General features: G+C 44.5%; 3 protein-coding genes, 1 long non-coding RNA gene and 1 pseudogene across 4 annotated transcripts; 3 read left to right on the top strand and 2 right to left on the bottom strand.

The window, feature by feature from the left end:
• Nucleotides 1-15,396: 15,396 nt before the first annotated feature.
• Nucleotides 15,397-16,581, bottom strand: LOC136196522 (uncharacterized). Its single transcript, XR_010672229.1, has 3 exons — nt 16,521-16,581; nt 16,391-16,473; nt 15,397-16,350 (listed from the first exon to the last, which is right to left on the bottom strand). It is a non-coding gene; the product is annotated as an uncharacterized lncRNA (long non-coding RNA).
• A 17,832-nt stretch (nt 16,582-34,413) lies between these two features.
• LOC136196901 (piggyBac transposable element-derived protein 4-like) lies at nt 34,414-35,369 on the top strand. Its single transcript, XM_065986561.1, has 3 exons — nt 34,414-34,626; nt 34,678-35,157; nt 35,235-35,369. Exons 1-3 carry the CDS (start codon nt 34,414-34,416, stop codon nt 35,367-35,369), a joined length of 828 nt encoding a protein of 275 aa, XP_065842633.1.
• A 3,798-nt stretch (nt 35,370-39,167) lies between these two features.
• On the bottom strand, nt 39,168-40,086 carry LOC136196900 (ATP-dependent DNA helicase RecQ-like). The gene is made up of 5 exons (XM_065986560.1): nt 39,850-40,086; nt 39,699-39,798; nt 39,520-39,637; nt 39,261-39,470; nt 39,168-39,216 (listed from the first exon to the last, which is right to left on the bottom strand). The coding sequence occupies exons 1-5, from the start codon at nt 40,084-40,086 to the stop codon at nt 39,168-39,170; spliced, it is 714 nt and encodes a 237-aa protein (XP_065842632.1).
• Nucleotides 40,087-65,879: 25,793 nt separating this feature from the next.
• LOC136196898 (uncharacterized) lies at nt 65,880-66,459 on the top strand (annotated as a pseudogene).
• Nucleotides 66,460-66,783: 324 nt separating this feature from the next.
• Nucleotides 66,784-67,827, top strand: LOC136196897 (uncharacterized). The gene is made up of 2 exons (XM_065986558.1): nt 66,784-67,724; nt 67,773-67,827. Exons 1-2 carry the CDS (start codon nt 66,784-66,786, stop codon nt 67,825-67,827), a joined length of 996 nt encoding a protein of 331 aa, XP_065842630.1.
• The last annotated feature ends 3,689 nt before the right edge of the window (nt 67,828-71,516 follow it).

The raw sequence follows: 71,516 nt of genomic DNA, 5'->3' as shown, positions 1-71,516 counted from the left end.
GTCAGAGTCAGACGACATCGACTGTTTTCGACTTTTCTTGACGTCTCGTCGAGACACACCCGGATACGACTCCGAAGATTCCGAGGTCGACGTCGTAGACGACGCCGGCGAAGGCAAGCACCTCTTAGCGCAGAACGTCTTTGCGCGACGCTCGCTGTCACCTTGCAGACTGAGCGGGAGACCGGCGAGAGGAAGAAAGACGAAGACGGCACAGCGCATCTTCTCTCTACGTTCGCAGTAAAAAGACGGGACTTAAGCGTGCAGACGCGTGGGAACAGGCGTGTCGTACGCGTGCGAGAAAATTTCTGCGCGTCTAGACACCATTGAAGTTTCTACCGCTAGTCGTTGGATCGCGAGATCGAGGCGTCGGCGTGCATCCCATATGACGATAGAGTTCACAACGATTGGCAATAGGAATGAATCGTAGTAACTAGGATAGCCGTCGGAAGGCTGTGGAAAGCGTAATACTGCATGAAGGGCCCTATATGATGGCCAACGTCACTGTGACGTTGGCCATCGTCACAGTGACGTACTGATCTAATTTGCTGCCAACACCAAGAAAATTTTCAACTAAAGTTTTTGCGCAAGTTAGATATGTGCTTTAGTTCCTCGATTAGCCAAATATCTTGGTATTTCCAGCTGAGATCAAACTGAAACTTTATGCAATCTTACTCTATTGGCTTGGCTTTTGAGTATCGTATTAATGATAAAACTGTCCAAAAAGTCCTCAAAATGCGAAAACTTGGGTTATATTGACGCTTCTAGCTCCTTTTCTCGGCATCTGCTTTCAGCTGTACACCTAGCCTCGTACCCAGACCCTTTCTCCGGTTGCGAGTTCCGGATGGACTCGCGGAGAAAGGGCCTGGTTCCAACTGTATGCGCATGCGTCAGAAATAACCGTTCTCAAGGTAATCTAAATCTAAAGCGCTTTTCAAATAACCAGCAAATACTTCAAATTTCCGACGTTTAGATGGGACCCCACTGCCAGTCAATGTTTTCGAATTAAAACCGTTTTCTTTAATGGCAGGTTAAAGCTTCGGTTTAACCGTCGTTAACAACAGATCAAAGGGGCACGCGCGTGACTGGGCTGGCCAAGCCTCATTGGCCTTTGGAGAGTGTTGCCAATTAGCTTTTGATTGGTTAGTTGTCTTCCCTCGTGTCTCTTCGGTTCTCTCGCTCAAAATGTTATCAAGCGAAAATCAAGACGGCGACTCTGTTCGCGCAGCTGTGACTGATCTGCGGCGAAGCGACGTCACCGTCTGTGATGAAGAAAAGTTCCAATCAATGGCTGACACTTTTCTCCAAGAACGATCATGGGAACGGAAAGAGCAACATCTACAAAAGCTATCTGTCGGATTCTGCGCATTTTTCTGCCGTTAGACTATGACTATAGTATCATCACCAATACCCATGTGAACGAGGAACCGAAGGGGAAAGCTGCTCCAGACGAGGTTGTCAAATTTCAAATTTTCGGGATCTCTGTCAGCGAGATAAAGTGTATGATCACTAAAGGTGACCCGAAAACCCAAGTTTTTTCTTCAGCAAAGCTTGCTACCGCTCCCAATTACGCCTCTCCTATTGCAATAGCAATTCATCACAGTTCGCAAGTAGAAGTATTTGTCACGTGCAAGGTCCATTTTGGTCAGGACGACGAGCAGTTGGCGACTGCGGAAATCTATCCATCATTTAAACTAAACGGCTCCGAAGAGATAAAGTTACGAAATTTCTTTGCCTGGCTGTCCGCCAGTCTTCCACGCGTGAGCAAACATATCAAAGGGGAACTCCAGCGTAAATGCAAGTCATCGTAGGACACAAGCTGGTTGGGGTATACTTCGCCCACCACCCCCCAGTGCGCTACCTGAATAAATAACTATCGCCTAATTTAAGACTGCCCCTTCTTCACGTGCAGGCGTAGCAGGCTGGGCCATGACTATGGTGCCTACTAAAAGAACCTCCATACAGCGCTACGCTACGCACACGTGTCTTGTTCCACATTAGGCTCGAGGATCCAGCCCGTTGCTTCGCGTAACGCGACTAGTTCGCCGGAAGTTGGTCGACCAATCAGAGACCAGTCAGCAGCATTCCAACAGCTCGTTTCTGATTCGCTGACGACCTTAATGTGATTTAGGCGTGACGTTCCTGACCCTAACGAAGTATAACGAAATTACGCTGACTACGCGATGCCCCAAGTCGCTCAGGCGTGCCGAAGGGGCTCTCTTCTTCAGCGAAACAACCAATCGGACGTCAGATAAGTGATATACACACTATTTGTAATGGACTCGATACTTTGCGAGGAATTTTCGGCCTTTCGTAGGAGCGAAGTTCGTCACTTTCCCATGGGTCGACGATCGCCGGAGGGTTTACGTCGCTTAGCACTTTCTTTCGGTCGTAAGTGTACGTCAGAAGCAGTCCTTTTTGGGCAGTTCTGTCAGTTACGGGACATTGCTTTTGACACCGCGGTGAAGGAGCAGACGGATCGACGCGTATCCATGAGCAGCACGATAACTTTCGATTCCGTTAGAGCTGCGTCTGCGTGCGTCCTCAAGAGAATTCCGCAGCTTCCGCAACTCCTTAAGCCTGAGCAGCTTGAAACAGTTACAAGTGGGTTTTGAACCGGCAAGATACGTTCGTCGTGCTACCCACGGGATATGGGAAGTCCCTCACATACTAAGTCCTTGCACAACTTGACGATGAGATTTGGCCAAAGCGTCTTCCGTCTTTAGCACTGGTTATCTCGCCTCTCACACAACTTATCAAGTCTCAAGTGGAGTGGCTAAATTCGGCTGGTATCTCGGCGCTGTTCATTTCAGAGTTGACTAAAGAAGAAAACCTAGACAAAATTAGTTTAGCTCTTGGCGGTCCCGAGACCGTTTTGAATAGTGTTTTTAGAGAAGTTTTACGATCTAAAGGTATTCAAGATAGGCTTCGAGGTCGTAATCGAATGGTACGAAAACGATTTGGTTGAACTTTTATTTTAAGTTATATTAGAGACTTTAATGAAAAAGAACGAAGCAAATTTGCCGTTACACATGGTACGGTCATTTGTCAGAAATTAGAGCCATTGCAGCGCCTTCTGTTCCTGTGCTCTGTCTCACAGCGACCGCGACTAAAGCAACGGTGACGAAAATTATCAACACAAGCAGGCTAAAAATTTGTACTTTGACCTACCGAAGGAAATTTCTTTAATGTAATCAACAGCAATGATCTCAAGCAGACGTTTTAGCTAGAATTGCGCAAGTGCTATGCCGGTGCCAAGAGAAACATGCTATCAACAAGACATGGTAGTCAGCGAATTTTTAAGCTGACTTTACCAGAACGAATAATTCTTGCTTTTTGTCCTCGTTTAGAATGCGAGTTCACTGCGCATGCCCACTACACGCTACCCTATTTGCCTAACGTATCCCAACAATAAAAATTACCCTGCTTTGAAACAGCAGTTTGCCATTCAGCAGAAAGAAGCCGAGAACAAAGATAAGTGCCAAGAAACGGAGTTTTTCTCTTTCTCCAATTGCCCACTTTTCAAAGCGCGATTGTCGCTTCTCCGAATGCCAAAGACCGCAACAACTTTGGGTTCATAGATGTTCTCTCTTCCTATTTTAGGAGAATGCGATTGCCAGGTACAACTGTAGTACGCTGCGCAAACCGTTATGAAATTTTCGGCCACCAACTTCGGCTTAAAACCTGTAGCTTTCCGTTATACTGACGCGCGCTAATAAAATGAAAACCTTGTACATAAAAAGCGTACCTACCACCTGTCTCTATCTTGAATCGGTGAGTAGTCGTTAAAGACAGGTTTTACAGTTTTTAAACATAAAAATCATTTTTTGAAATTATAAAATGAAACAATTGATAACATTATAAAATTGCACGATTAAAAATAAAAACTGTTAAAAGTTCAAAGGTTAATATTTCTTTATTTAAAAACGGACTGCGGGTGTTCCGAGGTTTCGTTGACGTAGAGAAACGAGTTGGTGGGTTTGAAATGGGTTTTCATGTCGAGGATTCCAGTCGATGCGAATCGCTCACTCTTCAAAACTCGTACGTGTAAATAGACGGCCTCGGTCCCGCTTAAGCACGTGTAACTGGTATATATGGTGTTTTGAAGAATGTTTTGAACTCTTGGTCGCATTACAAATGCTGCATGATGTTATTAGTATATTTTAAAATTGTCGTTTCTGTTGTTTTATTAAATAAATTAAGTTGCCATTCCATGTAATACATGCAATTCGTCACTATTCGTATATAGCGTCGAGACTCTCACGCAGAGACAATCTTTAGCTTTCATTTCTATAATTTAGCGGGATCATTAGACGTAACATTTCATTTAAAAGCTTGGACCAGTCCTGCCAAGTGTCACGCATTGTGCGTGACACTCACGCATTTTGACTTCATCTCACGCTCTCACGCTTAGCCTCAAATTTCTCACGCATTTTGAAAATATTTTACAATAGACATATTTGGTTTAGCGCGCTTGATTACGACTTCTTTCACGCGCGCTACTGCCAGACTCCTACTCTTCGCTAGCACACGGAAACTCGTCAGCATCGCCTCCACCTTTCATTTCTGGTTAGCGTCTGATCTGAGGTCAGACTTGTACTTTCATTCTTTGCTCAGACATATACGCCCTTGACTGTTATGGCTTCGAGTGACAGCGATTCGATGGCCGATCCTGACATCATTTCCGTTGGAACTCCATCAAAGAGAAAAAAGTGCGCAGTTGTGCGCGGCGCAGCGACCTATCACACGAAATTCAACAAGGACTGGACACGAAAGTATTCGTTTCTTCAACCTGTTAGGCAGGACAGCTATTCCTTTCATTGCACAATCTGCAATAAAACACTTTCATGCAAACATCAAGGAGAGGCTGACGTTTCAAGGCATGCACAAGGAACCAGGCACTTGGAGCTGTCTAAGAAGTTGGATAAGCAGAACCGAATCACTTTTTCTTCAAGTGATGGACCGTTGGCCCAAAAGGTATGTTCTTTCAGACTTTGTTGCGTAAATTAATAACAGTTTTGGTAGATTATTACAGCTGAAGTTAAAATCAGCACTCTCCTTGCCCAGCACAACGTTCCTATTGCGGTTGCTGATCATCTGAGCCCAATGATACGTTCTGTTTTCGACGGCGACGTTGCTAAAGGCTTTTCCTGTGCGCGGACAAAAACTACTGCTATTCTTAACGGAGCAGTAGCACCGGCTTTCAAAAGAGAACTTATTGAGGCAATGCAGCATCAGCCTTTCACTTTGGCAACTGACGGATCAAATGACACTTGCCTTCTTAAAATGAATCCGATCACCGTCAAAATATTTGATACAAATCGTCACCGAATCGAATCTAGGTTTCTTGATATGGGAACGACCGATGGCGTTAATGCTGCAACTTCTGCTGAAATTTTTTCAAAAATTTCAGATGTTTTGAGAACGTGTAATGTTTCGTGGAACAACTGCGTCGGATTTAGTGTGGACAATGCCAGCGTGAACTTGGGTAAACACAACTCGATAAAATCGAGGGTACTACAAGTCAATCCCAATGTCTATTTTCTGGGTTGCCCTTGCCACATTTCGCACAACATTGGAAATGCCGCTTCTTCTGCCTTTGCATTAGAAAGCGGATTTGATATTGAAGAAATGGCAATAGACCTCTATTACTGGTTTGACAAAAGCTCGAAAAGGAAAAATTCTCTTGCTGACTTCTGCTGTTTCTGCGACATAACCTATCAGCAAGTTGTTAAGCATGTGTCCACAAGATGGTTAAGTTTAATCAATGCCGTTGAGCGTATATTGAAACTTTACGATGGCCTTAAGTCTTACTTTCTTTCGGCCGAAGAACCACAGGCACGGTTTAGACGTTTAGCTGCTCTCTTTAGCAATCCCATGACGAAGCTGTATCTTTTATTTTATAAGACTGTACTTTCTGATCTTGTGAAGTTTAACGTTTTTCTGCAAAGGGAAGATCCAGCTATCTACTATTTGTATCCTCATTGCCTTAACTTTCTGCGGAAAACCTTTTCAAAATTTATTAAAATATCAGTTCTTAAAAACTATCCTAATTTGAATGGTGTTCCATACGCTGAGCCGGAAAATCAATGTGATGATGATTCACTGTTTATCGGAATCAATGCGAGGCAAGAACTGCAGAAGTTAGAAAGCGAAGTATCCGTTACCGAAAGAAAAGTGGAAAAATTCCTGTCGGCAGTAAAGAAATACTACATAGCAGCAGCACGGTATATGGTTGCAAAACTGCCGCTAACCGATGAAACGTTGAAACGTGCCAAATTGGTTAATTTTGAAAGAAGGGAAGATGCTGATTATGCTGACGTAGAGTATTTTGTGACCCGGTTCAACAACTTTCTAAAGTTTGAACCTGAAGAAATTGATGCAATTCACGACGAATTTATTGAATATCAACTGATGGAAAAAGATGATATTCCAAGTTCCGTTTGGAGGGATGCTAAGGAAGAAATTGTTGACGAAGAAACTCAGGCAATATCTGAATTTACGAGAATGGACATTGTTTGGGCGTATCTGTCACAGATAAAATCAGCAGATGGCTGCACCCTCAAATTTCGCTTTTTGGCTAAGGTAGCGGAAATAGTCCTCGTCCTACCACATTCGAATGCTGGAGAAGAACGCGTCTTCAGCATGATCAAGATGAACAAAACAAGTTATCGGTCTCGTCTTGACCTGAATGGAACTTTGTCGAGCATAATTGGAATCAAAATGCACGATGTTGAGCCCTGCTACAAATTCAATCCCAGCAAAAGAGTGCTTGAAGACGCCAAAAAAGCGACGAAGAGATATAATGACGAGCACTCCAAAAAGTAGCTTTAGTAGAATGTAGGCGTGGTTTAATAGATTTAGAGGGGCGTGGTCTAAAAAATTTTCGGCGCGCGACACATTTTTCAAACGTAAGTGCCGACTTTCCCAAGAGGCGCTTGCGAACAGCGTCGTTAGCGATGCCGTGCAGGAGGCGGTCCCGCAGCAGCTCATCTTCCATGCGACCGTATTCGCACCGCTGTACAATAGCCTTGAGGTCCGTTAGGTATTCTTCGAAGTCTTCCGACGCGCTCTGTCGGCTGTCCAGAAATAGATACCGCTCGTATCTAATATTAGTCTCGCCGACACACTTTGCGGCGAAGAGCGTGGGAACTCGATCGATCGAGTTCTTTTCTGCAGCGGAGGCGAACGGGAGACCGTTATACATGCGGACGCCGAAAGGTCCGATCACGCTGAGCAGCATCGCGACGCGGTATTCCGAGGTTTCCTCGGTGAGTAGCGTAACAACCGAATAGGCGTCCCATGTCTGACGCCAGGTTTTCCACGCTTCGGCGAGCGAATCCGATCCACGGATTTTAAAGGGCGCGGCGGAGCAACCTGCGATGGTTGGACGAACACGTGCGGTGCTGGCGACGAAAACGTCGCCGATGTTGACGACAGCGGCGAGACGTAGGGAGCTGACGTCGTCGTAGAGGGGCGAGCGAAATTCGCCGGCGTTCGCGGCGTAAAGGCGAGCGGTCGAGAGGAGCGAGGGTGATCCATCCTGTCACCATATAACGTGATAAGAGAGTGGTTTATTATCCAACTAATCATTATTAGGGTTAACGCACTACTCGTCACATTCGCCTTTTCCCAAAACACTCACCTCGGCAGACGGCGCAGAAAACCCGATAACGCTGGAAGATTTTGTTGCGTCGGAATCACGCGTTAGCCAAGCGCAAATTTGCGCCGCTCTTTCAAAATGTTTGCCTAAGAAGTTGGTATCAAACAAATTTGCTAAAAGAGCTGTAGATTCCGAACCGATCGAGCGTTTATCAGCTCCGCGGCCAGCGACGCCTCTGCCGCCAACAGCGCATTTTCTTGCTTTTCCGTCGCCATGTCCGCTTATGCCACCTATACCTCCGCCGGCAATGCCGCACTTGCCTCCGACGCCACATGTGCCTCTGCCTTTTTTTGCCTGCGCCGACAAGTACGCCTTTGCCTCCGCCGTGCACGCCATTGCCGCTTTTCCCTTTCCTCTCGACGACGTTGTCAATTCATACAAATTTCTCACTTAAGTTAAAATTATTGAAAATGGATTAGTATAACTTATGCACAAGCTATATGGTTGAGATAGTTCTTCTTTCGGACATCGCGATGTCCATAACGATGCTGGGAAAGGGAAGCTTCGAAACAGTTTTTAAGGGTTCGCTTCTTAATACCGATGCTGCGGTAAAGTGCGTCCCAAAATGCGGATTAGTCAATTTATGCGTCGAAAGTCGTATTCAAAGGTACTTCTGGATCATCACCATTAACACAACGAGATCACTAAGTTACATTTAGCCTACGCCGTATTTGAATTGATGAGGACAAATTTATTTGACGTCGTTATTAATCACGAGGTGGCTAAAAAGCAATTTTTGTCAAACTTTGTTTAGAATTTGCTCTGCCTTAGAATGAAGGCGTAGATGTGACGATAGCTCGAAAAAACCATCTTTGAAAGCGACGGCGTGTGGGCTATAGGGTACATTGCAAGAAAAGAGATAATTCACTTTGACTTGAAATTACCAAATCTTCTCGTAAGTATAAGAAACGTTGTATTTGACTAAAAATAAATTGAAATTTTTAGACGAATTGGCACAGAACGGATGTTAAAATCGCAGACTTTGGATCGGCGTGCCATCTGCGGCTAAATCTCAGCGCCCAAGAGCGAGCGATTTCAAAAGATCGACACCAAATTACCTAAGTCCGGAGCAGATAAGCGCCGAACGTATTACATCAGCCGTCGATGCGCTACTCTCTAATATTAGACACATACCAACAGCAAGGAAATCACAGGGTTTTCAGAATCGAACTTTGCGTAACCTCAACACTGACAACTTTATATGTTATTGAAAAAAGTTTTAAACTTAGCTACTCTCTGTTCACGTTGACTTCATACTCGGAAGTAGAGAAGGGCGTGGGTACGTCCCTTTGGAAATGTAATTAGAGCAGTACGCTTTAGACGTGTAGTCCCAGAAAAGAGAAAGCGGCCGATAGGAGCTCTCGAACGCTGCCAACTGCGCATACGTGCGACGGCCCAGTAAGGAGATATAGGCGTTTTTCAGAGTATGAAGTCAACGCGAACAGAGAGTAGTTTGTAAATGTTGTTCAGGAAAATATATAAAGTATTAGTTAAAGCATAAAGCTCACTATTTGCAGACACTTTTGTCGTGACTACACGTGTACTGCACTTGCATAAAGCAGCCACATGTGGCCGCCGGACGTATTTAAAGGGGCACTCCGGCGTTTTTTAAACCTATACTACTATTAAAGTACTTACGTTTGCTAATCGTTTCGCACCGGTTTCGCTGTGATCGTGTGATTCGGCTACGAGAACGAAGCGTTTTAATTAACTCTGTAATTACGGGCGTTCTGTGACGCAACTGGTGCCACACAGCTACCCGGATACAAAAAATGAACCGGCGTTTATGCCGAAGGCGTCACCTGCCAAGAAAGTTTGAAAGAAAAAAAGTGTAGATCGTAAGGACTGAAACCTTTCTGTACTGACTTAAATTCGCTAACTACAAGCGGAAACGAGATAAAGCCGGAAACGCGCTTTTGCGCGTCATGCATTCGATGCTGTCTTCCGTGCTTTTTCGATCATTGTCTCACTCAATTTATCATGTGCAAAGGTTCGCCCTTGTCGTGCAATTACAGGTTTACAGACATACGGACGGAAAGGCACGGAAGACAGCATCGAATGCATGACGCGCAAAAGCGCGTTTCCGGCTTTATCTCGTTTCCGCTTGTAGTTAGCGAATTCAAGTCAGTACAGAAAGGTTTCAGTCCTTACGATCTACACTTTTTTCTTTCAAACTTTCTTGGCAGGTGACGCCTTCGGCATAAACGCCGGTTCATTTTTTGTATCCGGGTAGCAGTGTGGCACCAGTTACGTCACAGAACGCCCGTAATTTCAGAGTTAAAACGCTTCTTTCTCGTAGCCGAATCACACGATCACAGCGAAACCGGCGCGAAACGATTAGCAAACGTAAGTACTTTAATAGTACAGTAGACCCTCGCTAATCCGAACAGTGATGTTCCCAAACCAAGCTCAGGTGTTCGGATTAGTGAAAACGTTCGGATTAGCGAAATCAAATCATTAGTCTGTATTATTAGTGAAATAATCAGTTACGCGAGTTTGCTCTAAAGAACAAAGAGAGAGCGGTGTAGGAAGTGGTACCTAATTGCTCCAGAATCGAGAGCTTTTCATCAAAAGTTAGAGTCTTGTGCGCTCTTTTGGAAGCAGAGACGGTTTTGAAGCGGAAATAACCCGTATGTAAGACTTTTTCTTCGTTCGGATTAGCGACGGTTCGGATTAACGGGGTTCGGATTAGCGAGGGTCTACTGTAGTATAGGTTTAAAAAACGCCGGAGTGCCCCTTTAAAGCACACATTTTTTGGCAGAATGATGCAATGCGCGGCGTTTGGTACCTTAAAACGGTGCTAAAATCATGTTCCTGTCATTTTTCAGACAATGCTACAACAGTAAGTCTCTCGCTCCGTTGTACCAAGACATTTAATTAAACATGACGTCTACTGGAGTCAGTCAACGACGACTCATCAGTAAAATTTTATCGGCAATCGAGCAGTACCGAAGAATGGGAACAGAGCCGTCATCGAATAATACTTCCAATGCCGCCTGATGGCAACATTCCTATTAATGTATGTGATATCAAAAAAGCTGTAATAGACGAAAAGAAAAATTTGTGACTGTTATCGGATTATTTCATTAGTGCAATTTACGTAGTGACTAGCAGATTTGATAATCAGGAACTCGTTCTTTACTCAGAAAAAGCGCTTTTGGAGCAAAACGCCTTATTTTCGTGCGCAAAAAAGATGAAGTAAGACCTAAACTATATATCAAGACGGCAAAACATCAAAAAGAAGAAAAAAACAACATAAAAAATAATAACGCTGAAAGAAAACCAATTATGAAATTTTAGCGCTTGCTTCGATTTAAAAATATGAAAAACGTGCCACCTCAAGGGCTTCAACAGCAACTACAACGTCGCCAAACACTTGAGTCTTGGCGTCTGGTCCATTGCCACGTGCCCTTCGCGCAGGGTCGAACAATGTGCCATAGTTTTCAAAGCCTTTAGAGTGTTGATCGTCATTTTGGCTACAGATGGCCGTCCGCAGCTGACAAAGTCTCTTGATAAAGCGTTCTGCTCAACTTATCTTTAAGCCAAAAAGCATGTTATATGTAGAAATTTGGGTCTTGACGACAAATATTTTAACGTTAACTTTTGGAACAAAATGTTCATCCAAACATTCGTTTCATACTTTCTATAAATTTCATATTTTTAATGCTGAAAACGAATTCCGCTTAACTGTCCATAGACTCGGGCAAAATGATCTACAGTAATGCCACTGTCCAAAGCAATATTTTTCACTCGAAACGTCTGCTCAAATACGGTCAAACAGACTGCTATTTTTAGCAGAGAATTTCACAGGTATTCGTTGCTTCACAAGCATTTGCGAGCGCAATTTACAATTTGTAGACTTTATGAGAGTGTCTCCAACTGCAAGATTGAAAGCGTCGTCAATGCAATTAATAAAAACAGCACAACGTTTTTCCTTAATCATTCGCGTCACCACACCTGTTTTAGAACCAATCATACTTGACGCACCGTCATAGCACTGACTTTGACAGAAAAAACATTTAAGCGAAGGAGATTGTCTTTAATAACTCTAAACAGAGTTTCAGCATCTACAGTGCTGGCACGAATAGTGCCCCGGTGATCTATTTTTTCAAACAATGTCACATTTTAATCCAAAAAATTAAAAATATAGTACCTTGTTTTAATTAGTATTTGTATTCTGCGATGACGTCATCGGGACGCCGCCCTCGCGACCGTTGACGGCCCCACCTCCGACGACGTCGCCACTGCCGCCGCCGTCGCAACCGTTGACGGCCCCACCACCGACGACATCGTCGCCTCCGCCGCCCTGGCCGCCGAGGACTACGTCCATGATTGGCAAAGTAAGAGTCACTTTGTAGCCAGCTCGTTAATAATATAATTTCAATCACTTTTCTTTTAGTTATTGAGTTCGGCAATTTTTCTAAAGGTAAGAAGGAGACAATTTGATTTCATTAGTTTTACATATTTTTTACAAGACAAACCTTTAAGTTTGCTTGAACAGCTACACATAGCAGCTGAAGGTACGCTGTTATTCTTGCCATCTTTGCTGTCAAGTTGATTGGCGTTTGTATTTGGCAGTCGTTAAGATAGAGGTGAGAAAAAAATTATAAAAAAGGACACGATGTTCAGGCAAAAAGAATTATAGCTATAATCGATAAAAAGTAATACATTTTAACGTTATTTTTAGCAAATTAAAAAAAATTAATTTTTAGAATTCAATTTCTGCACATGACATCGATTAAAAAGCTACAGCAAAAATGTGAGGGCGCCAACACTGCCCTCGCCTCCAGTAGGAGGCTTTTGAGGAACGAAAAATGTAATGTGCTACCGTGTATTGCAGATTTCGCAAAGAAGATAATAAAATTCGCATTCGAATAACCCAAAAAATTATTCTCTAGCAGTTCAACATTTAGTACTTAATTAGTATTTGTATTCTGCGATGACGTCATCGGGACGCCGCCCTCGCGACCGTTGACGGCCCCACCACCGACGAAGTCGCCACTGCCGCCGCCATCGCAACCGTTGACGGCCCCACCACCGACGACATCGTCGCCTCCGCCGCCCTGGCCGCCGTGGACTACGTCCATGATTGGCAAAGTAAGAGTCACTTTGTAGCCAGCTCGTTAATAATATAATTTCAATCACTTTTTCTTTTAGTCATTGAGTTGGGCAATTTTTCTAAAGGTAAGAAGGAGAAAATATGATTTCATTAGTTTTACCTATTTTTTGCAAAACAAACCTTTAAGTTTGCTTGAACAGCTACACAGCAGCTGAAGGTACGCTGTTATTCTTGCCATCTTTGCTGTCAAGTTGATTGGCGTTTGTATTTGGCAGTCGTTAAGATAGAGGTGAGAAAAAAATTATAAGAAAAGGGCACGATGTTCAGGCAAAAAGAATTATAGCTATAATCGATAAAAAGTAATACATTTTAATGTTATTTTGAGCAAATTAGGAAAAATTAATTTTTAGAATTCAATTTCGGGACATTACATCAATTAAAAAGCTACAGCAAAAATGTGAGGGCGCTGACACTGCCCTCGCCTCCAGTTGGAGGCTTTTGAGGAACGAAAAATGTAATGTGCTACCGTGTATTGCAGATTTCGCAAAGAAGATAATAAAATTCGCGTTCGAATAACCCAAAAAATTATTCTCTAGCAGTTCAACATTTAGTACTTAATTAGTATTTGTATTCTGCGATGACGTCATCGGGACGCCGCCCTCGCGACCGTTGACGGCCCCACCACCGACGACATCGTCGCCTCCGCCAACCCTGGCCGCCGAGGACTACGTCCATGATTGGCAAAGTAAGAGTCACTTTGTAGCCAGCTCGTTAATAATATAATTTCAATCACTTTTTCTTTTAGTTATTGAGTTAGGCAATTTTTTTAAATGTAAGAAGGAGACAATATGATTTCATTAGTTTTACCTATTTTTTACAAGACAAACCTTTAAGTTTGCTTGAACAGCTACACATATCAGCTGAAGGTACGCTGTTATTCTTGCCATCTTCGCTGTCAAGTTGATTGGCGTTTGTATTTGGCAGTCGTTAAGATAGAAGTAAGAAAAAAATTATAAGAAAGGGGCACGATGTTCAGGCAAAAAGAATTATAGCTATAATCAATAAAAAGTAATACATTTGAATGTTATTTTGAGCAAATTAATTTTTAGAATTCAATTTCGGGACATTACATTAATTAAAAAGCTACAGCAAAAATGTGACGGCGACGACACTGCCCTCGCCTCCAGTTGGAGGCTTTTGAGAAACGAAAAATGTAATGTGCTACCGTGTATTGCAGATCTCGCAAAGAAGATAATAAAATTCGCATTCGAATAACCCAAAAAATTATTCTATAGCAGGTCAACATTTAGTACCTAAGTTTGAGAACAGGTGAGCCGCGCTAATTGAACGCGACAAGACTGCTACTACAAAATGCCTACCGTTCATACTTCAATACGATCCCGTTTTGAAAGACATTAAGAAAGCGCTCGTTCAGCATTGGAACACGCTAGTCACACAACCTCGTATGAGAAGGATTTTCAACGTGCAGCCCACAATTTGTTATAAAAAACCGAAAATCTAAAAATATTCTCGTTAGGACTAGGCGCGTTCAATTAGACAAAATACCTACTCTAGATTTACATTATCCCCACGTTACAAAATGTAATCGCTCTGAATGTGGCTGCTGCCATATGATCTTTAGCCGGAATAGTATTAATAGTACCCATAAAAAACATACCCTTATCACGTTACAAACTGATATGACTTGTACCACTACACACGTCGTTTACGTTATACAATGCCAACTATGCAATCTAACCTACAATACATTGGACAGACAATTAGGAGTCTCGCCACTAGAATGAGAAAACACAGAAGAGATTCCCAAGCTTTAAATCGACAACTCTACAATCACTACTCGAACGATCAGGCTCACCTTGCCGCAGGAGGATTTCGGTCTCTAGCGAAGTCACCCCTATCGCCCACTACCCTGGAACATCTGAGGAGTTTCTAAAACACAAAGAGGAGTCTTTCATAAGGAAATTGTTCACGAGATTACCACACGGACTTAATTCTCAGTATTGATGACGTCTGACTCACATATTCGTCAAATAACTTTGGGAGGGTTGGGATGTGTAATTCCTCGTACTAATGCGCTTTTTAGAACCATTTATCTTCGTCGAAGGACTCTGAACGTTAATTTACATCGTTGAATGGAAGTCGACATTCAAGGGTCACGTGATGTGAATAAATCTTCGCTGAATACCATCAATATACGTCGCTTCACGTTGTGAATGGATCACGTAACCTTCGTCGTTGAAAATCAACACCATCACACTGTTTTAAAGGGGCACTTCGGCGTTTTTTAAACCTATACTACTTGTAAAGTATTTACGTTTGCTAATCGTTTCGCGCCAGTTTCGCTGTTATCGTGTGATTCGGCTACGAGAACGAAGCGTTTTAACTTTGTAATTACGGGCGTTCTGTGACGTAACTGGTGCCACGCAGCTACCCGGATACAAAAAATAACCTGCGCTTATGTCAAAGGCGTCACCTGCCAAAAAAGTTTGAAAGAAAAAAGTGTAGATCGTAAGGACTGAAACCTTTCTGTACTGACTTGAATTCGCTAACTACAAGCCTTCGACATAAACGCCGGTTCATTTTTTGTATCCGGGTAGCTGCGTGGCACCAGTTACGTCAGAGAATGCCCGTAATTACAGAGTTAAAACGCTCAATCGTCATCAGTCATGCTTCTGCCTAGATCATCTTCGACGACATAATTCAATCAATAATATGAAGATCGTCCTTTGGACGATATATTCCAACGACAATCACGAGGATCTCCAATCTCCCTTTGGCAGTTTGACTTGCATGCTTTTGGTTCAGCCGTCATCTGCAACGCTTTTGCTCATTCTATTTCAATTTGTCTTCAGCAAGTGATTGGCAAAGTAACTCTGTTCGCTCTTGGACAAAAGGACTGGCAAGCTTTTGGATCAACATCTTTCAAATTCGTCTCAACATTTCGTCGTGCATCTTCTCTACAATCCATCTATTCTTTTATCGTCTTATCCCGTGTTCCAGCAACGTCAGATCCATATCTCTTCAAACAACCATCATGAAATTCAACCATTTATTGACAAAATTTATCCGTCTTTGAGGATTAACTGTCCCTTTAAAAAATCTGTTCCTTTCTACATCTTTTCCTTCCATTCTTTCTTTATTCTCTTCTCATCTTTTCCTCTTTTTTATTCACTTCTATCGACGCTTTCACTCATCTCATTTGAAAACACAATGTGACTATTTATTATTTCAAGGGATACCTTTGTCTTCGTGGAAGCAACTCGTCTCAATTCGAGCTCATCAAATAACGTGGAACCTAAAAGGATAAATCACTATGTGTTTCACGCAATTATTTACAACTCCTCTCATTGGAAATTCGATATCTTCTTTTATCAACTGGCCGGATATGCCTTTTTTCACCGAAAATGGATCTTTTCCACCTTTTTCACGTTCGCCTGCCGTTTTCCAACGTCTATCCGATCCGAGAACCACTTCGACACACGCCCGTCTTCAATTTGTAAGCGGCTCTTCGCCGGAGATCGAAAAAATCGCCTCCGAATTCATCTTGAGCGATTTTTAATCGTTTTCTTCGAAATTCGTCGTTCGGAACGTCAACGCGAATGGATCTCTCCTAATTGGAACCGTTTACACCACTTTGGACTGGTTCTTACCATTCTATGGTCCCGAATTCGTCTTCGATCGTCGAGTCGAATCGTTTTCGCCACTTCCGCTCAAATTCGGCTCATCGGAGATCCTTATTTGTGAAAATCGAATCGTTATCAACGTTATCTTACTTCTTACGTCTACGTTTTCGTCTCGGCTCGCCTGGAAGTCGCCGTTTCACGTCGAATTTGCGAATCGCGTAACGCGCGCAAGCACGTCATCGGAAAACGTCATACCTTGCGCAAACACATGCGCAGTCTATTCAACGTCACGGATACACGCTTTATCCTATTTTCTCACGCTCTACGTCATCAAAGCCGGCTATTTTTGGCTTTTTCACGTCGTTTGACTTCAACTCCGCCTAGTTCACCATAGATGGTCGTTTCGAGAAGCTTCTAGACGCTACGTCATACCGCGTGCCTATAAATGGCCGCCATGTTGCCAAAACTATCTCTTTTTTTCTTTTCCTAACTGCTACGCTTCCCTAACCCTTGCTTTTAGTCTTTCCCTTTCTTTGTTTACAGTGCGCCCACGCAAAAACTTCCCAACTTTAAAGCGCGCTAGCGTCTGCGTCGTTCGTCGTGCGTCATCGGGAATGACATCATTGGAATCCTCTGTCCCGTAAGATTCCAATGATGTAAGGCACGTAGGCGTTCGACAAAGTACGCATATAAAGGTCACGTGCTGCTATGTGATTGGCTGGTAACGTACGCAACCGTTAGGTTCCCCTGGTGACGCCCTAGCGCGCTACCACTACTGCGATACCGTTCCTTCGTTTTTCGCCTATGTGCCCATTGTGTACGCCCACATTGTGTACGTGGCACAGTTTGCTAGCAATAGATTAGAAAAGATTCGTAAAGTACCACAGTAATTAGTTCAGTGCGTTTTACTGCATTTTTTGTGTGGAAGGCAGTGCGCGCGTTAGCCACGCCCATGACGACAAAGTCGCAAACTGTAAATTCGAAACTAGGCAAAAGATCTAAAATCGCCTCGACCAAAGTTTAGAGTATTCCATTTAATGTTGTTTCGCGTGGGCACCAGATCGCGAATCGCAGCCTAGACTCTAGAAAACTGTCCTATATGGCCATAGCAACGATACTTTAACGCGTAATTGTAGGCAAACGAAAGAGCCGAATGGAAATCGCCTCGACCGATCTTTAGAAAAGAGTATTTCAGTGCGTTTTGCAAAAAGAACTAAACTAGTTGCTAAGGAATCTACGCCAAAAAACGTGTAAAAGTACTTTTGCAGTATCATGAAGGATTACTCGATCAGCATGCATGCTATCGACTAATCCTTCGACCAAATTTTAGAGAAATCATGCTACTATCGCTGCGCGTTTGCGAAACGATGGTACGTCTTTCTCATTTTGAATTTCGCGGCCCAGTCCGGGGAAGGGTCACGTGGGAAGCTTATGCGTGGGCGCACTGTACGGCCTGACGAAGGGCTTTGCCCAAAACCGGTCGCCAGTGTGAATAAAGCTCCTTTGGCATCGATTTACGCGTTTTCGCGCCTACAACCATCTTTTTATTCACCGAATTCGGACTCGTCGCCAATACGCGTCGCGCGTCGTCGTCTCGCACTCGAAATCCGACCGAATCGTTCGAAAGTCTCTCGATCCGTCGAAGAAATCGCAATTTTCTTCGCGTCACGCCTTCGATCGTCGACGCTCGTCTTCTCATTCGCCGAATCCGAATTTTCGATCGAATTCGCCTCGTACGCTATCGAATCTATTCTTCTTCCTTGTCGCAATCGATTGGAATCGTTTCGCTTCGTCGCAAGAATCACTCTTTGCCTCGAGATCGTCGAAACCTTCGCTACGAATCGCTCAAACGCCCCTCTAGCCTATCAATGGAATGGAACAGCTACAAATACCGAAGAAGAGACGCCATGAATCGTCGAATCACGCTAGTCCACCAGGCGCTGAGCAAGGGCCTCAACTGGGGGAGCGTGTACGGTTAAATCCGAGCGCTCTTCTAGCTAATTTACAATCAGATAACCCTAACCCGATGACGTAATCGCAGAATACAAATACTAACTAAGTACTAAATGTTGAACTGCTACAGAATAATTTTTTGGGTTATTTGAATGCGAATTTTATTATCTTCTTTGCGAGATCTGCAATACACGGTAGCACATTACATTTTTCGTTCCTCAAAAGCCTCCAACTGGAGGCGAGGGCAGTGTCGGCGCCCTCACATTTTTGCTGTAGCTTTTTAATTGATGTAATGTTTCGAAATTGAATTCTAAAAATTAATTTTTCCTAATTTGCTCAAAATAACATTCAAATGTAATACTTTTTATCGATTATAGCTATAATTCTTTTTGCCTGAACATCGTGCCCCTTTCTTATAATTTTTTCGCACTTTTAACTTAACGACTGCCAAATACAAACGCCAATCAACTTGACAGCGAAGATGGCAAGAATAACAACTTCCTTCAGCTGCTGTGTAGCTGTTCAAGCAAACTTAAAGGTTTGTCTTGTAAAAAATAAATAAAACTAATAAAATAATATTGTCTCCTTCTTGCCTTTAGAAAAGTTGCCCAACTCAATGACTAAAAGAAAAAGTGATTGAAATTACATTATTAATAGATTTTCCTTGTCGTCCCGATGACGTCATCGCAGAATACAAAATACTAATTAAGTACTAAATGTTGAACTGCTACAGAATAATTTTTTGGGTTATTTGCGAATTTTATTATCTTCTTTGCGAGATCTGCAATACACGGCACAGTAAAACCTGTCTATATTGGCCACCTACGGTTCCCAAAAAAGTCGTCGTTATAGACAGGTGGTCGCGGGTGTCACTTCTTAGAGAGCATAAATATTTTAGTACATAGAATCAATGACGAAGGTTTCCCGCGGCTGCGAACCACTTTACTCTTCTCGCACGTGCTCGCGCTTGCTAAAATACTTATTCTTAAGTCTGAAACTTTAAAATAACGTCACGACTTCTGTAATCTCAAATTTTCGCGGTGTTGTAGGCAAACGTAGCTCAATCTTACGACTGAATAGCGTAGTCTTTCAACTGCAAGATGAGTTTAACTGTTGCTCGTGTACCTAGCTTAATTATGCGGTCGCTGTACGCAGGTTAAAATACAAGACAAACATGCTCTTCGTTCCAAAAGAAAGTGGTCGCTGGTCGCGTTAGAGAGGTGGTCGCTCTATAGAGGCTATTTTACACTAGAAACAGTCCGTGCCAAGAAAAGTGGTCGTAGTGGGCAGGTGGTCGCTATACAAGGATGGTCGCTAACACAGGTTTCACTGTAGCACATTACATTTTTCGTTCCCCAAAAGGCTCCAACTGGAGGCGAGGGCAGTGTCGGCGCCCTCACATTTTTGCTGTCGCTTTTTAATTGATGTAATGTCCCAAAATTGAATTCTAAAAATTAATTTTTCCTAATTTGCTCAAAATAACATTAAAATGTATTACTTTTTATCGAATATAGCTATAATTCTTTTTTCCTGAACATCGTGCCCCTTTCTTATAGTTTTTTTCTCACTTCTATCTTAACGACTGCCAAATACAAACGCCAATCAACAGCGAAGATGGCAAGAATAACAGCGTACCTTCGGCTGCTATGTGTAGCTGTTCAAGCAAACTTAAAAGTTTGTCTTGTAAAAAATAGGTAAAACTAATGAAATCATATTGTCTCCTTACCTTTAGAAAAATTGCCCAACTCAATGACTAAAAAAAGTAATTGAAGTTATATTATTAATAGATTTTCCTTGTTGTTCCGATGACGTCATTGCAGAAAACAAATACTAATTACGTACTAAATGTTGAACTGCTTCAGAATAATTTTTTGGGTTATTTGAATGCGAATTTTATTATCTTCTTTGCGAGATCTGCAATACACGGTAGCACATTACATTTTTTGTTCCTCAAAAGCCTCCAACTGGAGGCGAGGGCAGTTTCGGCGCCCTCACATTTTTGCTGTAGCTTTTTAATTAATGTAATGTCCCAAAATTGAATTCTAAAAATTATTTTTTCCTAATTTGCTCAAAATAACATTAAAGCGCGAATTCATTTTTTGAACAACACTGTTTTTAAGTACTGCCGCAAGCGAGCTATAGCTATTTTTAGCCTCTGCGGTAGTAATTAGGCAAGAGATCTCTCTCTTATTAGCGGGGTTCTATCTATCTGAGATTCGCGCAAGTACCGTATGTGGTCAAAAAATAAAGCCCGATGAAATCTTCATGTGCCTCTAAAGCATCAGTCACCCATCAAATACAGAGAGTGAACTGCTCTCTATTAGCAATGTCTGCATTTGTCTGCCATCACGTAAAACACAAAAACCATTGAATTCGTTTGCTAAAATCTCTCAAAATACGCAACGCCATATTATTCAGACAATGCAAATGAATCGTGCAATTTGTATTTGCAACTTTTATCCACATTATGCGATTACCCAAACGTGGCTCTGAGCAAAATTACCTCGGTAAAGTTGTTTTGCTAGTTTTCTCGACTTGCAAGAATTCAAAGATTCTCGAAAATTCTTCTGACAGTGAGGATTGATAATTCCAGAACGCCCTAGTTGCTTCTTTCCTGTATGCGTTGTCATTTTTTACAAAGGCTGAATCTCTTTCCGCACCCGCCATAAGTGTCATACCGTGAGAAGCAATCATGCAAAAGCAACAAAATGCCGCGTCAAGGCGGATATTATATTGCCCAGAACTTCTTTTCACCAGTTAGAGCAGAATTTCTCTTCAGGATGTTTTCTTCTAATCCAAAAACACGCTTCGGAATGGCAAAAAAGTTTCAGAAGTAAAGATCGTCAGAATCTGCAAAAATCAGGGAGTTGTGCGCTGAAGAGCCCTAGAGCAACACCTTTTTAGACAACGTCTCTTTTCTCGCAAGAGGACTTCGGAAATGCTTGTTTTGCAGGGCTATCAACATATTTGCTTCATTTTCTGCTAAGAGAATTCGCTTGTGGCCAACTTTGGCACTTCTTCCAAAAATCCGTCGTTTGACGACTTCCATTTGACTAACGATAGGTGAAATCGCAGTTTTATGGACTCAGCTATGTAGAACCGGAGAGATTCCATAGTGCATCATAGAGAAATTTGAAACGATTTATTCTTATTAATGTAAAACTAATTTTCCTGCCAAAATTGTGAAGAAAACCCTTCTTTTTGTATTAACTTTCGTCAAATAGACAGCCGCGTAACGCCTGTAATTCTAAGTTTAGTATATTGTTTTGTTTTTGACAAGCTGCCATGCAAGCTGCCATGCATTCTGTAAAAATGACGTAACAATTTTTAGCGATTCCAACGATGAAGTCATAAGCATAATGAGTTACATTGCTCAAATGACTCCCTGCCTGAATTAATTTCTTGTTCCTCAATCATGATGCTAAATTGACGTTTGACGCCATGAAATCAAAAGTGGAGATTATCGTTTTTACGAAAGAGGTTGCACGATCGTTGACGAGAAGGCGGTTGACGGATGGAAGACCTCGCAAAACGTTTTTCGCAATAATAATGAACAGCTTTTTTCCAGAAACCTTTTCTTTGTTGATGAACTAATTCTACTACTTAGCCAAAATCAAAGGGGAAAGATGTTTACTTTCCGAACTTATCACGGTGACTCTTCAATATTGTCTTAGGAAATTATTGGTAACCATGGCAATGATTGTGTCACGGGGTTTTTCGGCGTTAGGTTACTGGAAATTGAAATTTAGAGCCGGATTCATGCCTCTAATGCCGAGTTATTTTCGAATAAAGGCTTGGTGATAGAGAAAATTCCTTTAAGATTTTTAGTTGCCAGGGAAACGCGGGGAATTATCGGGGAATTGGCGGAGCGCAATTTTACCATGGGTCCCTTCCTGAAAAAATCACGGGCGCTCTAAGCCAATTCCCACAAAAAATATGTAGGAATACAGATTTCAGTAAACCGCTCAAAATCTATAAGTTGCGGGATTAAAGCCCCATCTGGTTTGTTATAGCATACATCTATGGTTCCGCACGTCGTTTGAAAGAGCTCCAAATTTTTATCTTCTGAATGCTCGGGTGGCTTGATGGGATGTGATCTCGATTTATTATTTAGAAATTTGTATTTTCAGAAATCGTCAGTTTATAGCACTAATCCCGCCGTGTGAATTGACAATTATTTAATTGTAGTTTTGCAGAGAATTTGACGCAGTTCAATCCCAGTATAGGGTGCAGTCGGCAAATTGGAAATTTGACCCCTTGTTATTGCGTTTGGCATAACTGCGTTTTCTTTCTTAGGAGTTTCAAAACGGCATCTCTTCGTGTAAAGGCCCATTCACTCTGGCGACGTAACGTAACGTAACGTACCGTAGTGTGACGTCACAAATAGTTAACATAACGTAACGTAACGTAACGTAAGACCATTCACACTTGTGCTACGTGAAAATCAACAATGGGAAGAAATCTGCGCCTACTTTTTCTGCTCTTTCTGCATCGCAGACGCCAGCGCCAGCAGAAGAAAAGAATGTGGGTTAGACGTATTAATCATCATAGGGAAAAGAAAGGAGTGTAATCAACGAAATGAGGCTCTTTGATCACGAAAGCTTTTATAAATATTTTCGTATGACGCCCTCCCACTTTGCTCATTTGCTAAGTTTGATTGGACCCTGTATTGCTAAAGAATCAATCTCTTTTCGCAATTCTATATCTCCTAGGGAGCGGCTGGCCATCACCCTCAGATATCTACTTACCGGAGACTCTATGCAAACTATCGCCTTTAGCTATCGAGTTGGACATTCTAAAGTTTGCAACATCATCAAACATACCTGTACAGCGATATGAAATACTCTAAGGCCATTGTACATAAGAACCCCACTTCATCTTCTGACTGGAAGGAAATTAGCAGAGAATTCAATCGATCTTGGAATTTTCCTCATTGTATCGGCAGTATAGACGGAAAGCACATAGTTATTCAGGCACCAAACGGAGCTGGCTCTCTATATTATAACTATAAGCATACTCATAGTATTGTTTTATTGGCCGTCTGCGACGTCATATATTGTTTTACACTACTCAATATTGGCGACTACGGAAGCCATTCGGACGACGGCGTCGTCAGAAATTCCTCTTTCGGAAGAGCCCTCGAATCAAATCATCTATCTATACCTCAGCCGGAACATATTCAAGATTGCCCTCAACCATTACCTTATGTATTTCTTGGAGACGCTGCATTCCTTTTACGTGAAAATATTCTACGCCTATATCCAGGAAAATATTTACCAGAGCCTAAGAAGATATTTAACTACAGATTATCAAGAACTCGACGAGTAGCAGAAAATGCATGTGGAATTATGGCTTCTCGATTTCGTATCTTTTTGCCGTACAGTGTATCGTCAGAGCAAAAACAATGATCTAATTTGCTGGTGATCTACCATGGTGCAAACAAAATAGATCAGCAGAAGATTGGATGAGACGTCACTCCTACACATGCAATGCTGCTGCAGCAGTCCTGCAGGACATCTTGAACGTTGTAAAATGACGTCTTCTGCAAATGAATGCGTAGAAGCGAGTGAAGCGTTTGTCCACCAATATGACAAGCTGCAATCCAGTAAGGAGGTGTTTTTAATGCCGAACACCCTTGATGTTTTGTAGCGCAAGAGTGTTTCGCACCCAAACTACGTGGCGGATGAAACTGGTCATCCGATCAAATTGGATGGAAGGGAAGGTCTTTCAGGTGGTACACGTTTTCCGTTTTGTGACAAGCGGTCTTCTTCCTTCCTCCAAGAATAGCATCGCTTCCGGCAAAGTGACGGAATCGCTAATGCCGGATATGCCCGTGCTTAGTCATACATGGACGCATGCGCAACATAATACGTCAAACAAATCTTCGACATTCTACTTTAAGCCCAGCTAATCAAGGGATTGTTTTATAACTTTAAAGCGTATAAGTACAGTATTATGTGATCTTGTCTCCCAGCACAATTTATGAGCAAATGCATCTCTTTCTTGAACGGAACTACTAACTACTGATAGATCTTCTTTAGCACAAATTTAGGATCTGCACTGTAACGGTATAGGGTACTAAGTAGTTGATATTGGGCGCCAATAAACATTCTTCTTGCCTACCTTACATGGTGACGCGCGCCTCCCGTCCACTCGCTTTCACTCGACGGACTCTTGCATCGTCCCTTTCTCGCTCTTCTATGCTCTCTCCGCCGTCGCGCTTGAGCGGCGACCCAAGCTTCTTCGACGTCGTCTGCATCGCCGTCTTTCCGTCTCCCCGCTTCGCATTCGCCGCGCGTCTTCTTGCAGCCGACCAGCGTCCCTCCGCCGGCGCCGTTCAAAGTGTGCGGCGCTGATACTCTCGCCGACGCCTGGTAAACGTGGCGTCGAACGTGGGCCGCGTACTCGATCGTTACGCGCCTGTCCGAGGAATCGTCCGAGTATCGAGTTGCCGTGCTCCTCTTGTCGGTCCATTCGGCGTCCGCATGTTCAACGGTCTACCCTTCAAGTCGGACGCCGCTAAGAAATTGATTTCTCGTGTTCTGGCCCTCTTCGCGGCAAAATTCGTGGGCGAAACCAACGTAATATACGAACGCTCTCTATTGATCGTCGCCAGGGAGCCGCCGAAGACTTTGAGGAATATCTCACAGATCTGAAGGCCATCGTGCGTCGCTGCTATTACGCCGCTAAGGAGGATTCACTACTTCGCGATCGCATAGTTCATGGCATTGTGAGCGAATCAGTGCGAAAGCGGCCACTCGGCAAGCAAGATTTGACGCTCGAGAAATGTAGCTCTATCTGCCGTGCCGACGCGAAAACCGCAAGCCAAGCGCAGACGATGCGCCGCGTTTTGACTTCGACGCCGACAGTGAATGAACTTCATGCTGTGCGCGAGACACCTAGTGGGAATGCTACACAGACCGCCCCCGCGGTGGGAAAGAATGAGAGCGACAACGCCTCTCGCGACTCTACGTCTCGACCGGGCCTTATCGACTGCCACTACTGCCGACTGCGGTCTAAACCTTCTCTATGGTCGGAAGCACTGCTCGGCGGTCTGGCACCAATGCTCTTACTGCGGCGGCGTCGATCATTTTTCTCAATTGTGTCGGATACACCTATCACGTCCAGCAGCTCGAAGAGGCCGAGGATGACGACGTCTAAGAGCAACTACTGGTCATCACGGATTCTCAACAGGATTCTCTTCACACGCTCGGGGACGTTGCGGCTGCGTTTCCTAAGAAGTTGATGGCAACGGTCGACGACAATGGCCATAACGTGTGTTTCCAACTCGATTCCGGCGCCACCTGCGATATCATCCGCGAATGCGATCTATCACTGGATACGTCTGTCACGGCGAGAAACCGCACTCATCTCCTGTACGATCGCTCTAAATTGGCACCTGTGGGCGTCCGGACACTCACACATGGCTTCGTAGCAATTTTCTCGTTGTCTGCGATGCTCCCCTGTCTGAGCTCGGCTTCATCACAGCGATTAGGATATATCAAAGTACACCGCTAATTTCTGGATACCGTAAAGTCGGGATATTAAGTACCGGTACTTATATTTGAGAAATGTGTTGATTTCGAACACCAGGGGATGTGGATACCTCTATTTGTGCGGTACCTCTGGACGAATCACTGAAACGCAGTGAAACGTCTCATTCTTTTTTTACATTATCGGATTTCTTTGTTACCAAACTTAGTCTCGAACGTACAAATAGAAGCAAATGAATAGGTACTAATAAAAGTAGGGTACTTCTATTCGAATGGGTACTTTTATTCGGAAGAGTGGTAGTAGACGTAAAAATGGGTACCTAATTTAAAAGGGTACCTGTAATTGATGGGTACTTAATATCCCGACTATACGGTAATGCCGATGCTGCCGCGCAGGGCGATTCCGCGGACTTTCAGTCTTAAGACATTCTTCTCTCTCGTTGTACACGTGCTAAGCTGACAAAAAACCGGCTGCCAGAAAACCGTTGCCATCTGAGCCGCAGCCGTTAGCTACAGTGTGCTTAAAAGTGAATTTGAGATTTCTAAGTCTCTAAAGCACGTTTGACGTTTTTCGTCGAAATGGCCCTTATTATTAGAAGACCACGCCTGAAATTCACAGTAGCGTTTGGAGCGTGGCTCCGCAATCCCAACATTAGGGTCCAAAGCTTTTCGCCTTTCCTCTAAGATCACAGCGGGATACTACGATCCCAGCTACAGAACACTGACGAAAACGATTTGCTATGCAAGAATTTGCGCTGAAAGTCACTCGTTTAATAAACATCATGTGATTTGAAGAAATGTACTGTCAGGGGATGAAGGCTCCTAAAAGAAAGCAACAGGTGTGGCGCAATGAGAAACGGCGCCAGTACTGTAAGCAAACGTGAAAGAAGGAAGAGGAAGGACTCGTGCACTTAGCGGGATAGTTGGACAAAGGTTCTGAAAAAGTAAATACAACAGCTAGGACGCAAAACGAAGCAAGACCAGATTTAAGATCAGGCAAAGATACTACATGCCATCTTTCACGCTGTCGATGACATCATTGATTCTCTTTCCAACCGAGAGCTGCTTTTATTCGTCGTCACGACGCGTGGCAGCATTGTTGGCTACAAATGCGTCGTTCGGTCAATTACCGTGTCAAAATGGAGAAAGAAAACGAACTCGAAGACAAGAAAAGGCCGGATATTGGAGTGTACGACTTCCAAGAGGGGAAAAAGCTGCCTTTAGTTATTACCGTCATTCTCTCTCTAAGCTTGATTGTCGTCACCCAAAGCGCCAATGTCAATAGGAACGCCGCGATTGCCCGAGACAAAGTCAAAAATAATAAATACCTAAATATTGCAACATCTCTTGGTTATTTGTTTAATGTGACAGAAATCTGGCTTCCTTTGCGTGTCCATTGCTTTTCAGAAGAAACATCACCACAACTAGGAAATCGACGCATCAGCTGATGTAGAGATGTCTCGAAGACAATATATTTCCTCTGCTTCTGGATGTCAACAGCAATGCTACTATTCAAATCAGTGAGAGTAGACTCTCCAGTGACGTCTCCAGTAACATTTTCAGTAACATCCGCATCCGGTGTGAATTTCGAATCTAGAGCGTCGATTCCAGTGACTAATACACTTGTGTCTGAGTCTTGAACACCAGAACCGCCCTTTTTAAGAGTAGAAAAATGAACAGGCGCAAAGAAGTCTTTTGGGTCCCACTGAGTGCCAGTGGGCACAAACTTCTTATAATTTCCATTGCTATTCTGAACACTTTCAATAAATCTTCGCCTCTCCTAACAGTGAAACTATCAAACTCTGCATTACTCCATTAAAATTTAGCTTACGAATTCAGCATCTCGCTGCTGCCTCCATTTTCCTGTTGATCGAGGGATTGTCGACACTTCAAGAAAATTCGGCAGAGCTCCAGGTAGCAAATTTCGCCGGCCTGAACTTCTATCGAAGCTTTCTAACGAAAAGTGTTCAGAACACACTCTTGAAGAGTCACGGATTCTCTCTTCGCGCAGACGCAAGCGTATAGTCCACTGCGATCGCTGAGACGTATTTTTCGGAAATCGATAGAACTAACTCTTTTCGCACGGTTTTTCGGCTTGAGCAAACAATGCAGGATATCCTGTAAACAAATTAAAAGAGTTTGAGGCAGGGTTGAAAAGGGCGCTCCCCGGAAAGCATGCTAAACGCAGGCAGTGGAAGTAGGCGTGGTCTCCTTTACATGTATTGCCGTGTAGGCTAGGAGTTTCAGCTGTGCTCAGTCATCGTTCAACTCTACCTGTTCTTAGCTCCAACTCGAAGGAGACACTCGATCGGAAAACGTTGCTACGGGGGAGAAACATAGGCGTCTGGTTTAATCCGGGATATCACGTGCAACCAGTGACGTAGGCTGTAGCGCGACTGACGAAGGAATTTGGCCTCTTTCTCGCGATAGGAAAGACGCACGCCAACGAGATCAGCACGAAAAGCTTTCGAAAGGTCTACAGTAGACCCTCGCTAATCCGAACAGTGATGTTCCCAACCCAAGCTCAGGTGTTCGGATTAGTGAAAACGTTCGGATTAGCGAAATCAACTCATTAGACTGTATTATTAGTGAAATAATCAGTTACGCGCGTTTGCACTAAGGAACTAAATCTCTTTGCTCCAGAATCGAGAGCTTTTAAATCAATAGTTAGAGTCTTGTGAGCTCTTTTGGAGGAAGAGACACGCTGCAACCCCATTTTTGACCCGGAAATAACCCGTGTATTACCCGTATGTACAACTTTTTTTTCGTTTGGATTAGCGAGGATTCGGATTAACGGGGTTCGGATTAGCGAGGGTCTACTGTATTATCATACCAACCCCACCTGCAAAAACGTTGGAGTACCCCTTTAATTAAATTCCTAGTGTTACGGGGGGTTCGTTATTCGCAGAGAAGAGCCACTAACGCGCGCTAGAAGATAGCTTGTCTATGGCATGACGGGGAAAAACCCACGCATGTCCTACATGTTTGACCACGTAAACCATGTTCACCACGTTCACGACGTTGCCACGTTGACCACGTTGACCACGTTGACCAGGTTCACCAGGTTGACCAGGTTGACCAGGTTGAGAACGTTGACCATGTTGACCAGGTTGACCACGTTGACCACGTTGACCAGGTTGACCAGGTTGACCAGGTTGAGCACGTTGAACAGGTTGACCAGGTTGACCACGTTGAGCACGTTGACCACGTTGACCACGTTGACCACGTTGCCAGGTTGACAAGGTTGACAAGGTTGACAAGGTTGACGAGATTGACCAGATTGACCTGGTTGACCACGTTGATCACGTTGACCACGTTGACCACGTTGACACCAAGTTGACCACGTTGACTAGGTTGACCACGTTGACAAGGTTGACCAGGTTGAAAACGTTGACCAGGTTGACAAGGTTGACGACGTTGACAAGGTTGACCAGGTTGACAGCGTTGACCACGTTGACAAGTTTGACGAGGTTGATCAGGTTGACCAGGTTAACCAGGCTGACCACGTTGACCACGTTGACCACGTTGACCAGGTTGACCAAGTTGACCACGTTGACTAGGTTGACCACGTTGACAAGGTTGACCAGGTTGAAAACGTTGATCAGGTTGACAAGGTTGACCAGGTTGACCACGTTGCCAGGTTGACAAGGTTGACCACGTTGACCACGTTGACCAGGTTGACTAGGTTGACCACGTTGACAAGGTTGACCTGGACGTTGACCACGTTGACCTCGTTGATTAGGTTGACCACGTTGACCACGTTGACCACGTTGACCACGTTGACACGTTGACCAGGTTGACAAGGTTGACCAGGTTGACCAGGTTGACCAGGTTGACGACGTTGCAGTTGCCCACGTTGACTAGGTTGACCACGTTGACGTTGACCACCACGTTGACCACGTTGACCCCGTTGACCTCGTTAACCAGGTTGACTAGGTTGACCAGGTTGACCACGTTGACAAGGTTGACCACGTTGACCACTTTGACCAGGTTGACCTTGTTGATTAGGTTGACCACGTTGACCAGGTTGACCACGTTGACCACGTTGACCAGGTTGACAAGGTTGACCACGTTGCCAAGTTGCCCATGTTGACCAGGAGCGACCTCCTCGCGTTCCTTCTCCTTGCGAGCGATCTCCTCGCGTTCCTTCTTGCGAGCGACCTCCTCGCGTTCTTTCTTCTTGCGAGCGACCTCCTCGCGTTTCTTCTCCTTGCGAGCGACCTCTTCGCGTTCCCTCTCCTTGCGAGTGACCTCCTTGCGTTTCTTCTCCTTGCGAGCGGCCTCCTCGCGTTCCCTCTCCGTGCGAGCGACCTCCTCGGTTTCCTCATCTTTCTCATACTCGTCTGCATCGCTTTCGCAGAAATTTTCACCGTCGAGTAGGAACTCATCATCCAATTCTTCTTCTTCAACGGCTGTAATGCGCAAATCGTCATCCGCTTCTTCTTTTTCAACGGCTGTAATGCGCGAATCGTCATCCTCTTCTTCTAAAATGCTGCCATTTTCTATGACTACTTGTCATAATTATTGGATCGCTGAAATAAATGAAGCAGCCGTTAAATCAGTACAGTCACATTGAGCTTAGTTTGAGAACCTTGGTCCATTTGTCAACGAAATCCACCGTTGAATGTAGTTGAAAATTTGCAAAGTACGCTTATACCTTTAGTTGCAATGAAGCTGCGCGTACTCTCCAACAGCGTAAACAGCTTTCTTTCAGTGATCGCTGAACCAGCCGTTAACTACGTGCCGTATAATAAGACATTAGGCTCAGTTTGAGACCGTTTGGTGCAATGGTGAACCAAATCAACCGTTGAAGGCAACAGTCAACCGGGTTGATAAGTTGATCTTGTTGCCGACAACTGTTGACTTGGTTGACAAATGCATCAAGCCGTCCCAAACTTAGAACATTGGCTAACGGCATGTAGATTACTAATTTAAACCAGTAGCGGTTGAAGTATTTCGCAGACGGAGCCCAGTTGAGTCATCTCTATTCCTCCAAACTGCTCGACGCCCGTCCGACGATTTCTCAAACACGCAAACGAGTTGACGCAAATATCGTTGGTGTCGTCGTCGTCCAGAAACGAACAATGTTTTCTTTTTGCCGCCCCTTTTCGCCTTTCCGACATCCAAACAAACAGCGAAATCGCGAACACTTGGTCTGGTCAATCGTCGTCGCTAACGAGAATTCTCTTTCACGCGTCGACGTTCATTTGGCTTCTTCCGTTTCTCGTGTCTCTAAGGGGCGAGACAACTCCGCGTGTCGGTTCAAATGTCTTTTCGTTTCTCTTCAGTTTTCTCGACGCCCGTTAATTATAAGGAATAATGGTACATTGATGAGGCGCAAGTGGCGGTAGAGGCTGCCCAGCTCGACGAGCTTCTGAAAGAAATACGAGCTTTTAAAACATAATAATTGTTGTCAATAATTTTACCAAATATTTTAGGTGGACGAATTTTGGCAGACGTGTTTTCTCGACAACACATCTTTCATAAACTGCACGAACATCAGAGGCTGGGGTGACCTCCTGACCAAAGACGCTGATCACGATTACCTCGTCAGCTTGTCCGACTGGCCGTTAAAATTACATAACATCAGTCACGCGTGCCCCAAGGCTAGTTATATCTTATGCATTTGCACTTGGTACGGCTCTTTTGTTTTTCCAATTTAGAAAGCAAAGAGGGCTCTTTTGTTTTTCCTATAGAGAACGCAAAAAGGCCCTTTTGTTTTTCTATAGAGAAAGCAAAGGTCATTATTATTCTGACTTTGTTTTAGGTTTATGAACGCGATTCCGACTCCAATAGGCTACACACTATTGTTTCAATCTTCAACTCGTGGATGGACGTCCAGCAAAAGTGGCTCCACTTCGACGGAATTTTTCAAAGCGCTCATGTGAACTTGTAACTTCCTCTCAAAAGCGTCCAATTTAAGAGGTGAGCGGGCGAGGCTCAACTTTCGAGTAAACGAGCTCCATTTTTGCCTTAGCAATGAATTTTTTTCGCTTTCGAAAAATGCGTCGGAGTCACCACGCGTCAACGATGTCATATATATTCAAGGCCTCAAAGATCAGCTCGACCGCCTTCAACATCTGTTGGGCGAAATCCAGAAATCTTCGGGAGACTTTTTGGATCATCCTTTTCCCGGTATGTTTTGTCTCATTCCTTTCATGAGAAAGTATGTAAAATTTTGTCTTTAGTTTCTATTTTGTTGGCGAAGACAATCTGCTTGAAATCATAAACACCAGCAAAGATATTCCGCGATTTCAAAGGCATTTCAACAATATGTTTGTGGGCGTTGCCGCTGTTGAGCTCAATGACGAAGGAACGGCTCTCGCAGAAGGAGAAAGGGTAGAAGATTAGAAGGAAGTCGCGTGTCCTTAATTGGTTGAAAACAGACTATGCTTTAGTTGGTTTTAAACACTCTCAAAAAATCCACCGAGATTTTAGAGTCGGTCGGAGATGCGACGAGAGCCAATACAGCGCTCATTATGAGTCACTCATAGAGGGAAAAGAGCCGTTCGGATATCTTTATCAAAAAAGCGGTCAAGGGGGCGAGTATCGTCGTTCAATCGATCGGCGACTATCTCGCACGTGGCAATCGCCACGTGGCCGACGAAAAATCGTATATTCCGTTGCGCATTGACGATCACACGCAAGCGATAGGCGAAGCCATCAATTGAACGATTGACGACTTTGAGCGATATCAAGCGATTGATCCATTCACCGCCGCCTATCTCCGACACGATGGGCCGGAGGATATTCGAACTCAACTATTGTATTTACTATTGAAAATACAAAAAATCCGTACGGATCACGGACAATCGTAAGCGAAAGTTCCGGTCCAACCGAGAAAATTTCCGCTTAAGTAGACAGCCTATTATTATTATAACCAGTTGTCAAATTGACGTCCAGCATTCTCCGCGATAGTTCGGCGTTTGGGAACCACATTAAAAACCAGTGGTATCCGCACGACGTTCTTGTCGTCACCATCGACGTGTTCGCTTTATACACGTCGATTCCCCAACAGGAGGGAATTAAAAAGGTGGGAAGAGCGGCCAGGGGACACTACGGAAATGCCGGAGTACACACTCGACAAATTGTCGAATGCTTCTTACAAAACATACGCCGTGCCACTGTGACAATGACACTGTGTTGTGACATTGTGCCACTGTGACAATGACACTGTGTTGTGACATTGTGCCACTGTGACACTGTGTTGTGACATTGTGCCACTGTGACACTGTGACATTGTGCCACTGTGACACTGTGACATTGTGCCACTGTGACACTGTGACATTGTGCCACTGTGACACTGTGACATTGTGCCACTGTGACACTGTAACGCCGTGACATTGTGCTACTGTGACACTGTGACGCCGTGACCTTGTGACATTGTGACATTGTGCCACTGTGGCACAATGTCTCTGTGACCTTGTGCCACTGTGCCACTGTGACACTGTGACGCCGTGCCACTGTGACGCCGTGCCACTGGGACGCTGTGACACTGTGACACTGTGACATTGTGCCACTGTGACCTTGTGCGACTGTGACACTGTAACACCGTGGCGGCAACGCCTATTGCGGACGAGCCAAACGCTTTGACGTTTTTCCAACTCTTTTGGACCGACGAGATGTTCCTGGACTTAGTTGACAACACTAATAGGTACGTACGCTGAACAAGTCATACAGCGATCGACTACTCAAACAGTGCACCCACGCATAAAGCGACCGTCTTTAGAGCGCGCTAGCTCCCGCGTTGTTAGTCGCGCGTCATCGCCAATGACATCATTGGAATCCTCTATCCCGTAGCATTCCAATGATGTGGGGCACGTAGGCCTTCGACAAAGGGTGTAAATAGTGGTCACGTGCAGTACTCTGATTGGCTAGTAGCGTACGCGACCGTTAGGTTTCCTTGGTCACGCCCTAGCGCGTTACCACTAGATCGAGACCGATTTTTCGTTTTCCTTCTATTACCGGGCGGGTTTCTTTAGTATGGGATTAGCTAAGAAACGGGCAGTAGGAAAGTCAAGTGTAATGAGCGTTTTACTGCCTTTTCTGGTGGAGAGACCTCGCGCGCGCACTAGCCACGCCCATGACAACGAATAACTTCTAAACGAAGCGAAAGATTCGAAATCGCTTCGACCAATGTCAATTAAATCATGTTTTATTTCGTTTCGCGAGGGCGGCGAATCGCGATTTGTAGCGTAGGCTCTAAGAAAACGCTCTTAGCAACGATACTTTAGACCGTAATTGTAGACAAACGAAAAAACAACTAAAAATCGCTTCGACCAATGCTAATAAAATATTAGACCGGTGCGTTTCGAGGAAAGAAGTAGCTTAGTTGCTGAGGGAACTTCGCCAGGAAACGACAAAACCTACTTTTGCCGTAACTTGAAGGATTACGCCACTACTATGCATGCGATCGACTAATCCTTCGACCAAATCTTTGATAAATGAATCTACTATCCTTTCGCATTAGCGAAAAGATACTAATTCCTACTCATTTTGAATTTCGCGGCTGAGTCCGAGGGAGGGTCACGTGCGCGCGCGTGGGACATTTATGCGTTGGTGCACTAAACAGTAAGAGAATGGAAGCCAGTGAGTCTTCCGGAAATGAAGGCGTTTCTCGGTCTCATTATCTTTATGGGAATACTTCGCTTTCCTAGTTTGACAGATTACTGGCAAACGTTTGGCCAGTATTTGAAAAACAATTTGTCACCAATTTTTCCAAAAACCAAGTTCAAGCAAATCAGCAGATTTCTTCACGTTTCCAACATAACAACGGAGCTGCCACGTAGAGCACCTGGCTATGACAAATTGCAAAAGGTTTGTACTTGGCAGCGTCACTTTCATAACAAACACGTTTCCCGCTTTTAGATTCGACCATTGATAGAGCACTGTACTCTGAAATTCAAGCGAAATTTCAATTTGTCAAAATGTATAACGGTGGACGAGGCGATGATCTTCAAAGGAAGATGGAGTATAAAACAATATATGAAGGACAAGCCACATAAGTGGGGGGTGAAATTGTTCGTCCTAGCCGATGCAGAAACCGGATACGTCTGGAATTTCTTCATTTATACCGGCAAAAGTACGGCAGAGAATGATGGCCCATCAGTAGGCATTTGCACTCGGGCAGTGCTAGATCTTGTCAAAGAATGCCACCACAAAGGTCACGTTCTTTATACCGACAACTATTACACCAGTCCCGATTTATTCATGACTCTCTATTCCTATGATATTTATGCCAAGGAACTGCGCGAGTCAACCGTCTCGGATACCCTGAAGAAACGAAAAAGAGGCACCATTCAGCGCCTAGAAGAGCGCCTCGGGACTTTTACAAGCATGCGTCGAAGGGTCCCATGAGCGCTGGCATATGGTTTGACCGACGGTATGTCAATTTTCTTACAACCGCATCCCCTCCTCTTCTGCAGCCTACTGGAGTTCCTGGAACAGTCCAGAGAAGAGAAGGCGCCTGTACGATGGATGTGCAGTGTCCACCGTACCTTCCAGATTATATCAAAAAACATGGAGGAGTTGATCGCGGAGATCAAATTCTGTCTCTATAGAGCGCTCGGCGTAAACGCATCAAAGCATGAAAAAGAATATTCTATTACTTATTGGAGTGTTCTGTTTTGAATGCGTACATCTTAGAATCTTTCTCTGACGACCGACGCAGAGAGCGCGGAAGTGCGAAAAGAGATATGGAGCAGTTCAAAACGGAACTCGCAACAACGTTAATCGGAGGGTGTTGCGGAAGGGGCAGAAGGGTTGATCCAGATTTTCAAGAAATGCGGCTAAACAGTCCTCTTCCTCACCTTCCAATCTGGTCGCCTGATAATAAGAAAAGAACCTGCAAAGTGTGCAATATCAGAAAACAACAAAACAAAACAGACCGACATGAAACCTTCTTTACCTGCAGCGTCTGTAAAGTTCATCTCTGTATCTGTAGCGCAAGAAGCTGTTTTTACGATTATCACAGCAAGGAACACATTTAGCTTTAGGCAAACAAACTGTCTCCGAAGAACATAGACGTTTTAGAAATTCGTTAATTAAAAGTGTTACCATGACAACGAAACTGATGTATAATTAATGTTCGAATTTCACGATCAAAAAAGTATGATTGCTAGGGAAGTATGGTTGTAAGGGAAGTATGGTTACTGGGGTCTATCTCGCGTTCTTCTAGGAGCAGATTTGAATCTCCCGCGCGACGCTACTGTGCAGGTTTCTATAGGAACAGTGAAAAGGTTTTAACCAGTGATGTCCTCAATTTTTTATAACATGAGGAATGTAAGCGATGAAGTAAAGATTCTTGTTATCATCGACGGGGTGCTTTATGTCCGTAGTATTGAAATGCATGTTAGTCGCTAGACCAAAACTTGAAAGTTCCACTGCAAGTGCAACCCCATTGAGCAACTATGGGCGAAGGCAAAACGAGAAACGCGACTACGATGCAACTACTGCATCACCGAACTTCAAGCAAACGTGGAACCAGTTCTTGATGCCATTCCCTTAGACATAATTCGTAAGATTTTAGAAAAGCGCGCGAATATCTTGGAATTTATTGGAACAGAATATCGGCCGTTAATGAAGTCAAAGAAGCGCTGAAGAAGTATACGTCAAATCATCGGGTTTTGACGTTACGTTTAATTTATTAATTTCTATTTGTTCAATTAGTTAGAGATACTGCTTTACGCAGGCCCACTGACTCTCATGTCAGTGGACGAGGACCGGTCCCAACCCTTGATCTCGCAAAAAAGCGAATTGTACAATTCTATACGTACATTATTGATAAACTCATGCATGTAATTCTTAGAACATGTTTTTAAAATGTTCTTTAACGTCTTCGGTTTCGCTGACGGTCACCATGACGTCGGCGACGCGATGTTGGTATGACAGACTTTCAGTGATACAAACGAAGGAACAAAAGATGGGACAGTAGAGATATTAGAGGCATTTTCCAACGACACTCACAAATCAGATTCCTCCCTTGTGGTCCGTTCTTGGCTCTGATGTTTCAATCTCGCCAGCATATTTCGATTTAGGCGTTTGTTGGTGATCAACTTACGTGCAGGAATATAAGAGGAGCTAAACGTCTTAGAATGCCAGAACCGAAAGAAATTGATCAACTCCAGTGGGCAAAAGAATGTTCTGGTATTTTTAGAAATCAAAAGAAATTACTCTACATATCTATTTTAAAATTAAAGGTGACTTTCATTTTACTTGGGAGTGCCTGGGTCTGTGCATACAGACAATGTGGGGAAGTGACACGGCTCATGGCACTCTCAATGACCTCAAAGAAGCTATTCGCCGTGTATCTGCTGACAAAAACGCAAAAAGTTCCAAGATTCTGACGAGTTCTTTTGTCAGGTACACCCATTTATTCTACTTATTCCAACAGAATAAAATTTAAATTAAAAGGCATTTGAAGCTCACCTTGTATCAGCCGTTTGCGCCTACTTTGGTATAGAAAAGCCTTCTGACAATATCATCTTTCCAGACTCTGCCAGTGCACATCAACAGTGGCTCGAGTCAAGTGCAGAGGCTATAGCACAGATCACAGTCTGTGCTTATGATCCACCGGCTTCATCGCACCGTGATAGTGAAGCTCATACCGACGAAGTTTATATTTATCATCGATCCATGCTACATATGGGATTCGTCTATAATTGTCTTCGTGAGGCTATTCGACACGAAGACGGTCCAGCCATCATTCGTCTTTGGAGGTTCTGGCTTGCCCCCTGCTAGGAGGAGGAAAGTACCAGTAGGCCAATGAAGCAGCTAACCTCCTCGCAAATCTCACTGCTGATTGGCCGGAAGAAATTGCAAAAATTCACACGTTTTTCAGAACTGTGAACACTATTGGCAAGCCAGGTCACGGCAAGCCAATTGATCAACTGGTGGAACATTACAATTTGTAAGTAATATCACAGTGTTCTTTAGAATGGGAATATTTCATGACATTCTCTAGGGTGATCAAAAATTCAGTTCGCAACGCTGGTGCTAATCTTACCAAAGAGCATGTGCGTCTTGTGTCAAAGGTAGCCTTTGCATTGGTGAAGGCCAGCACTGCAGTCGATAACGTCGTTAGGACAGCCAAAGCCAGTTCTCACACTATCAGGTCGGCAGAAGAGGACATAACAGCAATGGTTTCAATTCTCACTAAAAATCGAGTTTGCCATAATGATGGAAGACGCCAATTTTCGAAATTCTCCTTTGTCGATCCACGTCGTCAGAGTCTAAAAAAGATTGAAGAAGGGTGGTTGAGAAAGTTCCTGGCAAAGTCAAAGGATTGTTTTCTCTGCGATGAAGAGGTCACACAAAGACATGCTGTTGAGTGCGATGACCTAGTGTGGTTTTAACATTCATTTATCCATTCATTTACTACTTATTCGATATGTCCTGCATGGCCAATCTACTAACGCCTTCCTCTCGATCTCAGTCTATTCTGCATCTGCACATCGTATCAAAAATACCGAAAACATAGCAGGGTCTAACTCCTGGAATTCCGAAGACATCAGCTTCGGTTTTCACACTTCCACTTTGTGAAACGATGGTTTGGAGAAGACTATTTGATGCAATGGATTCTGCTCCTTGAAACAAAATGCCTTCTGCATGCGCCTTTTGAGCTCTCCACTTCACTAGTGAGGAAATAGGTTTGCATCCTAGCGTGATAATTTAATATTAACGTTTCTAGGCGGGAACTAATTTACCTTTGTTTTAGTGTCCTTTGTCCAAATTGCTCGTGGTCGTTTACGTCGTAAAGGTCGGCAAGACAGAAACAGACCGTATGGGTCTGTTTCGTCACCTGCGCACCTGCTACAACACGGAGATTCTTGCTGATCAGTCGGCGTGAAAGGAGAGTCTAAAGCTGAGCACATCTTCTTCCTTATGCAAGCTTTTCCGCAAAGGAGGTCTTTGATTTCTTTAGAGACGGTCTTGTTTTTCTCACTATCACGTCTATAGAGAAGCACGGCAGTGGAAGGTTCACCGTCCCTGCCAGCTCTCCCGAACATCTATCAGCCGCAGCTAGTGATTATTTTACGATTCGAAGGCACTATGCGTACCTGTAACAGCTCAGATATTCCATTCGGCAATCCAAAATATATGACGAGGCGCACATCGCTTACGACAACACCCTAATTCAAAGGATTTTCAGTTGACTGTAAGAGTGTGCCATGTACATACCATTCCAAAGCCAATTGTAGCAATCATAACCCAGACGTCACCATTCTTGAAGTCTTTTTCGGTCTGTCGACGTGTGGAAGGCTTCAACGTCGAGTGGTGAATCCCAACATGTCCATAAGCAGACAGCAATTTCCAAAGGTGTGTAGCAGTCTCCTTCGTAGAAACATATACAATAGTTTTCATTTTTGTCTCCTGCTGTAGAGAGAGGATGACTGGAGCAATTGATGCCTAATAAGTAATGTCTTATTAAAAGAGACAATTGTCCACTCTACCTCGTCGGAGTTTTCTTGGTTGTTGCCAAGTAGTACATATTTTTCCGGTTAAGAGGGCACTTTACAAACGTTGGATTCTCTATTCCTGTTCGACTCAAAATTCTGCTCATTGTCAACTTCGTTGCTGTGGCTGTGAGAACCATAACGGGGCACGACGCCAATTCTCGTAGGCAGCTCAGCTTAGCAAAATCAACTCGAAATTCGTCACCCCTAAAATCACAAATATACCATTGTTATTGTCTGGTGTAGGTAATAATACCATTCAACTACACAGTGAGCCTCATCAATAGCGATAAGGCACACTTTATCCCATAACTCCAGATTTTTCAGACGACTTCGCCATTCAGAACTAACAGCACATTCTGGAGATAAATATACTAAAACAATAATTATCGATATTTTTCTCAGGAAATTTCTCAAATAGACATTACGTCATACCGTATTGGCTCAACTTGATATCCGCGTCAGAACATTGTGAAATTTGCTGCACAGATACAAAGCACTGAACATGCAAATTCATTTGCCTCAATTTTTCCATCTGGTATTTTTGGAAATTAATTACGTGAGGTCCTCATTGTTATCTCCAGACCTGGTCGTGCATTAGTGCGCTCAGGGGAGACACGATTAGGCAGAGCGACGGTTGGCAGAGCAGAGGTGGTATCTGGTAGAAGAGGGACTTTCCCTGACCCGTAGTCATGCGTACAACGACGTCTCTGCCAAGAACTGCTAAAATGATGGCTTCTAGCTGTCCCTGGCGAAATGCGTAGTGATAGACGTTTCTGAGTATGTCAGTGGCTCTCTTGGTAATAGATTCGGGCTCCAGCATTGAAACAATTAGTAACGCACGCACGGACTGACATTGTCAAAAGGCGACAGTACAGAGTTACAGTGCAGCAGCCAAACCTTGACACCTAATTACCAAGGTGGTAATCTTTTCTATTAACGGAGTGATCACGTGGATACCCGGGTCGACCCGTGGTGTATGACGCAGACGAGTGGTACCAGGCCCTCCGAGCAGTGAGAGCCGCCGCGCCCCCAAACCTCGCGCGCTAAGCCCAACGAATACACGAACTGCTCGGAGGGCCTGGCTTGCGAGGCTAATGCGCGGGCACCTTCTACTTTGTGCGCAACCTATGGATTAATAATATGTTACAAAGCAAGCAGTTGCAAAACATCAGAAGGTGACCAAGCGCATCAGTAACGTTGTGGGCCTAAAGTACGCGAGGTGTGTAATTGCATTCTACCGCATCCACAATAGGGTTGTTCTCGTGACCTACGCAGACCAGTGGTACAAGGCCCTTCTCCCCTCCCGTGTTTATACGAATAATCAGAGACAAGGGCCTAGCAACGCGAGGCTATCGCTTTGTCATCTTTGCTACATATTCCCTGACAACGACTTCCCCTTTATCCTCATCCTAGTGGGATATCAAAATCGGCTACAGTGCGTTTTTGTGCTCACTTGTAGCCACCAGGAATCAATCGACAAAATTGCACTTCGATCGCAATTTTTCAGGTACTTTTTGCTAAGTAGCTTAAATAGGCCTTCATTAGTCATTGTGTATCTAGTTACGTTGCAGCTTCTCCAGAGTGCACCGGCGGCTCCGCACGTAGATGTTTTGGAGAATTGAAGAAAATTAACGCAGCCCAAGCTACTGACGATGAAATGTTAATACGTATGTTGCCAAACGTTGCTATGTGGAGGCTGCTTTCCTTCGACTGCATGCTTACTATCTGTAGTATAGTATAGTGAGCTACACATTGTTTCATCCAGTTAATTACCTATAATTTACTTTTGGGGCGGTGCCGAATAACCATGACTTTGAGCTATTCTTAATGATGACTGTATCGCGTCAGCGTACAGGTCAGACTGAGAGATAAGGACGAGAATTCTTCGAAATAAAATGTTCTCTCCCACACTCTGCAGTTCCTACAGAGAAGCTTAAAGTGGCACTTTAGCGCTTTTATCGTTACTCTAGAATGATGACAGTTGCCATCATGAGGCCCAACCACATCTTCTTACACACAATGTAAAATTTAAAAGTAATAAAGCAGAATTTTTTGTTAAATATTATGAGGCTCCGCTGCCTAACCCCCATTAATCTAGACAACGCCAATAATTTACAATTATTAATACTGATTAAAAGAATCTTAAGAAGAGCCACACTTTTAAATATCAGGAGCTCCGCCCCCTAAACTCCCATTAATCTGGAGGCTTCGCCTTCAGTTCTCCTGTTTTACAATTAGTCATACAACTTATAAGAATTTAAAAAGTGTGACACTGTTAAATATTAGGGGCTCTGCTCACTGAACCTCCGTTAATCTCGAGGCTTCGTCTCCAATTCTCTAATATTTTATAATACTGTTTATACAGTGCTTCTCAGCGTAAATCGATTAGCGCGCTCTAGCGAACTGGTGTTTAGCCGCGCGACTTCAGTACCCGTATCAGCGAAGAGTTTTTCAATTGTGTCTAATCAATTAATCTTCCTCAACGTCGAAAGCAAAAGAAAGTAGTCAATACACGACGTTTTCTAGGTATGCCAAATAAGGTAAAAGAAATCATTCTTTGTTTATTTCCTTTTAAAATACATGCAAATTTATGACAGCAAACACTGTCATGTGTTCTGTAAATAAAATGAAATTGGTAACTCAGGGAAAAGAAGTGATTAGGCATGCCCGTAAGAAAAACTTCGTTGATAAAAATCCCTATGTGATAATTGTTTAACAAATCGCTTTTAGCCATCTTTGTGTGTATAATTAATATAGACCCTCACGTGCGCGGTATAGAACAGCACGTGACGTAAATAACCATGAGAAATTTATTGGAATTCTCTGTAATCTTAGACCCCCGAATAGTTAAGAAAAACATTCCCTAACCTCACCGGACCCTTAAGAGTGCTTAATAGACCCTTTTCGTAATGACTGCGCATGTGCAAGAAAGTGGGATCAGTGCCAAAAAAGCAGATTAGAAAGGCGTCCAATTCCACTTTAAAGATTCTAGAAGAGCTTTTAGAACTTCCGCGGATAGTTATCGTCAAGCTTGACAAGTTTAGCTAAGGTTTAGTATTGTAGCTGCTTCAATAAGCGAACCGGAAGTGACTTCTCACAAGCGCAGCAAAAGAGTTTTTGGCTTGCTATAGATCCTTTCGTGCATACCAATAAGTACTCTAACCTTTTGAAGTGATTTCTCGCACGTACTTCCTTCGATTTTTTTGTGCTTAAGCGGAAGAAATACGTGCGAGGAATCACTTTGAAAGGTTAGAGTATTTATTTCTATACACCCAAAGATCTATAGCTAGCCAAAAAATCCTTTGCTACGCTAGTGAGAGCTCACTTCCGGTTCCGCTATTTCCTCGTCTAATTAGTCTGTCGTAGAAGCTACTATCCTAAAACTTGACTAAACTGGACAAGCTTGACAGTAACTATCAGCAGAAGTGATAAAAGCGCTTCTTGGAATTGCTAAAGTGGAATTAGACGCCTCTTCAGATCGGCATTTGGCACTGATCCCCACTTCAAAATGGCGCCCGCACATGCGCAGTCATTACGAAAAGCGTCTATTGATAATTCTCTCATGAATACCAAACGCTTCTACACGGTTCACAGAACTGAGCTCTGATAACTTCCTCATTCAACACCTTACCTCATACACTTTGTAACCGCGAGCGATTTTCGCAAACCGGGCCTCCAAATTTGCCGCTGAAGGTACCGCATTCGTAATAAGCTCATGCCAAAAAAGACCTTTTAAGGACGTCCAATACGCAAAATAAACTTAAAATTAAATTCACTACTCAGCTATCGAGTTTGACAGGGAGCAGCCAAATTTTCTTTTCTTTAAATTGATTTCAAGCCCGCCGTTTGCACATCGCTATTGTTGAAGAAGTCGTGGACTTGTCGAATAATAGTGTGAAATTGCTTCACGAAAGCAGCAGAGTTTCCCGCATGACTTGAAGCTAAATTGAGACGATGCGCAGCACAGTGTACACCAATAGCTGAGGGACAATGCGTTTTTAGTCGTTTCGCAGCTTCATTTCGACATTCCACAATAGTGGCGGCGCCATCTGTTCCTATACCCCTCACTTTATTTAGATCTAAATTTTGATTCTCGTCAATGCGATTTGTTTCTGCTCTGAGCCTGACGAACGCTTGAGAATCTCATTCGGCTTCACTCACAGCGTCAAGTTCAGGCTCAAAAGCGTCGCCTATACTTTTCGAAAAATCGGCAATGAATAGCACATGTGGACTTCGTGAGTTAATGATGTTTTGAGTTTGTGAGTTTTGTGAGTTATTGACTTTGTTAGTTATTAATGTGTTGTTATTGTGAGTTATTGATGTGTTGAGTTTGGGAGCTCTTGATGTGTTGAATTTGTGAATTTGTGAGTTATTGATGTGTTGAGTTTGAGTTATTGATGTGTTGAGTTTGTGAGTTGTTGACTTTGTGGTTTATTGATGTGTTGAATTTGTGAGTTATTAATGTGTTGAGTCAGTTATGCAAATAAAGTTACTTACCTTTTATAATGAGGAAGAGGGGCACCACAACATTAAGAGAAAATGCTTTAATTTAATCGCACAGGTTGTTCAGCTTCTTAAGAGGTTGCCCGGGATATTCTCAACACGAATTTGTCAGAAGTTTGGTTTACTGGAACTCACATGGTTCCATTTCCCCATAGCATTCGACTCATAAAGATCCTGTTGACTAGTCTATGGAATTAATTTATTCTACTCATAAGGATCCCGTTGACTGGTCTATGAAATTAATTCATTTTTTGGTCAAAAATGTATAATGTACTCAATAATTTTTTGAAACTTTGTTTTAGCGTCACCCGACGTATAACTCGACCGAGTATCTCCTAACCACTATAAAACGTAATGCGTTCTGAAAAAACGTTATCAAGGTCTTTTCCTTGATGGTTGAATAATTATGTAAGAACCTGCGTACACAATTAAACATGACGTTCCGCATTTAGCAGCAGCCAGTTTCTTTAATTCCGATACAATTATTGCCAAAAACCACCAATTTTTTAATTTAATAAATAGCTAAATCAAAGAAGATAATAAATAATATTGGTCTATGTTTCCTGCGATAAAAACGGTAGAGACACTATATGTTTAATTACGACAGCAGAAGTGAGTGCGTATTACGTTTCTAAAGTCGTTAATATCCTTATGCCGAGGTATGAGGCTGTCAAGGATAATGTTCTGCATTTAATAATTAAAGCGCGAACGCTGGGCCTCTTAATGACCTCGGCCATCAGTTGCCAAATCCTATTGATAAATGATCCAGAAGAATTCGATTTCCTTGCCGTCTCCGGCATTTACTGACTGCGATAAACGTCTTTTTACATGACCGATGTCTTGTTTTTGTAGTCCTTTTAAAGCGGCCGGGGTGAATGTATTCTTGGGTTGTCGGGCTGGAGGACGTCGTCTTCGGAGTATGAAGTCTCAGAGAGGATGCGGTCGCTTACGTCTTCTTTTTCGCGGATGAATTCCAGTTGAGAAGATATGGCTAAAGCCACACCTTCGTAAACCTGTCCCACTCTCATGTCCGTCAAAAAGACGATTATCAAAGAATTTTACTTTGAGCCTGAGATACGCAGTAGCGAATATTCAGTGGCGTACGGTACACCACACTGGCTGACTTGAGAGCGCCTTGTAAACCCTCAACAATTATTTTACTTAGAGATTAACGAGCCGTTCTCAATCCAAGGCGCGAGCGCATAAGTGGGCGTAGCGCAGGCGCTTGAAACAACAAAATCGCCGACAAACCCAAATTTTGCATGCGGCTCTGTCGCCACACCCTCATCTCGGGCAACTCTTCACTTTTTCACAACGACATTCTTGTTAACGGAAAGATAACATGCTTAAATATTTATAAAACGGAGGCTCATCTAGCCGTTTCAAGTGACCAAAGGAACACCTAACTAACAAAGAAATCTAATGAATATCGTAACTCAATTGAAATTCGACTAGAAAACCCTACGCTTGGCAGAACATCCTTTCCAGCCACGCCCTAATTTGTGCGAACCACTTCTACTGGAGGACAACCCGGACTTAACGACAAACAAAATGGCCCGAAACTCTGCGGTTCTTCCCGATTACCGATCTCTTTTGACAAGCGCAAACAGTCTTCGTCGATGCAAAGAAACGGTTTAACTCGCGAGGTCTCGTCCTCTCTCAATCACCATTACGCTCGTGGGTAGACAATAGCCTCGCAAGCCAGGCACTCTTCTTCGGTTTGCCGTGTGAGCGGTGGCCTGGCGTGCGTGGTGAGTGGATGCGGCTTTTCTCACCAAAAGAGAGCCTTGTGACACTTGCCAACGTCATGGACAGTTGTCATGGACAGTTTGGGGGCGCTGTTCAAGGACGGTTACTTGCGTATTTTATAAGGCTCCGGAGGCAACATACGAATGCGACCTTACCGGCTTGTGCCTCGTAGTCTCGATTGCCAGACCCTCCTCCAGCGATCTAGGCTGGGTGAGCAGGGCATAGCGCTAAAGAGAGGACCTTGACGATCACTGTACATAACCGTGTGCAGATCACGTGATCTTTCCTAGCTCTGAGACCAGTCGCCTTTCGGATCTCTAATTACTGCACACTCGCACTGATTCGACCATTGGCCTAATCTAATCGCGTCTGCATAATACCATTAGCGTAGGCCTCTGTGTGAAAATGGCTGCCGCTGCCAGATTTTTTCGCAGCCATATGTGACTCTTGACTTTTCGTTGCTAAAGCCGACTAAAAAGCATGCTTTCTCCTATAGTATTCTGTGACTGGACGAAACAGCTAGGTGATCGAGATTTAGCGTCGATCTTCAACGCCCTTTGAGAACGCGACCTGGGTTTTCCTTCCCACACAGGCGACATGAATTGACGTTATACTTCCTAAGAGTTCGCATTGGGCTCAACTAAGCTAACCGTATTATGCATTCGCGATTAGATTAGGCCAATAGTCGAATCAGGGCGAGAGTGCGGTAATTAAAGAGCCAAAAGCCGATTCGTCACAGCGCGAGGAAAGATCACGTAATCTACAAACGGTTTTGCACAGTGATTGTCAAGTCCTTTTCGTTAGCGCCATGCGGCGCCCACGCAGCTTAGCGCAATAACTAAGGGTCTGGAAATCGAAGCTATATGACTCGACGCTTTACGGCAACGTTTCCTTTTCCACTGTTAAAAAGCGTAATAGAAGCACGACGCGGGCGAGTCTATATCCATCGATGCATGAGCCGGTAACGTCGCATTCGTCTGTTGCCTCCAGAGTCTCTTAAATACAACGCTACTGCCTAACCTAAATTCTCCGACTGAATTTCCAAGAAAAGTCAGCGAATTGACAGCCCTAAGATTTCTGCATACTTTCGGTTTTTCTTAGAGAGCACGGGCAAAAAAGGAATTAATTTACTTCAACGGTCATGAAAGAGACGATGTAAAATTGTACAGAGCCGACTGCGTTCGCGTCTTGCAGTCACTTGAAAAATCTCATCGTCCTGCTCCGCTTCCGAATGATGTTGATTCCAGCGCGCCTCAGCCAGGCTATCATTGCAATCCTTCTGCGTCCAAGCACCTCGTCCTAATTTTTCACAATGAGACAACTTTCCAGTCTAGCGACGATCAGACGAAGGCTTGGGGTCAAGCGGACCAGGTGTTCCTTCGAAAAAAAGGCAGAGGGGCTGGCATTATAATTTCTGATTTTATAAAAGAGTTCGATGGGTTTTTGCGTCACGGCGGGAGAGAAACTCGAGTGCAATTGGAGATTGGAGCTGGAAAAGAAGGTTACTGGAATGCGGAGCAGTTCTTGAAACAGGTGGAGGAAGCACTGTCAATCGCAGAAGAAAAGTATGACAGAGATCGATATAGCCTAGTGTGGATATTTCACCACAGCTCAAACCATGCGGCCAAGAGCAAGGATGCCCTTGTTGCAAAAAGGATGTGAGTCAAAGTTCTTGGAAAGCAGCCGAAGATGCGTGACACTACTTGGAATGAAAGCCCTTTTTTGGCGAGGAATCAAAGATACAGGATTATTGATAAACTGGGCAAAGTTTAGACCGATTACAACTAAAAGAAAAGGAAATATTAAATTTCCAGCACTGGAGATTCTCTGGAATTTTTAATTTGGCAAGTTTATCGATATCTACAACGTTTCTAAGGTATGATATATGGAACGATCAGTAAATTCTTTATATCTTCAGCTGAATACAATTGGCGATGCCTACATCAATTCTGGAAAGGAGGCAACCCGTCGGCACATAAAAGACAAGTTCTTCTTTCATCTCTGCCAGCATTGACGTCACCCGCGCCTCTACTAAACGGAAGTGAGGAGAAGAAAAACGACAATAACGGTCACGTCTCGTCAGAGACTTATCTGTCACATGCGCAAGATTTGGTAAATTAGGACAGGCCTATTTTATATCGAATTTTTGTAAGCAGGGATCGAATTTTGTCTTGCCACCTCCGCCATCTCTGTGACGATATCCGTGGATGTATTGGTAAACGCAAAAACTGACTACGTAACAGTTGGTCATGCACATCTAACATCTAACATAGAAGTCCCGGATAGCATATCGCAACACCCTCCTTTGTCTCTAGTTGCGACGTGTTCGTAGTCCTTGAGCCACTTTGGCTGACAAAGAAGACGTCCGTACGAGCTGACTTTCACGGGAGTCGAGGCAGGTGCTGGATTTGTGGACTCACCAGACGAGCGTTGAGTCGAGACTGGCGACGACGGTTGAGGCGACGGTTGTATTTGTCGGCGGTGATTCTGGATCGCTAACGTTCCGGTTGCTGCGGTTCCGGTTGCTGAGATTCCGGTTGCGTGGTTGGCTGCTGAGGCGTATTCGATTTTGCTTGAGACTGCACTACCGGCGGGGTTAACTCGAGTTGCTCTTCCCCTTCATCACTCGGATTCTCTTCCGACGTGAGACGCAACTGACGACGGTTTCGACGGTAGACGTAATCTCCACATCTAACTCTGAACGAACGATTGCTGAGCTTCTTTAGACATCGAGCAGGTGACCATTCATTTTCTCCTGGACGCTTCATTCGTAGCCAATCACCAGGTTTGATCGCAGGCAATTCTTTCGCTTTTGTGTCGTAGCGTGCCTTTTGCTTCTCCTTCGTTTCTTCGATGCGACCTTGAATGACGGCGGGCGACTGTGGAGTCGGGTCCAACATCGACGATTTCATAGGCAGCTGGGTGCGAATGCGACGTCCGAACAATAACTGTGCATGCGATGACTTGAGCGTTTCTGACGGCGTGGCTCTGTACGCCAAGAGTGCCAGATAAGTATCCGATTTCGAATTCTTCGCTTTTTTGATAAGGGTTTTGCAGATTTTGACCGCACTTTCTGCCTTGTCGTTGGATTGTGGGTACCATGGCAAAGACGTGACGTAGCGGAAGCGACAGGCAGTGGCGAACGCGGCGAATTGTGCGTTGACGAATTGTGGACCATTATCGGAAACGGCGATTTCCGGAATTCCATGCCTTGCGAAGATGCTCTTGATACGAAGTATCGTTGTAGCAGCGGTGAGATCCCGTAAAAGCTCCACTTCGTAGAAATTGGAATAATAGTCTACCACCACGATGTAGTGAGACCCATCAAACTCGAAAAGATCCATGGCTACTTTTGTCCAAGCAAGCTTCGGCGTTTCACTTGGCTGCATCGGCTCTCGGGCCTGTTCTGGCTGAATCGAGTTGCAAACGGTGCGAAGAGACTATTTGAGTACCCGGCTTCGCCCGGGTCGTGTGCAGAAGATTCTAAGGTTGAGGGTTTGAGATAGAGACATTGTTGGCGGAAAGAAAAGTTAAGCTTAACATTCCTGCCTTCATGGATGGAAAGAGCCAACTCTCAGTTAAGGATGAGGTCAATACCAGACGTATTGCATCAGTTCGAATACACGTTGAACGAGCAATCAACCGCGTGAAGACATTTCGAATCCTGTCACAAGTCGTCCCTTTATCAATGCACCGTGATCTGTCGAGGATATGGTTTATTTGTTGCCATTTGTCAAACTTTCTTCCCAAACTAATAGCTTAGATTACTTCAAAGAATGTTCGCCAAATCTGATATCAGCTATGAGAATATCAAAATAAAACAATGTGAGCACATCCAAACAGCTCTTCCACTTTTCTTCGTTGAAGTAAATCCGTTTGATTGCCATTTCACTTGGCGTCCAGACAGCGAAATCGCACCAAGGCCTCCCTGATATTGCCATTTGTCCAAGAACTTGATAGAATTAATTGTGTCCCTCTTTCAGGTGCATCTGTCCATCTGTGAATGAAACACAGGACGATTTCTGCTTCTGATATTCTTGTACGGTCATTTCACGAGCACTGAACGGGAATTTAATTTCGAGGAGTCCATCGGTACTTAGCTTCTCAGCTGGATCGGTCACCAGTCGATCAGGAGAAGCCCCAAGCCAGCAAAAACGTGGGTTAACAAAAAGACCGCATTCCTGAGTTTTGCGCCCTGACAATGTTTCGTACTCTTCAACAGCATCACACTCATGAGACTTTCCCCATCTTGTAGAGGCAGTGTCAACTGATTTGTTGCTAAGAAGACTGTTGAGTAAAGATGTTGGATGACGTGACTTAATTCGTTTGAACACTCGTCCGAAGTTTGAAGCCGTCAGTCTCATTTGCCTCATTTTCCTCCACAGAGGACTCTCCGCCTGACCTCGGGTGGCTTGTTCTATTCTTCTGCACCCTGAGTCGTTAATACATATTCTTTTTTCATGAAGGAAGTCAAGCTGAGAAGCGGACAGATTACCTTCGTATTTTATCCACGTACGGCTGTCATTTTCATCCGTTGAAACGTCTATAACAGGCAAGTCCTTCACGATTTTGCTGACTGCACCTCCAAAATGCAAGCTCTCCAGCAAGTGCTGATATTCCTCATTTAATTCCGGTTTTGGAGATAACAAATCCGGACGTAACGATACAAAGCCTCGACCGGCACAGAAGCTGTCAAACAGGCATGTAGCCGTTTCTCTCAATAACGGGAGTGAGCATTGGAGCCTTTTCTGATGATTTTAGTTCCTTGCAGAACTTTTCAATATCTTCTCTTGGCACCAGCTGCATGCTTGCAGGAACAACAGTCACTGGCTGATCGACGACAATGTGGATCTTCTGCCTAGTAATGTCAGCCAGAGCTTCTGATGATCCCACTGACGGCGCTTGTTGTTTCCCAATGCCTAAATTTGAGAGAGAAAGATGTTTACCATCGACGTTTGCACCGCCTCCTTTCCAATAAGCCGGAACATCCGTCACCGACTTGTCAGGTGGAACAGACGGAATCTTCTGCATCTTGAGATCCCACAGACGAAATAGAAGTGCGGCTACGTGCTTGCACCGTCCACCCTTTCCTGCCTTACATTGGCACGTACATTTTGTGACAGACCCCGTAAGAGGATCTAACTGAACGCTCGCCTCGTACTTCATGCTCAACTTCATCAACGCTCGAATATTGGCTTTTACAAAGCAAACGCCTTCTGAACTGTTGAGGACGACATTCCGCACGTTCTCGTTCCTCCAGAGCGTCCATCCCTTGCTTCGACCTTTATGAGCTCCTGCTGACTTCCCATCTTCAGGTAGAACATCGAACAGGAGATACTGATCGATTGTGCTGATGGATATCGAAGGTAACTGCGCTAAGGACTTCGTCCATCCGCCGGAAGGAGCTGGAACCTCAGACATATGCGCCGCCTAACTCGCGTTAAATGACCAGCGAAATCCGTTTTTTATCGAAAAAGCGACGTCAAGTGAAAAGGCGTTTATTTAAGTACATTGATTTAGCCTACTGATGCACCGCCTAGTAAACGCGTCTGACATACTGGGCCGGCGTGAGAGGTCGCCGAATCGGCGACCATTTTTCGCTCTGTGCTTCCGCTTGAAAGAGACGCTCGAAACTTGACGGAATTGGAGTTCGATCTATAAGAAATTCACTCAAAGGGAAAAATATGACTAACTTTGCAGAGGAACAGAGAAAATTGGTCGCGTGACCAACACGGTCGGTAATTGATCCCCTCTTAATATGGCTGCGAAGAGCATGCGCAGTTAATATGGGTTCGGTCTATTTATAAGTAATAATAACTAATAAATGTTTAATAAAATGTAAAAAGGAGATAAAATTGAGGGTACCTAAATCTATTTGTGAATTATGGGTACCTAGCTATAATAGAAAAGAACATAAAGGAGCGGCCATGTACATGCAGGTGCTAGTATGGCGCTTTTGTTTCCGCACGTGCCGGAGGTCCACTGGTTGATCGCGTGATTGTAACCTCTGGATTCCAAATATGGTCGCGCAATCGACGAGCCACATGGCGTACAAAAAGTGTACAATTGCCGTTGCTCCTAGTTCTATTCTTTTGTAAAGGGTAATCGAAATGAAAGCATTCGTTTAGTTAAGGATGTCCTTATTTTGTTTTCAAATAACTCGAATTTGCGTCTTGCCTACGCTGAACGCATCGACACGGTGTCGAGAAGACATTCCTCTATTAGCCATACAAACGATCCGCTCGCGATCACTAAGAGAAAGAGATTTACTTTTTGTTGACGCCATAGAAAGACTTCTACTGCGACGGAACAGTAAAAGAGCTGTGCGGTAAAGCAAATGTTGAAACACAAGCGCGTCAGCACAAAACACGTCAGGCAAAAGCAAAAACAATCGAAAATCGTAAAGCAGGTTCCTTTCTCTTGAACAAGATAACAGATATATCGTAAGCGAACTTTAAATGATTTGAGATCAGATGCAGACCACAAGAGGGACCGAAAGAATTCCAATAAAACTGAGCACGATAAAGAGACGTTAATCGACGAGCATTTGTGGAGGGACGAGTAAGTTGAAGCCCAAATGAAGAAAGACGAGTATCATGACCGCAAGATGTGTGACAAAAACGAGACGAGATTTCAGATGAAGCTAGCGAGGTAATTCCACGAAACGCATGTATTTCACAACACTCTTTGGAGCCTGCCGGATACGAGAGGTTCGACTGTTACATTATGTAAACAAAGAAATTAATAATTTGGTATATTTTTAGTACTCGTCAATGAGATTTGAATTTCTTGAAGGCTCCTTGCAATTTACTGATGGCGGTTTTTATTTCTAAAAAATTTTAACGAATTTCCGCGTTTTTTAGCGAACTTACATATCCGTTTGATTGAGACGGCGTCGACTTCCGGATTTATGTGAGATTTATGTGCGGTAATTAAGTAGTCGCTGCCTCGTCGTCTTCTCCCTTTGGCCTCCATGTACTTGCTTGATGGGGTTGCATTCGCAGTGAAAAACAGGTACAGTGCATTCCACGTCAAAACGCAAAAAAGTCCCGGTTAATTTTGACATTCCCCGAACGTTTTTTACAGGTAGCTTGGTCTATATAGAGTACTAAAAGAATAAAGTTTACTAAACGTTTAACATGCGGCCCCCTTTTGGGGAACACGGGCCAAGCACCGGGTTTTGTACGGGTGCCTCGGCTTTTTCGCGCATCGTTTGAATGGATTGTTTTTCTTTTTCGTCTGCAATACCTCTCCAACCGGTGTTTTTAAACACCAACACGTCTTCGTCTACTCCTTGCTCGTCGATAGAGGACGGCACGCGACCGAAGCGTGCATCACTGAACCGCGCTTCCGACTTACCCAAGTCAACAGGATGCACAAGTTGAAGCCTCGAGGGGACGCCGCGAAAGGCGGTCGCACAGCTGGACGTGGTCGGAAGCGACCCAGTGATCGTACACCTCTCTCGGAGTCGGCTACATCTCGCGAACGGCAAGAAAAAATCGACGTCGCTCGCATTCGCGTTGATGAGTGGATAGCCGATCTTCAAGACGTTGATCGACTAATGTTCGCCGCCTATCTGGTGTGTCAGAATGTCGACCTAGGGATCACAAAAGCGTGCGAAAGAGCTGCGACCGTCGTTGGCTGCAATGGACAAACAGTTCGTCGCTGGGTGACGTCAATTGCGGCTGATAATGACTGTGACTGTGAGGACGTTCGTAAAAAGCAGAACGGGCCTGTCTGGCTTCTTAACGGCGAGGCGGAGCTTCAGCTGATGATGACAGAGTTCATTCGAGGAAATTGCGTCCGCAAAGGAGAACCTAACCTCACGGTGTCTGACGTGCAGACCAACGTAAATTCGAATGTCCTTCCCCTTCTTGGAAACGAGAATTTGGTTGTTGGAAGAAGTACGATTCATCGGTGGATGACTCGTATGAGCTTCTCGGTGACCAAGTACAAGAAGGGGTCTATATCGATGGACATGAAAGAACTGACGTCGTACAACGACGTGGAGAATACTTGCATGAAATGGAGGAGTTTGACGGAAGCGGCTTTATCAGAGTGTATCACGACGAGTGCATCTTTCACTCTAACGACGACCAACCCTCCTTTTGGTGCGACGGCTCCTTTAATCCTGTGAAATCCAAATCGGAGGGCCGAGCTATTATGGTCTCCGATTTCATTGCAGAAGCTGATACAAGCTTCTTGCAGGACCAGGAGCTTCAACTTGTGGCAAGGGTGTACTTGGAAGTCGGTGGAACAAGAGAGGGGTACTGGAATGCTGATCGATTCAAAGATCAAATGTTGAAGGCAATCGGCATTTTTAATTCTAAGTACCCGGGACGGAAGGCTCTCTTTGTCCTCGACAACAGCCCTTGCCATCGCCGCATGCCAAGTGACGCTCTCAATTCAAAAGCAATGAACAAAGGGCCAGCAGGACGTCAGCCTGTTATGCATGACACAGAGTGGAACGGAAGGCCTCAGTCGCTCGTGGACGAGAACGGCGCACCGAAAGGGCTAGATTGTGTGCTGGCCGAAAGAGGAGTGGATGTGCGTGGAAAATCCAGAGATCAGCTCCGCGCTATCTTGTCGTCGCACGAAGACTGCAGATCGGAACCAAACGAAATCGAAAAAATGGTTCGCCACTCAGGACACGCGGTAATTTACCTGCCAAAGTTCCACTGCAAGCTCAACCCGATTGAGCGAGTCTGGTGTTCTGCTAAGCAGTACACGCGTTCGCACTGTGACTACACGATCAGGGGCTTCGCCATTTCCCAGAGTCTCCATCGTATTGCAGCGAGCACTATTGAGGGCTTCTTTAGCGGCGTCCGTCAATACGAAAAGCTCTATCGCGAAGGTTTATCTGGAGAAGCCCTGGAGAAAGCTGTACGCATTTACAAGTCCCACCGGAGAGTTTCCGTTGGAAACTAAGTGGGAACCCCAGTTTTTCTAAACCCCCTGCTTTTCTAAAAGCCACCTAATTGTAAACAGAGAAAGTTCAACAACTTTATTGCATTCGAGGTCTTTTAGGCTGCAAAATAGAGTGCGAATTGTCTGAATTGTAATCTTCGTATTCATTCGATTTTGGAGACAATGGTGGAGATGTGTCTCCTCCACTCTCCGAGGGCAAATCTTCCTCGCTCTATTCATCTCCATAGTCGAGGAAATCCGGATTCAGTCCAAGGCTTCCTATTTCTGTGAATACTCGAAAGCTCATCTCCAATTTTTCCACGGTCGAATCGACGACAGAGACTGTTATTTTGCTATCCCGAACCCGGAATCTCCAGCTCATTGAGCCTCGTACGTCACTGGAATATGGCTCTCCGATGAACTTGCTAAAAGCGCCAAAATAGCGATTTTGTCAATATGATTTTATGCAGTTATTACCCGTCCACAGTTATCCAGCCGTTATCAATCGGCTCAGAAAGCACTCTAGCGACTTCGCGATCAACGTGGCCCACTTTGAAGCGACCCAGCCAAGCGCCGAGCGCGTTCTTATTGTGAGAATTCGTCCTTTCGCGTGCCAAAGCGACGTTTTCACCGTCGGCGTCTTCGATGTAGGCAGAGTACAAACAAATTCCTCTGATTTGACAAAGGAACGAAAAAACGGGAACGTAAGACATTTCTGCGATGAGCGTACGCTACTAGAGCTACATGTGCTTTTCCACGTGTGTCGACAATTTCAGCTTGTTCTGGAAAAACGCTTGAAAGCGAATGGAAAGAAGCTATCTCTTTATCATGCTGCCGTAAGTGAATCGGCGGAGGTAGTTCCGTTTAGAAACACATTAGCCTAACGTAATTTAGGCACACCCCGAAAATCGCCCTACGGCCGACAACAGAATGGTTTCAGAAAGACCAAAGAGTTTTCGAAAAACTCAAGGCGATAAAGAAGGAGTTGCAAATAGCCGCTGCTAAAGAAATCTCTACCCTTGTCTAAAAAATAGCCTAACGTTGGTCGAAGGCATGCTTATTATCGCGTCGCTCAGCTAAAATCTGAAATGAATGATCGTCAAACGAGGCATCTCGGCAGGTAGAAGAAAGACCAAAGAACATATGGATGTAGCTTTGTACTTTATTTGCAAAGAAAAACGACACAAACGCAAGTAAAACAGTAAGTCACGCTCATTTTCGATCGGACGTGAGATGCACTGTAGCAAAATTTTCTTGCGTCCCTTGCTATTCTTGTGACTAGTAATGTCTCGCATGATGTCAGATTCTCATAGAACAGTTTAATATAGGCTTTTTGAAAACTTTAATTGATTTTATTTAGAAACCTTGTAATAATTATTCGCTGCCTATGCCACTAGTCCTGGAGTGATGTATCAAGTAGGATATGTTAGAAAAGCGTTGGACGAAATCAATTTTTTCAGAATTATGCTTTGATAGAGGTGAATATCAAACTATGAAATTGCTTTTTTGCCAAAGGGTTGCGAATTTTCTAAAGCAATCTTGGGTTAATTGGAAAGGTTAATAATAGAGTTTTCGCCCGTTGTTACGTAAAATTAAATTAGGATAATTTTTCTAAGCAACGTTTCTGTTTGTGCGTTTAGGCAACCTTTTTTGCTGTTGCAGACCTTAAAGGGAGGTATTAGTTAAGTAGTAGAATCAATGCAGTGTTATATTGGTGGCTAAGCCATTGATTTTGAAATCACTGTAATGGTTTTCTTGAAAGTCCAGCGGCTTAGTATCAGGGCTTTAAGCGTACGCAAAGAGAGGCCTCGAATGAAGTTGTCTGATCTTCAATCTGACTCTAGCAGGGGTAAATATAGCTTGTTCGATGTTCGCGTCAGGTTTTTGGGGAGGCGCTGGGCGTGAACAACGACCGGCTCCTCGATCGACCTTCTTTCGAAGGTTGCACACATTCTTTTGTTGTTCTGTAGTGATAATAGTGTAGTAAAACGCGTTTAGAATGTAGAAAGAGGACTTTCCTGCCATTTGCGATGGTGTGCTCGATTGATGTGCTCCAGCACTTCAAGCAATGACGTCACCGGCATTTTCGCTAGCGCGCTTAAGTCTTTGTACAAGAGAATCGATTTTTGGCTCAAAGTGTCGTTTCGGATTACGCGCGACATCGAATTGAGTAAAAAGGTAAGAATTAAGTAGATCCGCGGTTTTCGAACTTATTCGATCGTTTTAACGTCCCGAAAACGCGGTGCCGCGTCGCCAAGAGGTGACGCGCACTATGGAATGCATCGATACGACGCTTGCGAAACGCTTTGGAGCGTTTCACTGTGTTTCGCTTTGCTTTCCGAATCGTTTTCACCGATTTTTGATGCGCGAAAGGGGTCGTTGTCCGTCTTCTTTTGCGCTCGCTGCGCGACAAAGGGAACGTCGCCTGCAGTCGAATAGCAGCAATTCGTAAAGCGCATCATATCGGCTTTCGTTCGACGTGTCGTTTGTAGCCGTGAGACGCGCCGCTATCGTACGGCGTTGTCGTAAAGGTGGTGTCGTTTTTACACACGCGAGTAGGAGTGTTTGTGTTTTCATATCAAAAGCTGGCCAATATCAAATCGGCTTTGAACCAGTTTTGTAGAACCGACATTGCTGGTTCGATTGGTTGTGGTCCGATTGACGTGCAACCTTTTCTCGCAAAACAGCACGCTTTCGAAAAAACGTCGCGATCGAGAAAATTCGTATTTGTTTTTCGATGCTCTTTGTCCCGCGATGAATTTTGTGTGGATTTTTTGTGACACGAAGTGGTTCTAGGTTGTATGTGAGAGACGATAGAAATTGGTGGCCATCGGCTCAAATTTTGGGTAAGATAGAAGTTTGGCTTATGAGCATATTGCGTAAATAGTGCAAAACCTTGATTTTTATTTTATGACGTCAGTATTGTAATCCAGCCGCGTTAAGTGCGTATGATAGCCAGCTTTGCTCATTTTTGAATGAAGTGGTGTGGCTCGAATGCAACGATTCCGAAGATCGGGCGACGTCGACAAAGATGGAAAGGTAAGTATTAAGTAGTTTAGAGCCTTTTCGACCAATAGCGAAAGCGGGAAACAGCCGAAATCGCGGCGTCGCGTTGCCAAGGCATAGATAAAATAGAGAAGGGGATTGGCAATGAGCACTGTCACATGACCCTTTGTGAATCGATGTGTGTCTCTGTCGCTATGGAGGACTTCGAAGCCGTTCTAGACGTCTTTCTGAACGAAAACGTTGCTATGTCACCTTCTACCCGATATTCTAACGCGTTAATTATTGCCGAGTCGTTGCGAAAAGCCGTCAGAAAAGACGGATGTATTCCGCCTGTTACAAGCATTGTTTCGCTTATCGACGAATGCGTAAAAAAGCAAAATCGGTTACCTTCGGTGGAATTCAGCGGCAGAAAGCGTCTGTTTTTCCAAAGAGCTTTCTTTGACTGTGTTGCCCCTCTATTGGGAGACACTCTTGAATAGTATCAGCACGGACAGCACCGATTCAAACGAACCTTTTTTTCGCAGACAACAAACGACTTTTTTTTGAACGCGCTTTTTCTCGCGAGTTTGCGGGGAAAGTGAATGATGTAATATCGGTAGATAGTTGACATACAGTGGAACCTGTCCTAACGGCCACCTTGTTAGGGGCGGCCACCTGTTTATTACGACCACTTGCATCAAGTCCCGGCGAATCGTAGTACAATTTATTCAGAAACTCTCTCGGTATAGCGACCACCTGGTTATTGCGGTAATGCGGCCACACCAAAATTTTTCACTGTGTATTTTTCACCTCTGCATAGCGACCAATAGCACCAATATTACTTAGCTTTAGACAATAACAATTCTTTTAGTCTTTTAATGTGAGATTTCTTCCCTGAGAAGCGATACATGCATGGAACCTCAAGGCCATGTCCGACTCCCCTGTTGACCCGCGGTCCAGTAACTTCGCACTCTACAGAACTGCTTTCTCGTGCTAGAAAGTAGGCAGTTACACGACTAATCCCGCGTGGCACGTGTCCAACGATTTCGTCTCCTTTTCTTACTGCCACAGCATGCAGATCGTGGTGATTTTCAGGCTCCCTTTGCACAAACAGAGTTTCTCCGATAATCGGGGCCCAGTTGGTTTGATAGACATGATGCCCTCGGACGTAGGAGTGATATGCAAAGGCGTCCATGATTTCCGCATGCGCACTCAAACATGGAAGCACGAGGCCAAGGACGTCGAGCACGCGTCGAATTGACCCTGAAAGAAAAGTTTCCGTGCTTGAATATGCCAAGCACCATCCAGATCACGGTTCGCGACAAATAGCTAAAGCTTTCGACTGCGGGAAAACACAGATTCAGAGCATCTTGAAAAGCAGAGACGCTATTGTAAAGGATTTTCAAGAATGCTGTCCTTCTTCGCGTAAACGAAAGCGTGAGAGCGCCCTAAACGACGCTGTCTACAATTGGTTCTCGTTAGCGAGACAGAGGGGAGTTCCGGTGACTGGGCCGATGTTACAAGACGAGGCGCTGAAAATCGCAGTTGCTATGGGTGAATCCGAGTTCAAAGCCTCTAATGGATGGTTGGAAAACTTCAAAAGGCGCCGCGGAATTGCTCAGTTTACAATCAGCGGAGAAGCAGCATCTGTTCCTGATGAATTAGTAGATTCTTGGAAAGAAAGACTCTCAGAACTTCTCCTCGGCTGTGACGACACCGAAGTTTGGAATGTAGACGAGACCGCCTGCTTTTTTAGAGCTCTTCCAAACAAGACACTGGGACAGAAAAAAACAGAAGTGCAGTGGAGGAAAACAATCAAAGGAGAGGATTACGGTCGTTCATTTTGCTAGTGCCGCAGGTGAAAAGTTGCCACCTGTAATAGTTGGACGATCCGAGAAGCCACGATGTTTCAAAAGCGTTCGAGACATTCGTAGACCGTGCGGAATTCCCTATTACTCGAACAGCAAGGCATGGATGACACGAGACATTTGGAAAAAAATGCTTACAGCTTGGAATGCAGAATTGGAAAGATGTGGAAAGAAAGTCGTTCTTCTCGCTGACAACGCTCCCACCCATGATCCTTCTCTAAAGCTGTCCAATGTCACAATTGTCTTTCTCCCAAAAAATGCAACATCCAGAGTTCAGCCTTTAGATGCTGGGATAATAAAAATTTCAAGGTTATGTATCGTCGTCTCCTTCTTCAGCACGTTCTTGCTCTAATCGACCAAACAACTCTTTCTGCCTCCGAAATCGCCAAGAGTGTAGACCTTTTGACAGCTATTAGATTCGTGAAGAGAGCTTGGAATGACGTCCAAAGAAGTACCATAAGGAATTGCTTTAGAAGCAGTGGAGCAATTCCTAAACAGGAGGAAGACGTCGATCCATTTAAAGGTTTGGAGGATGACGCAGAAAATGATGAATCAGAGTTGCAAGGCCTAATTGACAAGATTAGTCCGGAAATCGTTTCAGGCGCTGAATATGCTGCTTTTGATGATGACGTTGAAACATGCTACATGATCGAGGGAGACGACTGGAAAGAAAAGTTGCGTGTCGCGGCAATTGAAAATCTCGCGAAAAGATCTACTTCGCAAGAAAAGGAAGTAGTTAGCGATGCTGAGGAAGAAGAAGAGGACGATGAAACCGAACGGTCGCAGATTGATTCATGGGGCCACGCTTTATTTGTTGCAATGAATCTACAGATGTTTGCTAATGAAAGAAAGAATGAAGAGGTTTCTGAAGCTGCGTTTGAGCTTTCAACAAGAATTAAAGAAGCTAAATTGAAGTCAATCGTATCTACGAAGCAAGCAAAAATCGATCAGTACTTTCAGAAAAATGACTAGAACTACTGCTGTACTACTTTGCTTTCTTCTGCACTAATAGTACTAGTTCTTGTCGAAAAAAATTTTTTTTGTTATAGAGATTACCTGAATATTACGGCCAGTAAAGTCACGTCCCATGGGTGGCCGGATTAAACAGGTTCCACTGTACTAGTGTTATTATAGAAAAATGCGACAGATACGGGGCAATTTTGCAATCAGCCACCGAAAGAGAAAGCGAAAAAGCTCGCTCGAGAGGAGCTCGTTATCTAGCATGAGTCCTGGGTCAGCCTCTTCCCTTTCCGGCTTGCATTACGACGTGCGAATGTGGAAAGCTAATTGATCAAAATTGTTACCACCTTGTCACGTGCAAGCATGGCGGCGGTCCCACCATAGATGGAAGAGAAGAAGGGATAGGAAGCTCCCGTCGTCACGTGACAGCAAGTGCTGCACGACGACTGCCTGCATTGCCCGATGTGTGTTACGGCTGAGGCCCGTATATTGTACACATAAACGATCCGTGAATTGCACCACTGTGACTTTCCGAATATTTTTCTACGGTAATGCACTTTTTAATATTGTAGAAACAATTTTGGCATACATCTTCTGTGTAATATTCGCTCATATCCCGACCTTTTTCGCGCGTGACGTTTACGTACCTCTTACGGTCGTTTTTCAGCGTTCTACGCAACCTTATGGCCTTCAACGGGTAGCCTGTCTACTATTGTCAGCTTCCCTAGTCCTATTCGCTCGTCAAAGGAGATTTCCACTGACTTTAGAGCATAAAAAGCGATATCCGGGGGTTCTTTTCATCGCTAGTTTACGTACCAAGTGTGCGTTCCCATCACTGTTAATCCTTTAGAGTAGCGCTGCTATTCGCACTACCGTCCCTCTTGTTCACGTAACTGGTATTTGTTTTCTAATACTTTCTTTCGTTCGCGTGTATGGGCAATTTTAGTGCATGGGGTTGTACTCCGCGTGGGCGTGGCAAGAGTTACTTAGATCACGGCTTCTACTTTCTCTAGCGTCGTAATACGTGTCTTCACACATTCTGTAGGAATCTATGGCTCGAAAGTTGCGATTGGTGAGAACGAAAAGGGAGCATTCAGTGAAAAGAAGTAAAAGGAGCGGGAGGAAGGGGGAGTTACCACACACGACCGACGCGCCCCCTGAGGTCTTTGGGGAATCCCCTCAAGAAGCGACAGAACTGTAAGCTGCATGGACAGTTACTGTACAATCCTCATACTTTCTGCGATAGACTGAAGCCATCGTGGCATAAAATGGAAAGAGGAGATGACATATACTTGTCCAAGTTGAGCATTGGTTGGGGGGATAAAGTATCCGATGAACGGACTTGTCTGCCTCCTACTTCAGTTTTGATTAGCGCCGTTGTTGGGCAGGGTGGAGTTCGGGCACTATATGTTCGAGGGCGAGAAGTAGACAAGGATAAATGCATTGCCCTGTCCGGATGTCCGATCTCACCAGATGCCGTCAATGCCAAAAATTATGTGCGTTTTTCCCAATTCATTGATGACCTCTTCGTTTGCCCTGGCAATACCGATCAACATTTTATAAGAATGTGCTTTGCGGATAAAGGAATATTCAAGACGAAAGAGGGGAACGTGGCTGCCAGCATTGATTCGTATCTGCCCATAGTCTACGAGGGCAGACAGCATTCTTCGACGGTAAGAGCTAGTGGATGTCAGTTGCTGGTTGGTGTGGCAGAAAAGCGATGTCAGCAGTGCGTCGCATACCGTGGAGTACTTCGTGTAAAGTTTTCGAGGTGGAATCGATCTCCGAAGGCAACGAGCAAGTTCGCAACTAACGCCAGCCTGAAGACTCCACAGAGATCGCAGAAATTGAAGAGACTGGCTACAGTGAAGAAAGCTGCTGAACGAAAAATTGTCCAAATGAGAAAGTCAATTGCCAAATCAATCAGAGAAAAAGGCGATGCATTACCGCAGGATCTGCACGACGACGTCACATCAGTAATGAATGCTCAAGGAGAAAAAATTGACGACATCTATCCCAAGGGCACGTTCAGAAGACTCTTTTGGGATCAGCAGTTTAAGGCCGCTTCCGCGAAAAGCGCATCGGGAATGAGATGGCATCCCGTCATGATTCGTTTGGCGCTCAGCCTAAAGATGGCCAGCTCATCGGCCTATCACATTATGCGAACGGCTGGAGTGATTCAACTTCCGTCAGAGCGGACACTTAGAGATTACAGTAATTTTTCAAAGCAGAAAACTGGCTTTCACGACGATCTTAACGACCACCTGCTGGCTGAGGCACAACTTGACGGCTGCTCCGAAGCACAGAGACACGTCGCCCTCGTATTCGACGAAATGAAGATTAGAGACGATTTGGTCTACCGCAAAACAAGTCAAGAGATTGTCGGCTTTGTTGACCTTGGCCGAGTCAGCAATGAAATGGGAGATCTGGAGAAATCTCTCAGCCATTCTGCAGCTTTCCAGACACCGATCAACGACGTAGCCACACACATGCTTGTCCTCATGATTCGAGGTATCACTTCCGGACTTTCATTTCCTTGGGCACACTTCCCCACGACGGGCATCTCCGCGGGAAATCTAATGTCCATAATGTGGGAAGCCGTAGAAATTTTGGAAATGCTATCGTTCAAAGTTCTCTGCGTCACATCGGACGGAGCTGGCCCCAACCGGAAATTTTACCGCATGCATGATGCCGCCACAAGGCCAGTAAATGATCCACTATTCAAGATAGCGAATCCTTACAGCAACGATGATCGGATGATCTTCTTCGTATCCGATCCACCTCACCTTCTAAAGACGACTAGGAATTGCCTTTCGCATTCCTACCCTTTCAACGGGACAAGATCTATGAAAGTGAGTGTCAATCTATATATATACTAATTGTCTCATGTTTGAATCTTAGCTAAACGATCAGTGGATCACTTGGGAACACATTGTGGAGCTGTACAAAAAGTGTCAGGAGACTTCGGCGGCAGCCGGATTGTATCTGTTGAAGAAGCTGAAATTAGAGCACGTCCGCCTCAATTCTTACTCGCGAATGAGGGTTGATCTTGCTGCGCAGGTACTAATTGACCTGAAAAATTCTCAATCAGAGTTAACATTTATAACATACTGCAGACTCTGAGTGATTCCGTCGCAAATGGTCTCGAGCACTACAAAGTCGACGGAAGCACCGAGACCGCCCGTTTCTGCCGGTTCTTCAACAGAGCATTTGACTGTCTCAACGTCAGGTCCCTGTCAAATGCTCGAGCAAATCATAGAGGATATCGACGTCCAGACGATGAACGAATTCAAGTAAATTAATAAAATTTAAGTGTTCAGAGCTAGAAAGTCATGTCATTCTTTTATTTTAGTGGCTCAAGAACGATTTTCTGACTTACTTGGATGAATGGGACGATTGGGTTGACGCACAGGAAGATGTTCCAAAGCACGCGAAGAATCGATTGCGGCTTAGTCAGGAGACGCTCCAGGGCTGGAGAATGACTGGTGAGCAGTTGTTGTAATACGAAATGCAATTGTAATACATTGAAATAGTGAGAGCATTTGTGGAAATGACTGAGTACCTCTTTTCCTTACCTGAATCGGAGCGGCCTTTGTTCGTGCTGAGTGAACACATCTCTCAAGACCCCCTCGAAAACTACTTCGGTCAACAGAGAGCGACTGGAGGCAGATGCGATAACCCGTCCGTTGCGGAGTGTGTTGTTAATGCCAACTCTCTAAGGCTGCAGAAATCTCTTGCCCTGGCACCTCTTCGAGGGAATTCGAGCCGTCGCCGTCGTCTCTTTCCAGAAGAAGTCGATTCAACGCCACTCCCAAAACGTAAATCTACGCACAAATCTTCTTTTCCTTGAATAATCGTATTAATTGTGCAATATCAGTATCACATATAAAATCATTCTGTTCGATTTGGCTTGAGAAGACTCTTCCTCAGTGCTTTCTTTTTCTTCAGGAGGCAGTCCTTGGCTACTTTATACTTCTCTAGCCAGGCGGAGGTCATTGAGAAGCCTCTCATCGTCACCCACAGGGAAGCAATTTCATGAAGGAGATGACTGCTGTGAGCGTCGTCCAGAAGTGTAGCAGTAAGTAATCTCCACCTGAAAACGACCATTGGATCTACTTCAACAGCCGCAACGACGTCACAATTCTCCTTCCGGGCTAATCGACTAGGTAAGCGACATCGGACAACGTTCTCCACACTTCTGAAAAAGTGGTAGGCGTTGTCGTTGATCTTGAAGAGACCTCCCCTATCCACTTTCGCAATCCATTGGGATGTGTAGTCTTCAATTTCACTACTTTCGTCACTGCCACCTTCTGTCGCCCTTTCACAATCCTCGACTGACAAATTCCTCAAACATTCAATAATACCCTTATAATCTTCCTTTCTTTTCGTGTACTTATTCAGCAGCTTGAACGGGACAAATCCAGCGGCGTACCTCAGTGCGTTCTCCTCGTCACCTGACAAAGGCTGAGCCATGCACTGAGCACCTGCCGCCTGAAAATCTCGTCCTTTATCCGATCCTTGCTGCGCCCGGAGAAAGCGTAGTAGCATTGCCTCGAATACTCGCCGATTAACCGATTGGGAAAGAAGTGGGTCGTCAAAAGCAATGCCAAGGGCGCAATATAGACACGCCCAAATGTCCCGCAGAGGCCCAATGCGAAGGGAAACGAACTTCGTTTGGGCATGTTCTCGCAGTGAAGATATGGTTGAGCGTTTCGTGCCCGGCTGGAAACACGCTGCCATTGCCGAAACCAGCTTTTCGCCGAAAATCGCCATTACTTCGCTTTTCGAGAATTCCAAGATCACGCGCAGGTCCTTCCTTAGCCGGATGAGACGATGAGACGGTTGACTTGCTATTTTCTCTTCCTGCAGGTCGAGAAGGGCTCTTTCGATTAAATCCATTAGGGCGTAACACACCTGGCGCACTGAAGTGATCACGTGACGACGGGAGCTTCCTATCCCTTCTTCTCTTCCATCTATGGTCCCACAAGGGCACACAACCGTGTCGTATCTGGTTGGGCTGACTGGGTCCGAGATGCGGGTCTCTCTTGCGTGTCGAGCCCCGTCATGAATATGTCAATAACGATAATCGCCCTGATATCGTTGCTTTCGGCACTGGAACAGGTGAATCGCTCGAGCTCGATATCTCGTTGGCACATCCCTGGAGTTCTGAGGCATGTCGTCGCGCTGCTGTCGAAGATAGGGCTGCAGCAATAATCCGCGAGGAGAGAAAGATCGAGAATTACTCATCTGTTGTTCGTGTCTGCGGATCATCGTCGTGCTTTGTTCCGGTTGTTGCAGAGACTTCGGACGCTGGGGCAAGCACGCAAATGATTTCCTCATTCGCCTCAGAAATTTCTTTCAACGCTCTGAGGGTCCGGCTGGTAAAAGTACTTTTATGTGTTATTGGCGTCGTCGTCTATCTGTTCTTCTTCAATGTCCCGTCTGTAGTGTTATATAAGAACCATAAGCTTTCCTGTGTGAGTGATTCCTTTTCCCGTACTGACCTATACTCAGAACGCGAAGCTTAGCTTCTCGTCCGTTAAACTCGAACTGTTTATAATATAGTATTTGTTGGTCTTGCGACTCTAGCGCAGCTGCGCTCTATTTTATGTAACTGAAATGTATTCTCTCTCTCTCTCTCGCATCTTACTTTTCGCCGATCCAACACGGCGTCTCTACACCCTGCGGTTCGGAACTCATCATTCATCACGTCCAAGCGCTCCTCAACCGCAACGCTGACTGGATGCTATTAAAGACACAAACGCGTTCAATTCAATTATTAGTCGTGAGGCAATACGCCGACGTCTCTCAGAGAGCTTTCCGTCGTTAATGCCACATTTTTGCCAATGTACGGCCGCTTCAGCTCTCTTGTCTTCCCATTGTTTTCCGGCGTGACACTGCTGTCTTCGGAGGAAGGCGTCCACCAAGGAGACCCCTTGGGCCGGCACTATTCGCCGTTGGAATCCATCAAACGTTGGTGGACTTGCAATGCAGTCTTCCAAATGTCGTCATTCTGGCGTATCTCGACGACGTCTTTATTTTGGGCACGGAACTGGAAGTTTTTGCTGCTTTCTTGGACCTTAAGCAATCTTTCGGCGATTTGCGCCTCTGCATTGCCGACAGGAAGTGCGATATTTTTTCCGTGGCCATCTCCCCCGCAATCGTCTCCTGTGTCTTGTCAATCGGTTGGAACAACAGTTCTCGGAGCGCCCATCGGGTAACCTGAATACATCGACGACTTCTGCTTCCATTACTTTTTAAAAAATGCAGAGCTCGGCTCGAAGATAAGCAGTTTGGGAGATCCTCAATGCAGTCTGCTCTTACTTCGGTATTTCTACGCAACGAGTCTCAACCACCTCGGCAGAACTATTCCATCGTCACTTTTTCGCAGAGCTATCGCACACCTCCCGGTCGTCGTTTGAAGAAATTCTTCTGGTAAACCACCTATCGGACAAACAATGGCAACAGGCAACACTGCCTATTAAATTAGGCGGTTTTGGCTTGCCGTTGCTATCTGACATCACAGACGCTGCTTTTCTAGCAGGATGGAGCAACTCGCTGACCACACTACCGAACCGTTTTTCAAACTCTCTCAGCACCGAAGACCTGCTTTCTCTCCGCTACGTCGAACAATTTCTGAACCTCGCATTGTCGTCTTTTCAAGTCCGCCTTGGCCCAAACTTAGAAAAGTCAAAACTATGTCGGACCTGTCGTCATTTACGGGAAAGCTACAAAAAACTCTTTGCTCCGAAATTTACCGGTCTTCGGCCTCTGAAGTGTTTTTCGCTTCCGCTGACAATCGCGATGTTGCTCGTCTGCGCTCCTGCCGAGGCAGCCAGGCTGGTCGCTGGGTGGAGGCAGTTCCTACCTCAAAGGCGCTTGCGCTAAAGCCTAACGCTTTTCGTTTAGCAGCATACTTGAGACTGGGCTGTCCCCTCGACTTTGCCCTTGCTTGCTTCGACTCTTGCGAGTGCAATTCTGTTATCGACAACCAAGGCTATCACCTGCTAACCTGCAAGCACGGCGGCGGTCCAGTCTGGGCTCACAACAACATCGTCTCCGGCTGGGCAGACTGCGTTCGAGACGCGGGTCTTTTGTGCAAGGTCGAATTGCGATTTCGCTATTTCAATAACGAGAATCGACCCGACATTGTCGCATGCAGATTCGAAGCCGGCGTTTCTATGGAGCTTGATATCTCTCTGGCTCATCCTTGGAGCTCCGAAGCGTCCCGTCGTTCTGCGGTCGAAGATTGCGCTGCGGCAATCATCCGAGAAGAAGCAAAGGTCGAAAAGTACGACGCCAACATTCGGCCCTCAGGCGCAGCTGCTAGATTTTACCCGCTCGTCTTCGAGCACTTCGGTCACTGGGGAAAGCTGGCAGACAAATTCTTTAAAGTTTTCCTGACGCACGTCGAGCGCACCGAGGGAAAATCCGAACGAAATGAGTTCGCCTGCTACTGGAGGCGCCGCCTTTCCGTCCTACTGCAGTATAACCCACAAACTGTCTCGAATTTCCGGTCTTTTTTCTTGTTTAGACTTATCGACGGAGCTCAAACGCCAGTTCAACCTCCGCTAAGTATTTATAGCTAATTTATTCTTTCCTTAGTTAGACGTTGTCTCTAGTGAATGTCACCTTCTCTACCGTTTGTTTGTTCTCAATAAATCTCTCTCTCGCTGACTCGTCTTCGAAGACTCTTTCCGATTTAGCCTCGACAAAGCCAAAATTCTAAAAGTTACTGTTATTCGAAATTCAACTTGCTTTACTCTCATCGATTTTATCCTCTGCTGCCGACAACCGTTATTTATCCCGGTTGCGGCTCATGTCGAGGCAAGCACGCCGATCGATGGCTTGAGGCAGTTCCAACCTCGAGGATGCTCGCACTAAAACCTTACGAATTTCGTTTAGCGGCATCAGCGAGGCTTGACTGTCCTCTCGCCTTCACCGCGTGTGTGTCTCTCTGCGAATGCGGATCAACAATTGATCCTCATGGCTATCACATGCTGACCTGCAAGTTCGGAGGTGGTCCTGTTTAGGCTCACAACCGAATTGTCACTGGCTGGTCCGACTGCATTCGAGACGCGGGCCTCTCTTGCAAAATTGAGCCGAGGTTCAGCTATCTGAATAACGAAAACCGTCCTGACATCATAGCCTTCGGTTCCGGCTATGGCAAGTCCTTTGAACTCGACATATAACTTGCTCACCCGTGGGCATCGGAAGCTTCACGTCGATCTGCAGTCGAAGATGGTGCCGCCGCCTCCATCCGCGAAAAAGAAAAGATTACAAAATACGATTCTACATCCGACCATCTGGATCAGCTGCCAAATTTTTCCCTATAGTCGCTGAACATTTCGGCCATTGGGGCAAGCACGCTTGCGATTTCTTTTCCATCCTTGTGAGACACGTCGAGCGGTCCGAGGGAAAGGTACGTAGAAATGAATTCGCGAGCTTTTGGTGAAGACGATTGTCCGTTCTTCTTCAAAACTGTAACTCTAGTGTACTGTCACACAAAGTATCTCGTCTCTCTGGTGTTCCTTCCCGCCCTGACCTATTGACCGAGTGTGAAGTTTAACTTCACAGCAATGGTCAACCTGTTATTTTTTTTGCAAAAAAATTTTTTTACCTGCGTACAACAGGGTTATGATTGTGTCACGACAATATTACGGCCCTGTACCTCACCTTACAGTGACGTAATGATCTACTTTTGCTGCTATTCTACAGTGCTAGCCCAAAAGCTTTGCGCAGCGTTTTCGATTTGAATTTCCACCTAATACGATATTTTCAGCCTCCTTCCTCTGACGATCCAAACCTATCTCTCTTTCCCTAACAAGAACGTTGTTGACATAGCAGTAAATAAAGGATTTCTTCTAGGTCCTTATAGTCTCCCTTAGATTTGTCTTTGGGAAATAATTCATTGCTATTACTAATGGAAATCTGTTAATCGCTGCGTTTTGTCTGAATTTGGGATTCCAAATGACGCGAGATAAAATCGACGCAAAAAAGACATTACTGCTCATGGACTTTTGTCATCGTCAATTTAATATGGATGTCCCAGTGACCCCCACTTCTGCGATAACAACCACACCATGTTAAGCTTTCTTGCGGAACGAGCAAAATCCTATCATGTTCAAGATGACGCTACTTCCGTAGCCACCGCTTGCACACAATTGATTTTAAGCAAATTAAACAAAGAGATCTGGCACTATAAGGCACGCGCTCTTTTAAGCTGAAGCCAGCTATGCGAGCAAACGAGTCTGTTTCGAACATTGAGGTAGACCTGTTGCTGTCATAAAAAGAAAAAAATTGCGCGTTAAGATCCCACATCCTCTTTCATTGAAAGGAATTGGTGCTTTAGTTAAGTTGTAATTCTGAATGAAATTAAGCACATGGAATAACAGCTCTAGTAAATGCTCACTTATTGACTGAGTATAAAAATGCTATATTACCGACAGAGATGACGGCCCTACGACACCACAGGGGCGACAAAAAATAATATGTAACATTAGTTTTAACGGCAGTTTTATTTAGTACACGACGCAGAAAGTTGTATTCATAACGGAGCACCGCAACTTATCAGCAACTACTTTCAGAAGAGTATTAGGATAGTAGAGGAGAGAAAATAGCAACCTCGACAGTGTTCTGGAAACCTAAAAACTGCTGTGCGAATAAAATATTGAAACAAATTTAACGGTGTCGTCTGCAGCACAGCCAATGTCTCAGATTAAATGGAAAAAAACAGTGAAAGATGAAAACACGTGAACATTTTTTTTGAAGAAGCGTTCTAAACGTCAGCGACGTTAAAGATGAAACAATGGCGTCCTACGACTTGGAGTATTTCGAAATCGCCGGAATCGACGAGGACAATGCTTCAGTTAGAAGATACCTAGAAAATTCAAAATCTTTTATGAGAAACAGCGTAGGCTGGTTTAAGCCAGTGTCGCTGTGGACAGTTGCTTGAGAGCAACCCGTCCGGCTGTATTTTGGGACCAGATTTGTTTGTTGACTGATTTTTTGTGATTTTCTCAATCCATTGATCATTCTCAGGAGTAGATGTGAGATTTTAAATACGTCGTCATTCTCGTTAATTAAATCGAAAGAGTCGACCTCAGAAAAACAATTTTCATACAGATTAACGAGACAACTACTACACTATTAAACTTTTGATCGCCTAATCTACTTTTAACTTGAAAATACAATGACAATAATTTTTTTCGCAAGTTTAAATTTAATGAGTAAAATAAAACGTACAGAAAATCCATAATAAATTTGAGATTTACTTTCGTGACAAGGACGAAGTTAGTGGATAGGTTTGAATTTGCTTAAGTGTTTGATCGATGCATGCATTTGATCCTATAGAACCCGCCGAGTCGAACATTGGGACGGTCTGGGCTGAGCAGCAAATGCACGCAAGAAGTCATACCCAGAAATTTTGTTAGACGAGCTCTTGTTTTACGTCTTACCGTGGCTGTTAATGCTAACATTGGTGAGTGACAAAGTAAGAGAAGCAGGGCCTCTCCTATGCTAAAGAATACCACTGGGAAACGGTGTGAACCTCTTCGGCGACTACTGCCACTGTTGATCGACAAATGTGATCGCTGTTGAGAAGTAGACGTCCTTTGGGCGTAGAAAGCCACGCCTCCGGGCTTCCGAAAGCGATCAAAATGTAGCCACGACGTATTTTTGCGTCGTCTTCTTTGCGTACGCCAACGATTGCGGCGTTCTCACCTTGGCGAGAGTGGTACATTACCTGATCAGCCATGAGAACCTTTAGAGGAGACACCACGAGCATAAACAAACGTTCAGGGATATTTTTAGAGTCCTCGCGCCTCTCGCGAAGATATCTCATGACTCGTATGTGGCTGCTGCACGTAGAGCATTACGCAAACGACTCTCCCTTGGGGAAGATGAGATCGTCGGGTAATCCTTTGTCTAATCTGAGAGGTACTTGCTTTTGTATTTTCGTTGGCTCCCCGCAAGTCTCTCTGTATCGTCAGCCTTAGACGTGTCGCCGCCAGCGTCTTCCTCCGCAGTCTGCTCCTCTCCGGTATTGCTTGCAGTACTACTCATATCGGGGTCACGGTACGCTTTCAACTTGAAAGTCAAGCTAGTGGCTTCGTGAGGGAAAGCTGCAGCAAGACAAACAAAGGCATATTGCGCACGCGCAACTCAAATTATCTTTATTAGTACAGTCATGGATCTATGGTACAGTAGACGAGTCGGTCCTACAGCTGTGTGACTGTCAGTGTGACGTGACTGCAGATGTCTGATGACACGTGCGATA

Source organism: Oscarella lobularis, chromosome 16 (assembly GCF_947507565.1).
Source record: "Oscarella lobularis chromosome 16, ooOscLobu1.1, whole genome shotgun sequence".
Classification (NCBI taxonomy): Eukaryota; Metazoa; Porifera; class Homoscleromorpha; order Homosclerophorida; family Oscarellidae; genus Oscarella; species Oscarella lobularis.
The sequence above is the reverse complement of the archived record's forward strand: the minus strand, read 5'-3'. Positions and strand labels throughout refer to the sequence as shown.

What these genes read in the sequence shown, in the direction of transcription:
- LOC136196901 (XM_065986561.1), top strand. Translation starts at nt 34,414, where the DNA reads ATGAAGGCGTTTCTCGGTCTCATTATCTTTATGGGAATACTTCGCTTT. An exon ending in GCTATGACAAATTGCAAAAG is followed by an intron (nt 34,627 to 34,677) that starts GTTTGTACTTGG and finishes TCCCGCTTTTAG; the next exon opens with ATTCGACCATTGATAGAGCA. An exon ending in TTACAAGCATGCGTCGAAGG is followed by an intron (nt 35,158 to 35,234) that starts GTCCCATGAGCG and finishes CCTCTTCTGCAG; the next exon opens with CCTACTGGAGTTCCTGGAAC.
- LOC136196897 (XM_065986558.1), top strand. Translation starts at nt 66,784, where the DNA reads ATGGAGCAACTCGCTGACCACACTACCGAACCGTTTTTCAAACTCTCT. An exon ending in CGCCTTTCCGTCCTACTGCA is followed by an intron (nt 67,725 to 67,772) that starts GTATAACCCACA and finishes TTTCTTGTTTAG; the next exon opens with ACTTATCGACGGAGCTCAAA.
- LOC136196900 (XM_065986560.1), bottom strand. Translation starts at nt 40,086, where the DNA reads ATGCTGGAGCCCGAATCTATTACCAAGAGAGCCACTGACATACTCAGA. An exon ending in GCGCACTAATGCACGACCAG is followed by an intron (nt 39,799 to 39,849) that starts GTCTGGAGATAA and finishes CAAAAATACCAG; the next exon opens with ATGGAAAAATTGAGGCAAAT. An exon ending in ACCAAGAAAACTCCGACGAG is followed by an intron (nt 39,217 to 39,260) that starts GTAGAGTGGACA and finishes ATTACTTATTAG; the next exon opens with GCATCAATTGCTCCAGTCAT.